Source organism: Hibiscus syriacus, unplaced genomic scaffold (genome assembly GCF_006381635.1).
Source record: "Hibiscus syriacus cultivar Baekdansim isolate YM2019G1 unplaced genomic scaffold, ASM638163v2 tig00000340_pilon, whole genome shotgun sequence".
Taxonomy (NCBI): Eukaryota; Viridiplantae; Streptophyta; class Magnoliopsida; order Malvales; family Malvaceae; genus Hibiscus; species Hibiscus syriacus.
Genome location: NW_024061783.1, coordinates 9,173,817 through 9,245,905, shown reverse-complemented (window position 1 = coordinate 9,245,905; position 72,089 = coordinate 9,173,817). Strand labels below are relative to the sequence as shown.

General features: G+C 34.8%; 4 protein-coding genes across 6 annotated transcripts; 3 read left to right on the top strand and 1 right to left on the bottom strand.

Annotated features, from left to right (window-relative positions):
• Positions 1–11,376: 11,376 nt before the first annotated feature.
• On the top strand, positions 11,377–16,365 carry LOC120203967 (pre-mRNA-splicing factor SPF27 homolog). Its single transcript, XM_039204093.1, has 7 exons — positions 11,377–11,715; positions 11,808–11,986; positions 12,343–12,426; positions 14,002–14,071; positions 14,163–14,296; positions 14,387–14,445; positions 16,106–16,365. Exons 1-7 carry the CDS (start codon positions 11,476–11,478, stop codon positions 16,120–16,122), a joined length of 783 nt encoding a protein of 260 aa, XP_039060024.1. The 5' UTR covers positions 11,377–11,475; the 3' UTR covers positions 16,123–16,365.
• An 11,797-nt stretch (positions 16,366–28,162) lies between these two features.
• On the top strand, positions 28,163–41,124 carry LOC120203939 (2-C-methyl-D-erythritol 4-phosphate cytidylyltransferase, chloroplastic). Of its 3 annotated transcripts, XR_005523908.1 has the most exons (13): positions 28,169–28,325; positions 28,480–28,553; positions 28,644–28,715; positions 28,949–29,004; positions 29,245–29,324; positions 29,565–29,647; positions 30,620–30,697; positions 31,586–31,654; positions 32,477–32,545; positions 32,651–32,697; positions 40,574–40,664; positions 40,794–40,934; positions 41,028–41,124. XR_005523908.1 is itself a non-coding variant. In XM_039204074.1 (12 exons), the coding sequence occupies exons 1-12, from the start codon at positions 28,205–28,207 to the stop codon at positions 40,863–40,865; spliced, it is 912 nt and encodes a 303-aa protein (XP_039060005.1). In that variant the 5' UTR covers positions 28,170–28,204; the 3' UTR covers positions 40,866–40,961. The 3 variants fall into 3 exon arrangements, 1 of the variants encoding a protein (XP_039060005.1); XR_005523910.1 differs by lacking the exon at positions 41,028–41,124 and having other exon boundaries at positions 28,163–28,325; positions 40,579–40,664; positions 40,794–40,856; XM_039204074.1 differs by lacking the exon at positions 41,028–41,124 and having other exon boundaries at positions 28,170–28,325; positions 40,794–40,961.
• Positions 41,125–41,976: 852 nt separating this feature from the next.
• LOC120203956 (PHD finger protein ALFIN-LIKE 7-like) lies at positions 41,977–54,439 on the bottom strand. Its single transcript, XM_039204086.1, has 6 exons — positions 54,435–54,439; positions 45,443–45,555; positions 45,312–45,344; positions 44,416–44,644; positions 42,567–42,693; positions 41,977–42,483 (listed from the first exon to the last, which is right to left on the bottom strand). Exons 2-6 carry the CDS (start codon positions 45,537–45,539, stop codon positions 42,211–42,213), a joined length of 759 nt encoding a protein of 252 aa, XP_039060017.1. The 5' UTR covers positions 45,540–45,555; positions 54,435–54,439; the 3' UTR covers positions 41,977–42,210.
• LOC120199630 (pollen receptor-like kinase 4) lies at positions 54,195–58,168 on the top strand. The gene is made up of 3 exons (XM_039200665.1): positions 54,195–54,993; positions 55,776–56,447; positions 57,501–58,168. The coding sequence occupies exons 1-3, from the start codon at positions 54,318–54,320 to the stop codon at positions 58,166–58,168; spliced, it is 2,016 nt and encodes a 671-aa protein (XP_039056596.1). The 5' UTR covers positions 54,195–54,317.
• The last annotated feature ends 13,921 nt before the right edge of the window (positions 58,169–72,089 follow it).

Here is a 72,089-nt window from a genome sequence, read left to right as displayed (position 1 = left end):
TTGGCCCTCGATTTTGTTTTTATTTTAATCTAGTCATTTCTATTTTATATTTTTTTCTCTTTCACGATTTTTAGTTTACATTTTTTATTTATTTATTTTTTTCCTCATTTTTATCTTTTAACTAACCCTTTTAATTTTTAATTTTATTCATTTTATTTTCTTTTATTATATTTTTTATTATATTTTGTTTATTATTATTTATTTTTTTACTAACATTTAATTATTTCTTTTACCTATTTTATTTTAGTTTTTTCTTCTTCTTTTCCTTTTCGTATTTATTTTTATTTTACCATCTAACATTTTTTGTGATTTTTCAGTTGAACTTTCAATTGATCAAAGGTAAACAATTCGAATCGAATCCTTTTAAATTTTAATTTAAATTTTGAATTTTCGCAATTAAGACAACCGCTAAATTAATCGGTACCGAAAGGGCAGTTTAAGGGTACTAATCCTTCCTTAACCGTAACCGACTCCCGAACCTTATACATTTCTGGTAAACGCAGATCAGGTAAGATGGTGTTCGATCCACCTAAATGTTTTTTAAAGTGATCGGTGGCGACTCTAACCCAGTCAATTCAAGTCGAAGCCGAAGTTCGGGCCCAACCGAAAGATGGTTCTGACATACTGATTGAGTAATTTTCGTATTTTCATTTCTTAATGCATATTTGGCTAATTAAAAATGGAAAATCATATTTTAATCCCTCTTATTTCAGTGTGTTTTTATATTTTGGTCACTAACTTGTTTTTTATTTTGTTTTAATTTAGTTAATCATTTTTAGATTATTTTAATTCAACCCCTTTTATTACATGTTTAATTTATTTTATTTTTTATCCCTACATTTTAATGTTCATGCAATTTAATCCTTGCATATTTTCTATTTCTATTTTAATTTAATTACTTTTGTTTTTTTATTTCTTAATTTTAATTTATTTAATTGTGTTATTATTCGAAATTTGTATTTCTAGTTTTTTGTTCAATTAGTTTTTTTAGAAATTGTCCTTAAATTAGGATCTTTTAATGCAATATTTGATGTAGTAACTAAGATTTCATCGTAATTTTAATTAAAGAGCAATTCAATTCGAGTTTTCGCATAAAATGCTCGATTACTCGAGTTGATTGTTCTAATCCCCAAATTTGTTAATCATTAACTAATTTTAAAACTTATTTAGTTCAATCCCTTACTTTTTTAGCACATTTATTAGAGCTTTGATTTATTGGTTAGTCCTTAAACTTTAGGTATTATAGACTTAGATCTTTAAACCTTAATTTTTTACGTTTAGATATACTCGTTATATTTCTCTTATATTTTTAGTCCTTAAATTTTAATTAGAACTTTAAATTAATATATTTAAATAGGTTAAATAGAGCCTCCACTTTTAGTTAGATTTCGATCTAATCATTTTATTTTAGGGAATAATCTGACTTGGCTCTTGCCTAAATGCTCAAGGGACCATCTCAATTATTCGATTTAATAACTAGTTAAAAATCAAGTAGGATTAATAGTAGAGCCTACATTTTTAGGTTTATGTCTCTATGTTCTTTAATAATTCATAATTTAACACTTTAAGATAGAGAAAGCCTCAATCTACCCTTAGTTTAATTAGGGTTAATAATAATATGTTTGATTGCATTATGTTTTAAAACTTAAGGCAATGTTCACTTATTAGGGAGTCAATAGTATATCTCCCGCAAGTATGCTCAGGGGGTGACTACTGGTGATTCCCAAAATAGGTCGACATCCTTTTCATGACTGCATCATGATTTCTAAAATATCGAGGCAATGTTCGATTATTGGCCACAATAGCTGATCTCCCGCATTCATGCTATGAGGTGAATGTTATTGGCTTTAATAAACGAATACTCTTTTCAACTTTGCATCCGTAATAATTTTTTAAATTAGATAAAGTTCGAGCTCAAGATTTTCAATTCTAAATATAGGGTAATCAACTAGGTACCAATTTTTTAGCGTCGTGGGGTGTTAATCCTTCCTCACGTGTAACTGACTCCCGAACCTATTTTTTTGTTTTCGGAGACCCTAAAACATGGTATTTTGATAAAAAAAAATTTATTAAAAATCACCCGATTTTTATGGTGTCCCAATCGCATCTTAAAATGATTGGTGGTGACTGCTCACATTTCAAAACATTTTCAAAGAAAAACCCCCAAGTCGTACTAAGTTTTTCCCTACCCGAGCGAAAAACGGTGTCGACAAGGCTTTTGTTGGATCATTAATGGCTACATTAACCATCATGGAGTTTGATGGTTCATGTACAATGTATGAGCATGTCACTTAGATGACAAACATAGCAACCAAATTGAAATCCATGATGGATGGTAATGAATGAAATATTTTTGTATTGTTTATTCTGAACTCCCTGCCTTACGAGTGTTTTACGTTCTAAATGAGTTATAATTAGAGTCAAATCTAGGCCTGGGCAGGAGAGTATCAGTCCAGAGTCTAATTTTTTATAATATATTATATTTGTAAAAAATAGTTTTATATCAATTATAGAGAGTAATTATTTTTAATTCTTATTATTATGAGTTCAAATTTTCTCTAATATTTATTATTATGGACTCAATTTTTTTCTAATATTTATTATCAAAGGCATACTCTTATAATTTATATTTTTCTAATATTTGTAAGTGTTCAATTTTTTTCCAATATTTTTCTTCTAACATATGTTATTAAAGACCTATTTTTTTCAATACTTATTATCATGGGTCCAAATTTTTCAATATTTGTTATTAGGGACATATTTTCATAATTCAATTTCTTTTCTAGTATTTATTTGTTAATATGAGTCTAATTTTTTCAGTACTTTTTATTAAAGGTCTAATTTTTTTTTCAATATTTGCTATTATTAGCATATTCTGAAAATTTACTTCTTTTTAATATTTGTTATTAGGGACCTATTTTTTTCAATATTTATTATTATAGAATTGCCCTTAATTTTTTTTTTCAACACTTGTTATTAGGAACTATTACTTAAATAACGGTCTGTAACCACAACAATGACTGTCATACAACGGTAACATCATCGTCCAAAGTCGCGTTATCCACAATCATTATGTCCACAATAACATATTTTATTAAAAAATCATAACCACGATACTTACAGGACCGCAATATCATCCTCTATGTCCACAATAGCGACAAATGTAACGCGACCGAAAACACAAATACAAACTGTAATTTAAATTTTTGATTAGGGGCCTAATTTTTTTGTTCGCCCAAAAGTCATCAAAATCTCATAAACGAGCCTAATTATAATACTATTAAAGATAACTGGAAGGTACATGAACTGTATAATATGCTCATCCAAGAAGAAGACATATTACAAAAGCAAGATATTCATTTAATTGATCTCACAGGTAAGCAAGGAATTGAAAAGAAACTTGTAAAAAGGAAAAAGGCAAACAAAAACTACATAAGTGTAACCCCCCAGACCGATGCGGGTAACCAGATCCGATCTGGGGTGTCACATTTGGGCCACCGGAGTGACCCACTATAAAAATAGCAAAAAATTTAAAACTTTTCTTAAAACTTGTAAACTCATAAAAGCGTTTATGAGTACAAAATAAAAGTTATCTCTATTTAAAAATAAAACAGATTTCTAGACTCGTATATAAATCAAAATACAATTACATGCCCCCTAATCACATGTACCGTACTCTGCAAACAACACCGGAAGATCTTCCTTACTGAAGTCGATAGCTGCACTGGTACAATTCTTTTAGCCTGAAAAGATGAGTAATAGAGTGAGCTTTGGAAAGCTCAGTAATACAGAACTACCAGATGATGCTGATGAACGTGCAGATACAGATAAATATTTATATATCCTTATTGTTTCCGAACATTTACAGACTTTTATGCTGAACAGAGATCCTACTGATATTTCAGGTGGTAACGGACAATGAGCTTTCAGTTCAGAGAAATATTTTGGATGACTGAGTTCAGGAGATCAGAATAGGTTTTCTAGTGTATTCCCAAAAACCATGTAACTTTTCAGATCTTTTTAAAACATATATATATATATATATATATATATGCTCCCATCCCAACACATCATAATGTGTAGGTTCCCCAGAACCATACACCCAACCCAACACATCATATAAGGCCCTGAGCACAAAGCCGAGGAACCGGTAAGTAAGGCCCTGAGCACACAGCCGAGGAACCTCCAAGTAATCTTCCTCCAACAATACCCCCCAATAAAACATGTTCCGTCAGTAAACGGATATATCAAAAATCAAAACATAATTCAAGTCAAGTATCATATCAGAATCCATGTCATGTATCAGATCAGAATCCATGCCAATATCAGATCAGAATCCAGGTCAAGTATCATAACAGAATTTAAATTTGAAATCAGATAAAATATTCATGTAATTAGGGAACACACCAGAGTTTACAGGTATTATTTAGAGGTACTGTATTAGGCAGAGAAACACAGTTTTCAGTATGTCGATAGAATGTTGGAATTTAGAATCACTATTGGAAGAGTTCATTAACTGACAGAATCATCATTATTCAGAATGTGAATTATCAAGATATTATCTTATTCGGACAGTTTTCAGAAGTTGTACTTAATCAGAAGGGTATTCAGAATCCTTTACATCCATGTCAATTGATCGGATAATCGAACAACTTGAGAACAAAGATTCAGAACCTTAACAATCTATGTCGACTGGTCAATTCATTTTCCTTCTAAGGTATTTACTCTTTAATACCACAAATTCTTGTCCGTAGACCATTTTCGGAATCATCGCTGAATAAATCTTCCAATGTCTTTATTTCATTTCCACGCTTCCACAATATCATGAAATGCTGACGTACTTGATTAATTTGTTCATAACCCATTGTAATTGTACACTACGTAAACTCATCAGAGTTTCCAGACTTATCCAAATCACTTATTAAATCCTCAGTCATTGAGGTTACCTAGTTCATTTAGCAATCATGTCCATTCCAGTTACTTCAGGATTTTCCAGAGTAATTCAAACGTTCCTGAATTTCAGATACATGTTGTACTTCCATTCCATTCAATTTGGTCTGCGTGGTTGATTTGCCGAACAAACGTCCAATTCTTAGTACTGAATACGATCTAAAGCTGAGCTGAGCTGAATACTTCCAAAATTTATCATCGAGCCAAACTTGAGAAGACGAATACATGTTCCCGTAATATTTATGCCATTCAGGTATTGACATAGCTTTAGGGTTGATCTACTCACTTAAACTATTTTTCATTACCTTTAAAGGTAGTCCAATACCTATGCTTACTTGGATTCCTTAATTAATCCAAGACATTTACTTAATATAGGCCATAAGGGTATTTTGGTCATTTTGGTTTTCAGTTTTATTCCAATCATAACAGAGCTCAAGGATATCCCATCATTCCTGAGCTTGGTGATATTCTTGGGTCATTTTCATTACAGGGGTAATTTGGTCATTTTATAGATCCACGGTATTTCAATCTTTTTCCTCCATCCGGTTTTATTATTTAATTCCAATATATCATCTATTCCAGTCCGTTCGAATAATTCTGATAAAAGAGCATCCTCCGATAAATTGTTCTTCAGGTATTTACTCATAACTCATATATTTTCGGGTCAAGTGCCTTCTCGGATTTTATAAACGCAATATTATGAATTTTTCTTTACAAAGACAGAATATTAATAATTAAATTTGTATTTAATCGAGTTAAGTACAAATCCTCAAAGTGTTTTCTCTTTCAGGGTCAACTCTAACTATTTTACCTCTCAAGGGCATTTTCGTAATTTCTTAACCAGATAATTTCGATATTAGCTCTTAACGAAAATAATATAATATAGAGATCCTATGATTAATTACTTTCTCGAACATTCTTTGATCTTGAAATGATTCCTTAAAAGACTTCTAGTATCTAGTATAAACCTTCTTGGGGTTAAAAATCGGTTATCCATAACTTCCAAGTAAAACTAACATTTCTTATGCACATCAATAGTTTTAGCAGATCAATAATTCTTTTCAGATTTATTAATTCACTTCCAGGGACAATTCTTGTCATTTTCCAACATAAGGGTAATTTCATAATTTTACCTAATCGAAATATTCTCATAATTTATCATCTAAGTATCTTTAATGAGATAAATTATAATCTATATATCCATGGTTGATTCTTTTATCACTTATTTCAAGAACTTGTAATTTAATTCCAACTGTCCTCCAATTTCTTATAATAGTAATCTGAGCCATATTCAGTTACCTACTTTCTATCGTATTCGTATCTAGTATAGATCTTCATTAATTATACATACAAGGCCAAACATTTCCATTCATGCATTTACCAATACCAACATGTCTATAAAGCATAAAGAGGTAGTAAAGTATTACCTCAATTTTCGTGCAATATTGATCGACCATAAAAATTCCATTCGAATGCCTTTAATCTTCAATTCAACTTCCAATAATTCCTCAGATACATATCAACATAAATTATATCAGAAACGGAGCTTAATTGCGATAAACGGATCGAATCGGGTGATAAATCAGTGAAAAATAGCTACCGGATTCGAATTTTGCGAAACGGACTTCGGATTCGGATTCAGGACGTCGAAAGCATAAAATATGACTTTTCGGGTATTTGGAATTTTCGGTTAAAATCAAAGTCAACGAGTTTGACCAGTAATTTCGAGGCCTTCGGGTTCAATTTCGAAAAACGGACTGCGGAATCGGATTTGGAACGTCGACAAATATCAGGATAGGTATACTCGGTCAAAGTCAAAGGTCGTTTAATGCCCGGTCAAAGCTAGTCAAAGTTTTGGTCAACAGTCAACGGGTCGGGTAAACGGGTCGGGTCGGGTTATGATCGGTCAAACCGGTCAAAATAGGAGCAAAACTGGTCAAACCGGTCATTGGTTTCTTCCCCACGCGTAGTGGCGGCGCGTGGGGGCGCGTGAACAGTGCTAAATTCCTGAAAAAATTTCTATAAATTATTTTGAGCGATTTCGAGATACTTACAAAGCTCGGTTCACAATTTTGAACGGCGAAGAGCTCGATTTCAACAAATCGGAAACTTTGACTGCTTCACCTCCTCACGCGCCGCCGTCGATGGAGACCAAGGATGACACCGGCAGACTCAGAATGATGCAAGGAACACGATGGTGCGGGAGGTGTCGTAAAAGGATGACCGGATCGTCGTGAATCGATGAAAAACCAATTAAAACCGAGTTATTACCGACGATACTTCCGACTAAAATTAACGACGAACGTCAACGATTCACGACGAAAGGTTTGAGGGGTTTTGTTTCTTGGTTGACAACGAACATGATTGTGGTTTTGGCTCGTCGATCGAAGGTCGGACGACGAGTAGATTGGAGTTGAAAGAGGGGTTGACGGGATAGGGAAAACTGGAAAAATTTCCAGAAATATACGGGAGATTGGGGGTTTATAACATCTCATAATTAAAAATGGCTAAACCAAGAGTTTAGCCACTGAACTTCTTGCACTTCATAAAACGGTCTGCCAACTTTAAAATTTTACAATTTAACCCACTGTTTCTTTCAAAACACCAAATTAAATCCACCACTTTATAATTTCTTAATTTTAGCCCATAAATTGGGGTGTTACAATTCTCTCATCCTTAAAAAGAATTTCGTCCTCAAAATTCATTCATGTCACATAATTGCAGAAATAAAACTTTCATCAGTTCTCTCATATCTTTAAGTAGCTTTTACAAAAGTACGGATCCTCCACTAATCCTTAACCAGCTGAGCATATATTCTTATCATAATTTTTCCTCATTTCAATAAAAGAATCCGAACGAAAATTTCCTTGAGTAATCAATTCAGTCTTTTTCATGAGAATAGGCTCATAAAGCAGCAGCATATCCCAATTTCATTTCCGGAGTCAGGTCAAAATTTCTCAGATAAATAACTCTCACATGGATCGTGAGGTACTTCACAGCGTTTAAACAGATGTTACCGGTATTCCTTTTTGTACAAGTACAGCCTTAACAGATAAAAACTTTGGTTTACTCGATACAAATAGGGACTCAGCCCTGGAGTTTCGGCTCAGAGAGGTACGATTGCAGTCTAGGGACATGTACTGATTAGACATATTTTGACATTCGACCAGCCGGTCTATCTTGAAAAATTTTGACTCAAATCATAGCTCTGATACCACTAAATGTAACCCCCCAGACCGATGCGGGTAACCAGATCCGATCCGGGGTGTCACATTTGGGCCACCGGAGCGACCCACTATAAAAATAGCGGAAAATTTAAAACTTTTCTTAAAACTTGTAAACTCATAAAAGCATTTATGAGTACAAAATTAAAGTTATCTCTATTTAAATATAAAACAGATTTCTAGACTCGTATATAAATCAAAATACAATTACATGCCCCCTAATCACATGTACCGTACTCTGCAAACAACACCGGAAGAACTCCCTTACTGAAGTCGATAGCTGCACTGGTACAATTCTTTTAGCCTGAAAAGATTAGTAATAGAGTGAGCTTTGGAAAGCTCAGTAATACAAAACTACCAGATGATGCTGATGAACGTGCAGATACAGATAAATATTTATATATCCTTATTATTTTCGAACATTTACAGACTTTTATGCTGAACAGAGATCCTACTGATATTTCAGGTGGTAACGGACAATGAGCTTTCAGTTCAGAGAAATATTTTGGATGACTGAGTTCAGGAGATCAGAATAGGTTTTCTAGTGTGTTCCCAAAAACCATGTAACTTTTCATATCTTTTTAAAACATATATATATATATACCCCCATCCCAACACATCATAATGTGTAGGTTCCCCAAAACCATACACCCAACCCAACACATCATATAAGGCCCTGAGCACAAAGCCGAGGAATTGATAAGTAAGGCCCTGAGCACACAGCCGAGGAACCTCCAAGTAATCTTCCTCCAACAATACCCCCCAATAAAACATGTTTCGTCAGTAAACAGATATATCAAAAATTAAAACATAATTCAAGTCAAGTATCATATCAGAATCCAGGTCATGTATCAGATCAGAATCCATGTCAATATCATATCAGAATCCAGGTTAGGTATCATAACAGAATTCAAATTTGAAATCAGATAAAATATTCATGTAATTAGGGAACACACCAGAGTTTACAGGTATTATTTAGAGGTATTGTATTAGGCAGAGAAACACAGTTCTTCAGTATGTCGATAGAATGTTGGAATTTAGAATCACTATTGAAAGAGTTCATTAACTGACAGAATCATCAGTTATTCAGAATGTGAATTATCAGGATATTATCTTATTCGGACAGTTTTCAGAAGCTGTACGTAATCAGAAGGGTATTCGGATTCAAGACGTCGAAAGCATAAAATATGACTTTTCAGAAATTTGGAATTTTCAGTCAAAATCAAAGTCAACGGGTTTGACCAGTAATTTCGAGGACTTCGGGTTTGAATTTTGAAAAATGGACTGCAGAATCGGATTTGGAACGTCGAAAAATGTCAGGATAGGTATACTCGATCAAAGTCAAAGGTCGTTTAATGCCCAGTCAAAGTTTTGGTCAATAGTGGTCAACGTCGGTCAACGATCAACGGGTCGGGTCAGGTTATGACCGGTCAAACCGGTCAAAATAGGAGCAAAACCGGTCAAACAAGTCATTTTTTTCTTCCCCACGCGCAGTAGCGGCGCGTGGGGGCGCGTGAACAGTGCTAAATTCCCGAAAAAATTTCTAAAAATTATTTTGAGCAATTTTGAGATACTTACAAAGCTCGGTTCACAGTTTTGAACGGCGGAGAGCTCGATTTCAACAAATCGAAAACTTTTATTGCTTCACCTCCTCACGCACCGCCGTCGACGGAGACCAAGGATGACACCGGCAGACTCGGAATGATGCAAGGAACACGATGGTGCGGGAGGTGTCGGAAAATTATGACCGGATCGTCGTGAATCGATGAAAAACCAATTAAAACTGAGTTATTATCGACAATACTTCCGACTGAAATTAACGACGAAAGGCGACGATTCACGATGAAATGTTTGAGGGGTTTTGTTCCTCGATTGACAACGAACACGATGGTGGTTTCGGCTCGTCGATCGAAGGTCGGACGGCGAGTAAATCGGAATTGAAAGAAGGGTTGACGGGAGAGTGAAAACTGGAAAAATTTCCAGAAATATACGGGAGATTAGGGGTTTATAACATCTCATAATTAAAAATAGCTAAACCAAGAGTTTAGCCACTGAACTTCCTGCACTTCATAAAACGGTCTGCCAACTTTAAAATTTTGCAATTTAACCCACTGTTTCTTTCAAAATACCAAATTAAATCCACCACTTTATAATTTCTTAATTTTAGCCCATAAATTGGGGTGTTACAATAAGGTTAATGTATCATTTGCACTACTCCACAAGAACAAACCAAAGAAAAATATGTGTTATTTTTGTGAAGTTACATATCATTTTTATTGCACATAATTTTGATCAAATTATCTATAAATATTATAAGGGTAAACTATGCATTTATTATATAAAGTAGCAGTTTTGATACATTTTAGTACCTAAATTTTTAATTTTTTTCAAAATCATACATAAAATTTAGTTTTGTTTCATTTTAGTATCATGCTGTTAACTTTTAAAAAATGAAAGTCTAGGTACCAAAACACGCTTAGTACCTAAATCATACTTAATTTTTTTAAATAAAAATTTAGGTACTAAAACGGATCAAAACTGATAGTTTAGGTACTAAACATGTTAAGTTTTTAACGACGAGTATTAAAATGAAATAAAAAATAAACTTTAGGTGTAATTTTAAAAAATTAAAAGTTTTGATAATAAAATAGATAAAAACTGATAGTTTAAGTACCAAATACATAATTTACCCATATTATAATTGTAAATTTTAAATCTATAAACACTAAATCATGGAAAGTCTAAAATAAAATTCGTAAAAAGAAGGCTAAGAAAGATTGCCAAGTTTGAGCTGTTAGATAAGATTTTTTTGGTGAAAAGATATAATAATGAACGCTAGATGAAGAAAAGAAAAATGAGAAACGGAGAAAAACGAGTTTTCGATTACGAATTTAAATTGTTATTATGTTAATTAAAAAAATTATATATCAGTAAGAATTTTATTCACAACTTATATTATGAGTTTATCAATTGAATAAAATTTGTCACTGATAGATTTTTTTTACTTTTTAACTTAGAAAATATAAGATATACATATTTTAGTATGGATAAGATGATATTTTTAGTTACAATCGAAAATATTATAATGTCTACTCTAAAAAAAAAAAAAAAGAGTATTAGATAGAGTTCCGGGTAGATTTAGTACTATTTTAGTATTTAATTATTAAAACGAGTATATTTTCGTAAAAAGAGCCCTCACCGTGCGCACACAAATACTAGTGTTGGTCGGCAAAAACCACTACTAAGCCCTTAAGCGGAAACAGTATTAGAGAGTTGAAGGGGAAGGCTTGAGATATACACAATGGGCGGCAACGGCGGAGAGATCCTTATGTTGGAGGCACCGCCTGACACTGCTCGGCCTTGGGCCTCTGCTTCCACAGCCGAGACTTTGGACGCATTACCCTACATCGACGACGACTACGGGAACTCAAAGGTCAAGGAAGAGGTTGATCGATTGGTCGAAGAAGAGATGCGAAGGAGTATCAAGAAGCCCGCCGACTTTCTCAAGGATTTGCCCCCTCTGCCGACCTTCAATTTTCAGGTATTTTCATTTCCCGCCCAATTTGGGATTTTCTTTGGATTACTTGAGGTTTCTATTTATTGAAATGTTAGAAATTCGCGTTTGGATCTTAGAATTACCCAATGATTGGAAAAGAATATGAGCGCGTTAGGGCGGGTAGGCCACCCGTGACCCTTGATTTTTCTTCACGGTATCAAGTTGAACCGCCGCCCTTGAATAAGAGAAACGATGAAACTGCTTGGAAACAGGCACTTCAAAGAGCTCAGCGCTCATTGCAACATCAAGTAACTAGGTCAGTTTGTTCTCTTAGTTGTTTGATTTATCAAGAAATACTGGATCATGATTCTTTAAGAAATTATCTTTCTTGCTTTCATGCTATTGTTATTCCTTGCTTCTGTGAATTATTAAGAAGTTAATTATAGGCTTCTTGTCTTTAGTTTTACTCTGTTATTGCGTTAAGGATTCTAGCTTTATTGGGAGTTGTTTTTTTATTAAGGTAGTGATGAAAGCAATCCTTCATCAGTTAAGTTTGCAGAAGCTTGAGGCCATTCCACCTAAAATTTAACACTTTTATACATATAACTTTCTATGCTGTATGCACAACATGTTAAGTTTTTTTCTTTCTTGTATATGGTTCCTTGGTTTCAGGTTGGAAAACTTGGAGTTGATGTTAAAATACGGCCCTGATGTTTGGAGACAGAACAACCAACGATTGGAAGGGTTTTTGGCCAGGTTTTCCCCTAATTTGATATTTTCAATGCAACATTGATGTTATTGTCATGGCAAATCAAAAGTGGTTTTTGTTGCTTCTTGTTTAAATTCTTTCATTTAATCTTTGAAGCTTAGTCTTTTACTTTTCTGGAGTTTGAGGCTTATGGCAGCAAGTGCACTCTTTCTGATATTATGGATATAGTGCTACCAGTTAGCATATATTGAAATTCTCAATATACAGGGATCAGACTTTAGTTGGTTTCCTTGGCTAAAGTGAAAGCCTCTAGATTTTGCAAACATGTCTAGCATAAAAACCTTGCCTGATTCCAAAGGGCCTCAACAGATTGACAGATTAGCTTTTTTGTTGATTTTACCTTAACTTAGTTCAAAGTTTGGACTTCTGGAGTTGGATAAAATGTGTAAAAGCAGGACACAGATACGGCATTAATTGGAAATAAAAATATATATTAATACAATTTCTTATATGATTAAAATGTTTTCTTTTCCCCATTTACTGAAATACTGATAAAAAGTTATTCTTCATTATCTTTAGATATTTCAATTAATTATGAATAGCTTAAGTATTTTTGTTTTAGCACCCTTCTATAGTTAAACACATAACATGAAGTTGGACTTCATACACCGAGCAAAAGCTAAAGCTGTAAGAAAGGTCCAAGTACAATCCTAAAGTGCCGAGTTGATGTTATAAACTACAAAAGAGAAGTAAATTTAACTCTAAAAGTGGGATCGTATTTGGTGTCAGTGCTTGGTACCCATTGGTTCAGTGAAGAGGTCAAGTTTGTACACTGAAAACAACTTTTATATATACAGTAAACTGTCCTTTTTGGTTTTGAAACATGGAAATGAATTTGAGGATGTAGATATCCTGCTTATGTGTTATACATTCCTTTCCATGATTCAGCATCAATTTGTGTTAGGTAAGTATTTCGGTTAGGAAGAGGAATGATCCCAGAAAATGATGTGGTTTAGGGGAAGAAAACAGCAGTGATCAAAAGATTTAAGGCTGTAAAACGAGTTAGAAGTTGGAACTCTAGAAAACATGTGGATATAGAAAACGTCTAGTTTCTTTATATTAAATTCAAAGAAAACATTGAGAAAAATAATGTTGGCTGTAAAGCTTACAACTTATATATAGGCTTTCTTTCTTGTAAGTAAGTTACTACGCTTTCTTGCAAATAAAATTTTATTCATAGCCCTAGATTTAAACGCTTAATAACTAATTGCCCTAGTGGTACATGATATAGCTAATACTTGATTAATAAATCCAAAATAATAAAATATTATAAAATAATTAAAAGCTCCTTATTTGGCGTAGTTAAGAGTCAATGGTCCTCAGAGAAGCATAGCTTATGAACCCCCAAGTCTTTGACAAAGCATAAACGGTGAAAGGAACATGTTTTGAAATGGTTTTTTTATGGGAGAAGTTCATGAAGTTCTTCTTGGAGCTGAACTGTGGTGGGGTTGAAACTAAAAATGCTAACCTCCGAGTCTCTGACCATATTATCTGCATATATATATTGTTTATGTTAACATATTCATTATATTCTTTCTTTTTCTTCCCTCATTTCTTGCTAGAATGCAAAAACTAGCTCAGGAGCAAAATGAGAAGATTGAAACTGTAAACCGTGAAAGAAAATTTCATCAGGTGATTTTAATTTCAATTACGCCCAATCCCATCTTGATTTGGTGCAATCTTGTATTAAAGCTGATAAGCATATTAATTATTGACTGGTCAGCAAAACACTGCACATGAGCTTAATGCTTTGTCTGCACAATGGAAGGAGCTTTGTGTGAAAAACATAGAAATTCATGCTGCATGTGCTCAGATTGAAAACTATGTAGAAGAACTGAGGAGAGAAGCTGCTGAGAGGTAATCTACCTTTTCGTGTTGGTTATTTGTTTTGCATTTTGCGTAATAGACTTTTACTAGCTTGGAGCCTAATTGATCTTAACATTTCAGAGGCTGGAACTTGGAAGCTAATTTGGAGAATGGTGCTTTGTCGCCTTCAGCACAGCAATGTATGCTTCTTGTCATAGTATTATTTTATTCAAGTTTATTGAACATTTTCCTTTACACAGGAAACGCTAGTAGGGAAAGATAGGGAAAAGGTTGAACCTTAGACCTTGGCCTTCTATTAACGCTATGAGCAATAACATGCTCTAGGTCAAATCTAAGTTTATTTAATATTCTATATTTCTATAAGGGTGTTATGGAAGAATGTTTAGGACCGTTTTCACCATTGATTCACCCAGTTCTATTTACTAACTGTTAGTCCATTTATTATGGTGTTATTATCTATGTTACCGGAACTTGGAGTTGAGTGTCAGATGCATGTGTCTGACGGCTGACACATGTATGCCCTAATTTTTCCCCAAGTTTTCCCCCCATATTATTTGAAGATCATATCCCAATATCCATGTTTGTATGTTTCGGATGTGATCCATAGGTACTTCAGAAAAATAGAGTTTGGGTAACTTGTCATTGTTTTAGAAAAGTCGATCTATATCGCGTTATTGATTTGAAGATACTGATATGTTATGTTGAAAAATTATGGCATTTTATGGTAACTAACCAATTTCCAAACCATTTGTTTGTGAGGTTGGAGAGTTTTTTTGTCAAGAATGATATTCAGTTTTCTCTAAAAATTGGGAAAACTAATTTTTGAGTTAATCATGGTGAAACAAAAGAAGAATTTAGTGAGAAATAACTGCCCTCTTTAAAATTTTAAAGTAGATATTCATATCCATTTGGGTTTCAAAAGTTAATTTTACTTGGTAGGGTTTATTTAGCTAATTTTAATAAATTGATCGAGTTTTATTTTAGATATATACCTATTTATTATGTTGGATTGAATGCTTGAATAAAGCTATGAAATGGTCTACTTCAGAGGATGTTGTTTTAGCATTCATCTTTCATAATAGTAGTAACACTAATTTACTCGGTGAGCGCTCATTTGTTGATATGATCCTTTGAAGAACCACACCTGAAAATATGTTGAGGTTGGAGAACCTAGTCCAGTATAAGCCCACAAGAAAATTGCGTACTTTTCTGTGTGGGATCCAACTAAGTTTTGCAGTCCCGGCAACCGCACATGTTGGCTTTGTGCTAGCTTAATCTAGCCTTAATTGGACACTGCAATATTGATGTTCCCATTTGAGCTGCGGCTTAGCTTTATGTTAGTTGTTTTTATATCCTCGGTTGAACATTGTAATACCTCAAAATTTTGTTATTATCCCATATGAGATCCAAGCCTTATCCCTCACAATTAGGCACGTATCATTTGCCTTATTATATAAGTCAGTTGTAGGATTGGCATCAATAAAGTATTATGACCTAAGTGGGTGTTATTTGTATGTAATCCTATTATTTAGAATTTCCCTCATCCCTGTGACTTGGATAGAGATGACAACGGGACCCTACCTGAAATCGATCAATCACTTTAACATGGCCCCCCTTTTTTCTTTTTAAATTCCAACCTATTGGATCGGGTAGAAACTTGTCAGTTTCAGATTTTTTTTTCCATCCCTAGACTTGGAACCATTAGCTGCCTGGTAGCTTATAGTCGTACTGCAGTGTAAACAACATGGCAATAGGTGTTTCTTTTTCCCTAAAATATACATAAATTGCGGAGTCTTCGACCATGTATATCACAAGCATTTTGACTCTCATATGTTGCAGGCTTTCAAAAGATATGAGAGAGATTATGGTTTGTACGTGGATGGAAAATTGTAGCAGTTTTTAGGGGTAAGATGACATCATGTTTCTACTTGTGAACCTCATTTACCTATTGTAATTGAAGTTTTTTGTTTGCACAATGACTCTTTAAAGTGTTAAAGACGAGACTGATTATTTAGTCCCATAAGAACTACTCTGGTTTTGATTTAGACAACATTAATTGTGCTATTTAGTTTGCCTTCAACTATAAATGTTTCACTTTAGTAGTTTTTACATTTATTTTGTTGTCTTTAAATAGGCAAAAGATGGTTCATGTTAAGAATAATTTTTAGAAACCAAATGTTCTTGCAGGTTGGATTTGAATTTTAATTCTTGGTATCGATTACAAATATAAGATTTGTATCATTAAATTTGTTGAACTAAAATATCTTTGATGTGTCCCTTGTTTTATATATTTTAGGCTGAATCACGCATTTAGTACTTAAACTATTAGTTTTGGTTCGTTTTAGTATTTAAACTTTTATTTTTTTTTTCAAAATCATACCTAGAGTTTATTTTTTGTTTCATTTTAATATCTCATTGTTAAAAACTTAACGTGTTTAGTACCTAAACTATCAGTTTTGATCTATTTTAGTACTTAAATTTTAATTTTTTTTAAACTTAAGTATGATTTAGGTACTGAACTTGTTTTGGTACCTAGACTTGTATTTTTTAAAAACCTTATAGATGGGTATTAAAATGAAATAAAAATTAAAATTTAGGTATGGCTTTGAAAAAGGTAAAAGTGTAGATACTAAAACAGATCAAAATTGATAGTGTAGATACTAAATTTCTTAATTTTTAACTTTTTAATACACGCCTATCTTAAGTAATTTAGATTAAAATAGTTAGTACTATAGAAAATTATACAATGAATATCTTTCATTAATATATACCACATTTTTTTAACATATTACTAATTTTATAAGATCAAATTTACAAATGATTATTAAACTATATCAAAAGTATTTTTTTTGGACATTAAATTTTTTAAAGTTATATAATAAAAATTAAATTTTAAATTTTGTTATAAAATGGATATTATTTATTATTAAAAGATTGACTTGACATTTAATTGTTATTAAAGGATTGCCTTGACATATTAAATTATTAGATAAACTAATAGAAATATCTCATTTGATCTTTAAATTATAATTATAATAATATTTTCTAAAATTATAGTTTAATGAACTTTTTAATTCATCATATCATTTTATAATTATTTTTTATTTATAATGATTATATCTTTATTTTATAGTTTCTAAGATTCAACAATTTAAATTATTAAATAAAAAAATTATTTTTAAGTCTAATGTAAAAAATAAGTATCTAAATTATATGTTTTACCAAAGAATTTTTCGTTCAAAGTATGTATTTAATGTTTTTGAAGTTAGTCTTTTAAGTGTTTTTGCAATGACCATTAAAAATTCATTATCTAACATGTGTAAAGTTTATTTTATTTTTTGAATTTTTTATTTTTAAAAAATAACTTTAATTCTATCAATCAAGCAACTTAGTTATAATTACATATTTAATCCTTATTACTTGTACCTTGTATCAATTTAATTCTAATTTTAATTTAATTCAATGAATTTAATCACCCAATCAGATATCACCATCTATCTTAAGGGATTTTCTCATAATTTTAATTATTTAATTCAATATTTTTTATAAAAATTATTAATAAATATAATTTAAATATCAAATAATAGTTTTATAAAAATAATAAATTGCTTTTAGTTGTATTAATAGTTTATTAATAATTATTTTAAATATTAAATAATAATTTTTATAATTATATATTAATTTTTTATTTACTGCAATTTAAATTATATATCTTAATAAGGTAATGAATTTGGTTATGTAACCCCCTAGACCCGACCCAGATGATATGATCAAATCTAGGCGGTTACATATCGTATTCAAAAATTCTTTTCATATTTAAAACAACTTTAAAACCCATATAACAGTATAATATGAATTAGCCATAAGAAAGATTCATACGATAAACATATACATATATAGAACAAAACACCGATAATATAGATATATCAAGACAGTGACAAAAACACGTGTCACCAACGTATAACAAAAAGACATAAAGATATACAGTGGTACAAAAATAGGAGTAGTCGGTCCTCCTGATGCCAAGTCTGTTAGTCTATGGTCTGTTATTATATGAAAAGGTTAAAATTTATAAAATGAGCTAAAAAGTTCAGTGTGCTCCTTACGGTGTATAAAAATATACAGATAAAATACTTCAGTAAAAATCAGTTCATCAAACATGTTTAAAAAAATATGAACACTACCCCGACCGATCACCAGAATGTGTAGGTTCCCCAGAACCATACACCCACTTGTACACCCGGTAAGGATCTTATACATATCGCATAAGAACCTGCAGTAAGGACTTACCATGTGCGCAAAGTAGAAGAGTCTGCGATAAGGTCTTACAAGTCATATACTAGGCTTGATATACTTCCTCCAATAATACCCCCAATAACAGTAATAAACATGTATCTATTCGAGTGAAAACGATAGTTTAATACATTAAAACATGGAAATATTCCATACTCAGAAATCATATACAAAAAAAAAGTAACCAGAGATCATTTCAGAAATATACAGTAAATCAGGTATCAGATAAACAATATTAAAAAAATCAGGTATCGTGTAGTAAAAATATTCAGTATCATCATAAATCTAAAACAGTTCAGATAAATAGTTTAAAACAATAATGTAACACCATCAGGAAACACACATGTACCAATCTGAGTAGTCTAATAAGAAAACCTACTACCGAGTTTGCCAGTCATGATCAGCAGCAGCGCTAGATCCTAAAATTCATAAAATCTATATCAGAATCTTAATATGAATAATAATAATCTTTTTTTTAAAAAATTTACAGAAACTTACGAGTAACTCTCGAAGAACGCAGATCGTGTGGATCTGACGGACGGGAAGCACCAGATATAATCGATCCTCAGTCGGGAGAAACACGAGCATCTTCATAAAAAAGATATTCTTGAATTAATTACATATTCAAGCCTCAAATAAATAAGCAAAATACTGAGTATTTTCAGGTTAACGCACTCAATTTAGAGCTTTTGGATCATAATTTGGTAAAACGGATTGCAAAATCGGATTTAGTACGTCAAAAAATGTTAAGATGGAGGTTTTCAGAAAAAATCAACAACGATCAATGGTCAACGGCTGACCGATATAATTAGGGTCAGACAGGGTCAGGTCGGATCGGGTCTGACAGTCGGGTTAGGTCGGGAAGCTTCTATAAGCCCACCCGACGGTGGACCTTTCCCACGCATAGCGGCGGCGCTTGAGGGCACGTGCGGGGAGCAATTGTTTTACGTTAAAGTTATTTCTTTATTTATTAACTTCTTTTATTTTCTTTTTGTATGCATTTATTTATTTCTAGCATAGTGTTGTTGGTGCATGACTCGTAGAAACAATCAAGACCTAGAGCCTTTTGAGACATTTAAGGGGTTTTAAGACACTTACCAAGCTCAGTTCACAGCGCTGAATGACGGAGAGCTCGATTTTGCAATTTCGAAAACTTGATCTTCCTCACCCCCTCATACGCCCGTGGCAACGGAGACAAGATGGACACCAGTGGACTTGAGACGATGCAAGAAACACGATGGTGCGGGAGGTGTCGAAAACGGAACAATCGGTGATGAAACATCGATTAAACATTTCCTACTAAAAAAGGAAAGGTTGAAGAGAGAGAGAGGAGTAAGATTTAAACTTTCCAGAAATGGAAAGTTTTTATTTTTGGGGCTTTTAAACTCATATTTAGGAAAGAATAATATAATTACTATAGGTCCTCCAGTTTTAGTTGCTTTATTAATTTGGATCTGAATTTAATCAAAATTTTACTATGGTGCTCAAATTTAATTAAAATTTCAATTTAGTTCTCGAAGTAAATTTTAAGAAAATTTTAGGCCCTAATTTGGGGTGTGACAACTCTTCCCCTTAAATAAATTTCTTCCTCGAAATTTACTTGATGGAAATAGATGCGGAAATTGAGCCTCCATCGACTCCAATGTCTCTCAAGTAGCTTATGAGGGGACACGGTTACTCCATTGAACTTTAACCATCATAATACACCTATTTCAAAGAACTCTCTCATCCCAATCTAAAATCTAAACGACCTCATCCTCATAGGAAAAATCTGGTTTCAACTCTACCTCTTCAACCTAAATGATGTGAGCTAGATCTGGACGATATCGCATCAACATGGATACATGAAAAATATCATGAATATGACCGAGCTGGGGAGGCAACTCAAGCTGATAAGCAACAGGTCCAACTCTCTTCAGAATACGATACAACCCAATAAATCTTGGACTCAACTTACCCTTACGTCCAAATCTCAACACATTCTTCCACGAATATACCTTCAAAAAAACTTGATCCCCAACCTCAAATTCGATATCCTTATATTGATGATCTGCATATGATTTCTGTCTATCAAACGTCTCTCTCAGCTGATCACAGATCAATCTGACAGTATCATCAGTCTCTCAAACTAACTCTGGTAACTGTATTGTAAGCAAATTCGACTAAAGGCAAGAAATCTTCCCAACTACCACAGAAGTCAATCGCACAACCCCGTAACATATCCTCTAGTACTTGAGCCACTCACTCAGACTGACCATCAGTCTATAGGTGAAAAGTTGTACTAAAATTCAAACAAGTACCCAGAGTCTCGTGCAAAGCATTCTAGAACCTAGAAGTGAACCTCGGATCTTTGTCAGAGATGATGGACAATAGAACACCGTGGAGTCTAACAATCTCAGATATATATAATCTAGCCACCTTGTCCAATGAATAATTAACCAGAACAAGGATAAAGTGAGCTGACTTGGTGAGTCGATCCATAACTACCCAAACAGAATCCTTTTTGGAATGAGTCAGAGGAAGACCGATAACAAAATCCATCGTAATACGCTCCAAGTTCCACTCAGGAATCTGAATAGACTGTAATAGTCTAGACGGATACTAGTTCTCTACTTTAACTTGTTGACAAGTCAGACACCTCGCTACAAAATTCAAAATATCCTTCTTAATGCCAATCCAAAAGTAACGCTCCTTGAGATTCTTGTACATTTTTCCCTACTAGAATGCATAGCATAATGACTATTATGCGCCTCCTGAAGAATAGTCTATCTCAACTCATCATCATTAGGGACGCAGTAACGGCCATGAAAGCACAAAGTACCATCCTGATCAAAAGTATACTATAAACTCGTTCCCTGCTCAACCTGCTAAAGCAAAGAGTTATCAAGGAGCTGTTTGGCCTTAATCTCATTAGCCAAAGTTTATTTAACATGTAACTCTGCTAATAGACTGTCGTGATCAAACAAACTCAAGTTGGCAAACAAGGCTCTTAGATCATATATCGCCTTACGGCTCAAGACGTCGGCTACCATATTAGCCTTACCCGGATGATACTCTATCTCACAATCATAATCCTTTACAAGCTCCAAGTAGCAACGCTATCTCAAAATTAACTCTTTCTGAGTAAGCATATACTTCAGACACTTATGATCAATACATATATAACACGTTTCTTCGTAGAGATAGTGTCTCCAGATATTCAAAGTAAAGACCACAATAACTAAATCTAGATCATGAGTGGGATAGTTGCACTCATGCGGCTTTAACTGATGTGACACATAAGCTACAACCTTCTCATCTTGCATCAAAACGCATCCTAATCCAGAGTGAGAAGTATCAATATAGACAAAAAAATCATTCCCAAACTCATATTGAATCAACACTGGGGTTTGATTCAGAACATTCTTCAGTTTCTCAAAGTTAGCTTGTTGATCCTCAGACCACACAAATAGAACATCTTTCCTTAACAGTTTCGTCAGAGGAGCTACAATAATGGAAAACCCCTCAACAAAACAACGATAGTAACCAGTTGAGCCTAAGAAACTATGGATCTTTGAGACATTCTTGGGTTGCTTCCAGTTCATAATAGCATCAACTTTACTCGGATCCACCCGGATACCCTCAGCAGAGATAATATGCCCCAGAAAAGTCACTTCGCTGAGCCATAACTCATACTTACTCAAATTGGCATACAATTTTTGTTTCCTCAGAGCCAGCAAAACAATCCTTAAGTGCTCCTCATGATCTATTTCAGTTCGAGAATACACCAATATGTCATCAATGAAAACAACCATAAATTGGTCCAGATAGGGTCGAAACACCCAATTCATCAGATCCATAAAAGTAGCAGGGCATTAGTTAACCCGAATAACATCAATAAAAACTCGTAATGCCTATATCGAGTACGAAAAATAGTCTTTGGGACATCAAAATCTTTCACCTTGAGTTGGTAATAAGTATATCTCAATTCTATCTTTGAAAAGATAGAAGCCCCTAAAAACTGGTCAAACAGACTCGATCCTATGTAAAGGATATTTTTTTAACCTTGAGCATGTCCAATTTTATGTAATCTATACAGTCTCAATGTCTCATCTTTCTTCTTGAAAAAAAAATTGGGGCTCCCCACGATGAAACACTGGTTTGAAAGAATCTCCTATCGAACAACTCATGAAGTTGAACTTTCAGTTCCTTAAGATCCTTTGGGCCTATATAGTAAAGAGTTATCGAAACTGGGGTAGAACCAGAATAGACTTCAATCTCAAACTCAACTTCTCTATCCGGTGGCAATCAAAGCAACTTTTCAAGGAAAACATCAGGAAATTCCTTAACGGTTCGAATGCCTTCAATGTCAGATCGGGATCTCCTAGTATATAGAATATAAACAAGAAATGCCTCGTGACCCTTCCTGATCATCCTCTCAGCTACCAAAGCAAACACAACATTCGTCATGAATCCACGACGTTCTTCGATCATCATAATCTTCTGGTTATCAGGAGTCTTCAAAATAACTCTCTTAGTCTCACAATTGAGATTAACTCGATGCTTGTTAAACCAATTCATGCCAAGAATCAAGTCAAACTCCTCCAAAGGTAACTCCATCAGGACGGCTAAAAATATATCCACATGGATCTATATAGATCACCATCTATAAATACGATCTAACTCTATGGACTGACCTACGAAACTTAGAACTATCACTGAACTCTCAGTATTCTCAACCGAAATATTAAGACCCCAAAAAATAGAATACGAAACATGAGAATAGGTAGATCCATTATCAAATAAGGCAAAGTAGGGAAGTGAATGAATAATAACATTACATGCAATCTCATCAGGCTCATCGCGATCCTGTCGATGTCTAGCAGCGTAAACCAACCCCCTACTCTGAGAGGCTCAGCCTCTACTAGTTGATCCCAATGCTCTCTAAATACGAGCGGGAGTACAAGATAGTGTCTGAACTGTAGAAGCTGGCTCTGGACAATCCCTCAAGAGATGGTTACCAGAACCACATCTAAAATAGGTACCCAACTTCTTCCCACATTCACTAAAATTACTTCTCTCACAGTGCTCACATGACGACAAAGTTTGCAACCTAGAAGAACCACCCTGACTAGAAGGCGTAACAACTAACGAATGTGACGCCACAGGCCTGGTACTTGCACCGTCTTTCTGAAAAAACTCACCATTACCTCTCTTGATGGGGTGTGCAGAAGAGTCAACAGAACCAGAAGACCTCCTGAATCAGTCTCGGTCTCGATCTCTCCTGCGCTCTATACCTACTCGCTCTAATTCCTCAGCGGTATTGGCTATCTCAACCAAGGCATCAAAGTTCCTCTCCCGATGGGTAATAACTAAACTCCTAATCTCATACTTGAGTCCATTATCGAATATCAAGCACCGATCCAACTTATTGTCAACAAGTCCAGTAGCAAAGCGGCTCAATCTGATAAACTCAATCTCATAATCCATAAGAGAAATATCACCCTACTCTAAATTATGAAACTCTTGGTGTCGCTCCTACATGTATTTCTCTTTGATGTAGCGACCCTGAAAACGTGCCTTAAAAAGTCCCAAGTCAACTGATTCCCTGAAATACAACTGGAAATCAATTGCCACAATCTAAAACTCTTTTTTTTAGCATAGCTAGGGCAAAATTTAACTTCTGCTTAGGCTTTAGATCTATCTCATCCATAATCCTCTCTGTATCATCCAATCAATACTCAATGTCAGTCGGAGGTCAACCAGTAATACCCTTGAACAGAACTACTCCAGTAGATACCAAAGACTTCGAAATCTCAACCGTAAACATATTACCAGGGACTCTAGCATCTCTCCGGAACATACAAAAGACAAATCTATTAATGACATCCTTATCCAAATCAGTGTCCTCGTCCTCAATGACGGGAAGGTCTCTCGCAAGTGTAACTGGATCATCACGAAAAATAGACGGATCTACATACAAAATAGAAGGATCTCGAGGTGACATCAGATCATATATCGTAATATAAGGTCGAGTCGCTTACCCTCGACCATGGCCATGGCCTAGCCTACGACCTTTAGCAGCACTCATCGAATAAATCTACAAGGTTCTACAGAAAGAATTTGAACCTAAGTTAGACTAGCATCATAAATCTCGAATATATTTAAAACTCATAAAATAAGGTGACACAATTTTTAAGAGCATCAAAAATATCTTGAATATCCAGATTTTAGGATTCATCCACAGCCTGAGTGTTTAAAATTGAAGGCTTTGATACCACCAAGTGTAACCCCGTAGACCCAGCCTAGATGATATAACCAAACCTAGGCAGTTACATATTGTATTAAAAAACCTTTTCATATTTAAAACAACGTTAAAATCCATATAAAAGTATAATATGAAATTAGCCATAAGAAAGATTCATACGATATATATATATATATATATATATATATATATTAGAAAATCGTATAAAACATATACAAAACAAAATACCTGTAATACAAATATATCAAGACAGTGGAAAAAAACGTGTCACTAAAATATAACAAAAAGGCATATAGATATATGCCATAGTATAAAAATAGGAGTAGTTGGTCCTCCTAATGCCAAGTCTGCTAGTCTACGGTCTGCTACTATCTGAAAAGGTTAAAATTTACAAAATGAGCTAAAAAAAGCCCAGTGTGCTCTTTACAGTGTATAAAAACATACAAATAAAATTATTCAGTAAAAATTAGTTCATCAAACATGTTTTAAAAAATATGAACACTACCCTGACCGATCACCAGAATGTGTAGGTTCCTCGGAACCATACACCCACCTGTACACCTGGTAAGGGCCTTATACATATCGCATAAGGACACGCGGTAAGGATTTACCCTGTGCACAAAGTTGATGAGCATGCAGTAAGGTATTACAAGTCATAGACTAGCATGATATATTTCCTCCAATAATACCCCACCTGGCAATAATAAACATGTATGTATTCGAGTGAAAACGATAGTTTAATCCATTAAAACATGAATATATTCCATACTCAGAAATCAAATACAAAAATATAGTAACTAGAGAACATATAAAAAATATACAGTAAATTTGCTATCAGATAAACAATATTCAGAAAATCAGGTGTCGTGTCGTAAAAATATTCAATATCATCATAAATCTAAAATAGTTCAGATAAATAGTTTAAAACACTAATGTAACACCATCAGAAAACACACTTGTACCTGTCTAAGTAGTCTTATAAGAAAGCCTACTACCGAGTCTACCAATCACGATCAACAACAACGCTAGATCCTACGAATCGGAAAATCTATATCAGAATCCTAATATTAATAATAATCTATATTTAAACAATTTACAGAAACCAACAAGTAACTCTCAAAGAACGCGAATCGTGTGGATCTGACGGATGGGAAACACCAGATCTAATCGACCCTCGGTCGGGAGAAATATGAGCATCTTCATAAAAATATATTCCCGAATTAATTCCATATTCAAACATTAAATAAATAAGCAAAAATGCTAAAAATACTAAGCATATTTGGGTTAACAAACTCGATTCGGGGCTTTCAAATCAAAATTTAGCAAAATAGATTAGAAAATCAGATTCAGAACATTGAAAAACGTCAAGATAGAGGTTTTCAGAAAAAGCCAACGGCTGACTGGTTTGGTTTGGGTTGGATCGGATCGGGCATCTTATAGAAGCCCACCAAGCGGTGGACCTTCCTCACGCGCAGCGACGACACGTGGGGGCACGTGCGGGTCCTTCGGGGGTCGAAAAATTTACGGAAAAATTCCTATATGCATTTTAAAGGGTTTTGAGACACTTATCAAGCTCGGTTCACAACGGTGAATGGTGGTGAGCTCGATTTCGCAACGTAGGAAACTTGATCTTCCTCACCCCCTCACATGTCGGAGGCAACGGAGACAATATGAACATCGGTGGACTCGGGACGATGCAAGAAACACGATGATGTGAGAGGTGTAAAAAACGGAACAACGGTTGGCGACGAAACGTCGATTAAAAATTTCCTATTAAAAAAGGAAAGGTTGAAGAAAGAGAGAGGAGAATGGTTTAAACTTTCCAGAAATGGAAAGTTTATGATTTTTGAAGCTTTTAAACCCTCATTTAAAAAATGGTATAATTACACTATAGGTCCTTCAATTTTAGTTGCTTTATTATTTTGGATTCAAATTTAATCAAAATTTTACTATGGTACCCAAATTTAATTAAAATTTCAAATTAGTCTTCCGAGTAAATTTTAAGAAAAATTTACGCCCTAATTTGGGGTATGACAGGTGAAGTGATTAAGCATTCTTTTATCCTAAAAAACCTCCGTTTATATTCACCTAATTCCATTTTAACTTTATTTAACTTTTATCAATAAAATAACTTTTAATAAAATATATTATCAACCTATTGTTAAATTAAATGGTAAATTATATGGGTGGTCCTTTATGTTTTCAGTTTGTTCGATTTTAGTCATTGATTTAAAAAGAGCAATTTTGGTCCCTTAAGTTATTGATTCGTTTGGTTTTAGTCTCTTGGCCTTTAACTTCTATTAGTCCACTAACAGAAATCTAAGCTGACAATTTTATTAAAAAAAACAATGTATTTTCTTCTTCCTCCACTTTAAATCCAAAACCAAAATAAGTTACACATAGCATGTATTTAATAAAGAAAATAGATTTTATGCAATGATGAACCAAAATTATCATAATGGAATCCCCATAATCATATGCTATATACTTGTTGATACTATTCAACCAGTCATCATGTCCTGCCAACAAATAACATATTAAATCTTTACTCAAAGCAACATATCAAATAAATTACGTTGTTTTTAATTTTTTTATTGTCAACTCGGATTTTTGTTAATGTAATAATGAGAGTTAACGATTGAGGGATTAAAATTGAACGGATTGATAACATAAGAGATTAAAACTATTATTTTTTCTTAAATTGGTGATCAAAATTAAACGGGTTGAAAACATAAAAGACTACCAGTATAATCTACCCTAAAATTAAATGATAAACTTGGTTCAATCCCTTTTCCATCGTCTTGGGTTAATCTCCTTTAGTATAAAAAATAAGGATAGTATAAATAGGGATGACTTTGGGTTGTGTTGGTCGAGTTTTCAAGTAATTTGATTTGATTTGTGAAGTATATATTTTCTACTTGAAATTTGACTTAACTTGAGTTTGTGATGACTTCATTTGATTCAAAATTTGATTAACCCGACTCAAAACAAATATATTAATAAAAGAAATATTTTTTATTCAATAAAATAGAGATTTAATTTAAAAAATAATTTAGAGAAAAATATTGTTGTAATTATATTTAAATATATAAAATTTAATTATATTATTTTTCAAATCAAATCAAATATTGTTCATTCTAAACTCGAACCAAATACATCTACTAAAAATTTAATCTAATCTAAATTCAATTTTTTAAATCTCAATCAAATAAGATCAGATCGAGTAAGAACCCATCGAGTTCAGTCCTGCCCTCCCAAAATATAAGTATAATTATACAAATTAATAAACGGGTAAAAGAGGTTTGGAGACCAATAGCCAGAGATATAGGAGAAGCCGAGGCAGAGGTCAAAGTATTATCCAGTTTAAGGTAATCCAGGGAGGTAACAGACCGTGAAAGATGATGAGTCTTCTTCTCATTAACGCTCCCACTTGCTGCATTGCCACTCACCCTTTCCCATCAAAACCCACCCATGCTCCCCCTTTCTTTTCCCACCTTCAACTTACCTTCTCTTCTCCAAGTAAGTACATTCCTTTTCCCCTCTTTCTTCCCAATTCAATCTTTTTTCTTTTCTCATCTTTTCGTCTAAGACGCTTCCCTATCTGGTACCCATATCGACCCGGGTCGGATCCAAACGGGATTGTTTTCTCTTCATCTAGCGCTTTCTTTTTCAGGGCAAAAAGTAGATTTGAGAGGAAGGGCCAGAGTCCGTACTTGTGGGATTAGGTGTTCGGAAAAAGTTGATAATGTAAAACTACATTGACTGTTATGCCTCTTTGTATATACACTGCAGTATTTTTGTTGTTGTTGAAATGGACGGTGTTTGGTTTCCGCTCAGGGTTCTGCAATTGTGAAAGAAAAAAGCGTTTCAGTCATTCTTTTAGCCGGAGGCCAAGGCAAAAGAATGGGGGTGAGTATCCTTTCTTATCCCTTCATTTATATTTAGTAATACTATCGTTTGCTGGGTTCGTTTATATATATCATCAATGGAATTCTTTAATCACATGAGCATCTTCCTGTCTGATTGTTGAAATGGCCCGTAAATTTCTAATGCCTTTTTTAATCTGATGACTTTCCTTTAAATTACTCATTATTTGTTATTGCTGCTTTTTTTTAATAGTTTTCTTTTGTTTGTGTAAATAGGCAAGCATGCCAAAGCAATATCTACCTCTTTTAGGACAACCAATTGCTTTGTATAGGTAAATAAGAACAGCTTTTATCGACTTATTCATTTTGTTCCACAAGTACCATTTTATATTTAAGGATTGCTGCATAATGTTCGGAAAATATACAGTACGAGGCTCCATGTGAGTTAACACCACATGGTGTCTTTCGCTTTTGTCATTGGGTTATAATACGTCAGTTGTAAATGTTATCTTTGTCTATCTGTTCATTATGATGGTAACTGTTTACCTAAAATGTCTGTTTATCTTTGGCAGTTTATATACTTTCTCACGAATGATTGAAGTGAAAGAAATTGTTGTGGTTTGTGATCCATCATACAAAGACATTTTTGAAGGTATCTCTCTCTCTCTCTCACACCAACACACAATATATGCATACCGGAATATACATATGCATGCTCATATATGCATTTTGTTGGTTGACTGCGTTTGGGCACTCACTCCCAAAATGTGTATGTATGTTTTGTGCTTGTGGTACCTTGAGAAGCATTTCATCCTGTTTTGGTATCACCTAGATCTTTTGATTCCAGTGCTTCAGGGGACATTCCTTTTAATATGATGCTTTTTTGTCCCAGAAACCAAAGACAAAATTAATGTAGACCTTAAATTCACGCTTCCTGGGAAGGAGAGACAGGATTCTGTTTATAGTGGGCTTCAGGTATCTGGGAAATGCTTCTACATTCAGAATAAAGAGTAAAGAACATTGTTAGTTTCAGTATGTCATACTTTTGTTTACAACATCCTTGTATACAACTAGTCTTTGGTTCTAGCTTGTGAAGGTTAAATCATCATTCTTCATTAAGAAAAGCTCACTTTATATATTGGAGATTCTACTTAAAATTAAGTTACGAAAATCAAGTTATTCTTCATATAAAATTTTCCATTCTTATTTTTCTGCATTTCTTTGTGCCTCCTAGACTGGAATAAGTTTTTCTTCAAATAAAGATTTTCCATTTTCATTATCTGCACTGGTTTTTAGTGTCATCTTTGACCTTTTGTCAATAGTGGACGTCTTCCATATAGAATGAAATTTGTTCCACGTGTCATAATGGGACCCAATTTTGGTCCAGCAGTATCAGTATTCAAGAATTCTGATCTGGATATATCCCTACTTCCTGAAAATTTTCTTACTGAGGTATGTTTCACACAAATTACTCTAAAACATAAACTTCTAGAAATTTTCCTATCTTAAGCCCATGGGAATGTTATCAGAATTTTTACACAAAAGTAGAGCTGCATGTAGCTGTGGCCTTTCCCTCAACATATATGATATTAAAGTTTAGTTATATTCCTCAAATTATAGTCCCTCCCAAAGCATGTACTAAAAATACCAATCCTCTGAATATAGTACTAATCAATCTCACACAATTGTATGCCAACTCAAAAAGTTATATTCTATCTCTTCCTTTGCCCTAGCAATTTTATTTGAATTGATTAGTTACCTGATTTTTACTTATAAGTTGATAGTTTGCCTTTTTCTCTGGTCTTATGTTCCAAGGAAATTTTCTGATGGATGCTGTGACTTGTTAATTTGGAATTTCCTTTGATATTTTCCAAGACAATGCCTTCCTTTGTATGTTTAAGTCACCATACCTTTTTCTTCTTATTATATTGCCATTTTTGTCTACAGGCAGTTGATTTGAATTCTGAGCTTGTTTGCATTCATGATTCTGCACGACCCTTGGTAACATCTGAAGATGTAGAAAAGGTTTGGACTCAATAAATGTGGTAATATATAATGCAGTTAAATGAAATTAGTGCGACTCTAGAGTCTAGCAATAAAGATAAGGAATTGGAATGTAATCCTGGTATCTATGGGAGGTTGGATCAATCAAAGCCATGTATATACTCTCTTGTGCTTCTTATGTATGGCATAGTGACAAGTAAAGTTCTAGAATCATGTTCTGGGTATCGATTGATGCAATACTGCATTTATTTTGAGTGACTGGTTCTTTATTCTGAACTGTTTAGCTGTGACAAGCTTTAAGCTTTGGTTTCAGGGAAGGATAGAAACAGGTAAGGATGGATAATATATGGATCTAATGGACAGGTTTTCATAACCATTTCCCTACTCTGTAGCTTAGCCATTGAAATATTTTTCCATTGTTTTTGTCTTTTCACCAATTAAAGCATAATAGCGGACAATATTCAGATTCTGATACCAGGATGCTTACAGTTCATGTGTGACAGACAAATTTGATGCCCTGCCTTAGTCCCTCATGCTGATGGTATATAACAATGTGGTGACTTCTTTCCACATTTGTGCTATTGGATTTGTGATGCAAGTGCAAACTGACTTTGGAAACAGACAAATAGTTTTAATAGAGTAAAATAGGCATAGATTGTGGAGTAGTTAGTGAAAGGGAACAGACGGTTTTATACGTCCTGGTGTTTTGATGAACCAATGAGACAAATTCTTTAAGGTGTTTAATCATTTGCATGTCTCTATATACAAGTCACTCCCCTTTTCCTTTCTTTATATCTTTGTTTGGATAACAACACAATTACATGCGAGTCTTTACACATATCAAGCTTCAACTTTTTCTATAAAAGAAGTTCAAATAGTACCTTATTAGATCTATCATTGCTTTATTAGGTTCTTAAAGATGGTTGGCTGATTGGAGCAGCAGTACTTGGGGTTCCTGTGAAAGCCACAATTAAAGAGGTAGAGATATTAATCTTCAAGTCACTTTCTTATACCCTTCGAACTGAAACAGACTATCTAATATAACCACTACTTTTAATGGCCATGTAAAATAACGGCTTTATGACCTAGCAGGATGGAAGTAAATTATGTAGATTTCAACATGATATTGCTAAACTGGGATATATATTACTATATAAATTATATTTTTGTCTAGCATTGATTTTTTCAAAGAAGGAAAATCTGGGATGGAATTCTATCTGCGTCTGTCAATGGAAGTTACATAATGAACAGATATTTTGCATTTTTGTGTCTATATGTCAGTTTTGAGAAATGTTCTTTGATAAATTAGACTTTGGAATAGTCCTTTACTGAAAGATAACTGACTAACTTGGCATGGTAAGGAGGTCACACATATATCATTTTCTACTAGTTGTTATAGGTATTATTCACGCAACATTTTAATGTTCAAGCATTTAATATATGATGATTCTGTTGGAAGCTCTATGCAACACATGGTTGCCATGCTGTTTGTCTCTAGCAAATAGAGACTAACATATTTCATTCTTATTTCAAGAGCACAAACATATTACTGGTGATGATCTTCTCATGTTTATCTAATTAATTGATTGTACTATATGCCCTGATCTTCTGCCTAGGAAAATAGTGAATCGTATGTTTTATGCATTAGAAGCCCTTTGCATTAATCGCATGTTTGTCCTATTGTTTATCTCTAGTTAGTTGTCATTCTTAACCAAGACTTCAAAAAAGATTACCATTCATTATATCTTTCCTTGTTTAATTGATTTAAATGATTATGTAATATGTTCTTTTCCTGCCCAGACAAATACTGATTCATATGTAGTGAAGACTCTGGACCGAAAAACACTATGGGAAATGCAGACCCCACAGGTTTACTCGTTGAAAGAGATAACATATGATATTATTATCTTTCTGAGAATGATTTAATTGAATATACCGCACACATAACTGAACAACTTCAAATTTATCATACAGGTTATTAAGCCAGAGTTGCTGAGAAAAGGTTTCGAGCTTGTGAATAGGTACTTGATAATTCTCAATTTTCTAGTCAAACTACTTATTGACTGTCTTCTTTTGAAAAATATTTGGGGAAAATTTAATTTAATATTGCGTTTCTGTTATTGACTGACATAAATGCATATATTCTTGTCTTTCAAATTTTTATATTGTAAAAATATTTAGAAGAGAATCTTATATTGCAGGTTCATTTATTGGGATAGAAAGTTGATATGCGTTTCATATTTTCTTAGATCCATTAATCCATTAGCTATGCATTTATATGCACCTATAAATAAGGAATGGATGCGTCCTCATTCGGGTATTTCTAGTTACTTCCATTTCTCGTAAGACACATTTTGCTCCTTTTCAACTGAGCTATGTTAACATGGTTCTTATGACAAAATACTTTGATGTCATTTAATACAGGGTCGTTTGATACCTTGAACTATAGAGGGATTGTCTATTTTGCACATAAGCAACTAAAACTCTAATCTCTACTTAACTCTCCATCAGTTTTGAGCGACTACCACTAGTCTAAAAAAGCATGTCATTTTTTTTATAGAAATATGGTAAGCCTCATTAAAACCCCCCTTCATAACCTCCATGTTACAGCAGTAACGTGAAGGACATTGGAAGGAGGAAAAGAGTGTCTATGATTTTATTAATAGAACAATAATACAAAACCAGTTCCTAAGAACCTTCTGTTACAACATAAAACTTAAAAAAAACTTCCTACACTAATACAAACAACTCACAACGACACAACATCCCAAACACACAACTTATAATTCAACCTATTCCATCTTTAGCTAACTTATCTGCTTCCCAATTGGCAGCTCTCAGAGTATGCCTAATAATAATGTCCTGACCTTCTACAAGGGAAGCAATATCTTTCACCAAAGACTCAAACATAGGGGTACATATAGCCGGATTTTTGATCCACTTTAAAGCAGTAAGAGAATCCGATTTGAGAATAGTTGATATGATCTCGATTATGAGATTCGAGTCATATATGTGAATGCCCGATCGTGATTCTAGTAAGAACTCCACAATACTTTGAATGTAATTTGAAATTCGCAAACAACGTTGTAAAATAGAAATAGATAAATAAATATGGAAATGCAAAGATGAAAGATATGTTGAAATGGATTAGCAGTGTAGGAAGAGTGATGGTTGTGGTTAAGGAAAATAAAGGATGAAAAGGTTGGTGAAGATAGTAGGGAGTTGGTTTGTAGTATGAAGAATCTCAAGGAAATGGATTGACCCGTTAGCTATATATAGCTAAGAACCAACAATATAATATGATGGAATCGAGGTCGAAGAGGATGAAACGTGACCTACTAGCTATAGGTGAGTTAGGAACCAACGTTATAATAAAATGAAATGGAGGAAGGCTTCAAGATTGACAAGAAACCGATAGAGTTCTAATCCAAGAACTAAAATGAAAGCAACCTTTCAAAGAGTTTATTATGCAAAAAGTTCTTGCAATTGTGTTTATTTGACAAAATTGTCAAAACACTCTTGAAGATGAGCTAGACTGAAAGATGCAAAATTGCTTAGCTCACTCCGCGTTGAACTTTTGACATTGCTTCTTTTTTGAAAATTGGGATCCTCCTTGTAAGATCTTTCGCTCCAATTGGATGTAGAATTAGAAACAGGTCGAGTGTCGTCTCTCCTCTTTACTTGCCTTTTGATCTTCGGTGGAGGTGTTTGTGAACAAGAACCTTTTTCAATTATTCGATCCAACTTCTTTGAGATTGAGATTCTTTTTGAGCAAACTCCTTATTTCTTGATTGAAATCTTGAAATTGAGAATTTGATGTAAAATCTTGTACGTTGTCTCTTGTATAATCATTTGGTCTTGTATACTTTCGAGACATAATGAAAAGAAAAGATTAATAAAGATGAAAATAAACCTCATCAACACAAAACAAATATCACCAATACACTCCAAAGAAAAGTCTCTCTCGTGTTTCACTCGGGATGGCTTTTACCCTTAATGTACACTCTTTCCTTTTACCGCTCTTGCTTTCCTTTAAAGTTCTTGTGGAACTCCCTCGAAGTTTACAAGGTGTCTTGTAGACTTCGGCTAAAACAATTGTGGCTTGGTTGGAGAATAATGTGAGTAAAGAAAGGAATGGCTACAAGAAAGAACGAAGATGAGAATAGGTAATGAAATCGTAAAGATAATGAAAGAAATGATGAAACAAATACGAAACCTTCTTAATTATTTTTTTCAAAGATGAAAAAGATTGCTCTCGCCCTCTTTAAAATTTTCTTTTCTTTTCGATTTTTTACTAATCCAAGAGAGAGAAAATGATACCATACGTTTACTGAATCGGCTCGCTCTGATATCAAATGATATGATCTCGATTATGAGTTCCGAGTCATATACGATGTTGCCCGATCGTGATTCTAGTAAGAACTTTTTGCATAATATACTCTTTGAAAGGTTGCTTTCATTTTAGTTCTTGGGTTAGAACTCTATCGGTTTTTTGTCAGTCTTGAAGCTTTCCTCCATTTCATTTTTTATAACGTTGCTTCCTAGCTCACCTATAGCTAGTGGGTCACGTTCCACCCTCTATCACTTCGATTCCATCTTTGTTTATTGCTGGTTCCTAGCTCCATATAGCTAGCGGGTCAAAATCCATACTTTTTATTTCATCATTCGTCTCCTAGACCATAACATCTTTTACCTTCACCATACTTCCATTCTTTCCACACTATAAATTATTATCACCACTACACTTTCCCCACTTTCCTTCATTTTGTTAAACCACAACCATCACTCTTCCATCACCTTTTAAACCACTATATCATAACCTACAACCTTTTATTTTCAATTTACTTATATCAATTTCTTTCTTGTAACATTGTGCATTTTCAGTTTTCAATCAAAGCACTGCAAAGTTCTTACTAGAATCACGATCGAACAACATCATATATGACTTGGAACGCATAATCGAGATCATATCAATAGTCCTTCGAATTGGAGCTAATCCTATTTCCTCCATAAGTAGCAACCCTCTTTTGATAGCCAATAACTCTGCAACTCTCTAAGTATAAGAGGACCACTCCTGACCCTCTAAGAAAACGAACCAAACAACATTCCTTCACTATCCCTTATCAATCCACCTATACCTCCTTTATCCCATCCCTTTACCATCGCACCATCTACATTTAGTTTTACGAACCCTGAAGGAGGAGGAACCCACCAAGATGAAGAAGAACAACCCTTCTTCTGTCTTCCCACTAAATCTGCTAGTCTTAAATCACACACTAGTGAATCAAAAGGAATATGCACATCTTTAAATCCCGCCACAAACCAAGAAGCAATTCTAAATCGAACAAGGAAGAACAACGTACCATCCACCTTCCTATTCTCAAAAATTAGTTCATTTATACACTTCCACACCGACCACAAAACCGCCCTTGGAATGAATTTCCAAATAATGGAGCTCAGAACTAGATCATCCTATATTGTGATGAATGCAATCAAATTCTCTAGAGCCACAAACGAAACATTCCAAGAAATCAAGAATTTAGCCCACAATCCCCAGACCACCTCACAATGCACAAAAAAATGAGAAACCGACTCCACAAACTTACAACACATCGGACACAACGAATCATCAATCCCTATCGCACCTCGCTTCAACAGTTCCTCCTTAAGTGCCACTCTCTAATGGGCAACCTGCCAAACAAATGTTTCCATCTGGGGCGGTGCTACCCCTACCCATACATGACTTTCCCAAGTACCATCAGTTACCTCAGTGCCAACCCAATCAAAAAATTTCTTGATGCATGATTTAGCTGAAAAACAACCCTCCCCATTCCCTGTCCATACCTAACAATCTTCTTCCAAAGCTGATAAAGAGATACTACTGTTTAGGGTTGTTTTATAGTTTTATGTTTCTGTAAGGGGTGTATTTCTCTGTTGTGTTTTTTATGTAACTTTCTTGTGATTAATGAAATATTAAGACGTACTTTTCCTCATTCCACTGATTAAGGAGCTTCTCTACGAGCTCCATTAATCAAGAAGGGGTTTTTTAACGAGGCCTGTAATTCCTATAAAAAAACAAAGAAATACTATTTAACAAAGACATAAGCTGTAGCCATTGTTCAACCTCCCAATCCACCAAATTCCTTCTCACTTGAATATCCCACCACCAGCCTGAAGAATAATTCACCCTAAACTCTGCAACTTTACCCCCTTTATTGTTCGAGAGAGAAAATATCCTCGGGAACTGATCTTTTAGTAGAATCGAACCCAACCATAAATCCTGCCAAAATTTCATTGTCTTTCCATTTCCCGTTCTCAAACACATTTTTCATAAGACAATCCCCAAACTCATCACTAGAAAAGAAGTTCTTAATAACTCCTCTCCAAATCCACGAAGCACGTGTAGGCCAAGAATTCCCAATCATATAAGAGTTCAGATCCATGTTGTACACACAACACAACCCTTTTCCACCAAGATCCCTTTTCTGAAGCAAATTTCCAAACCCATTTTCCCATAAAAGCCTTGTTTAAAAGGGCAAAATTTGGAATCCCTAAACCCCCCAAACTCTTAGGCTTACACACCAAATTCCAATTCACCCAATGAATATTCCTTTTTTCTGTCGAACCACCCCAAAAAAAGGTTGCCATAATAGAGTTTAATTTTTTCAACACACATACTAGAATTCGAAAAATAGAAGGAAAGTAAATGGGGAGAGAACACAACACCGATTTCACCAAAACCACCCTTTCAGCTAAAGATAAAGACCCTTCCATCCAACCAACTTGTTATAAAATCTTTGAACAACCGGCTCCCATAAGGCTACCAAATTCCTCTTAGTCCCCAACGGTAATCCTAAATACTCTGATGGAAAAGACCTCACTGAACAACCAATATCCTTAGCCCAACAAGCTAGCACCTCCGCCTCAACATTAATGCCCAAGATTCTACTCTTGGCTAGATTTAACTGTATTCCCGCCAACATTTCAAAAATTAATAACACCCTTCTAACGTTCGGCAAATCATGAATAGAGGCCTTACTAAAAATTATGAGATCATCCGCAAATTGCAAATGCAACAACATGAAGGAATGCTCTTGGTTACCTAGCTCAAAGCCCGAAAACAATCCCTAGTCCACTGCTTTGACCAGCAGCAAATGTAGCAGCTCACCAACAAAATTAAAAAGCATAGGAGATAACGAACAACCCTGTCGTAATCCTCTAGCAATCTGAATTTTCTCCGTAGGTGATCCATTTACTAATACCGAAATGGATGCTGTTGACAGACATTGAAAAATCCAAGAACACCATTTTTCACCAAACCCCATTTTTGCCATTATTTTCAGCAAAATCAACCAATCAACCGAATCATATGCTCTTTTAAAGTCCACCTTAAACACTACTCCCTTCAGCCCTTTTTTTTTTCTAGAAATCAATACTTTCATTTGCAATAAACGAACAATCCATTATCTGTCTCCCCGGTATAAACGCAAACTGTGCCAGACTTATTATCTCATTAATTCACATACTCAACCTTCTAGCTAAGACCTTCGATAGGATTTTGTATAACCCTCCAACAAGGCTAATAGGCCTAAAATCTTCTAGCCCCTCCGGATTAACCCTCTTAGGGATAAGAGAAATAAAAGAATGGTTCACCTCCATGTCTCATTCCTTCCCTTGATGAAACTCCTTAAAGAACACCACCATATCTTCTTTCAAGTTTACCCAAAATTTCTTAAAGAACCCTAAATTCAAACCATCTGGACCAGGTGCTTTGTTACTGTCCAAATGTGTAATTGCTTCCCATATTTCCTCTTCGGAGAATGGCTTCTCAAGAGCCATGCTTTGCACTTTGGAAAGTTTTAAAAACTCCAAATCCAATTCCTCAACCTCCAAGGTATCTTTCTGATTAAACAATCCTTTAAAGAACTCCACCACCGAAGCTTTAATTAAATTAGGATAAAAAATGACTTCATTATTCACTTTGAGGGACTTAATACAATTTCTCCTCCCTCTAACTCCTGCACTTTGGTGAAAGAATCTTGTGCTCTTGTCTCCTTCCAAACCCCACTTCAATCTTGACTTTTGAAACCAAATCTATTCTTCTTTCTTGTACAGGTCCCATAATTCTTTTTTTGCTTCCACTAATACCTTCATTGACACCGTGGGGAGACCTTGTTGCAAATCTAATTCCATCTCTTGAATTTCTTTCTCAAGACTATTAATTTTTCCAGGTAGCTCTAGATAGTTGTTCCTAAACCATCTCTTTACCGCCACCTTCACTCCTTTAAACAGATTGGAAATGGGCATCTTCTTTCCGTAATTTCACCAATTCCTCCTCCATCATCTCACTAAACCCAGCCTCCTCCATGACATAATTGAACAACGTGAATGGTTTAGGTCCCCAATTCAATTCACTATTTTCCAACAAAATCATATTATGATCAGAAAAAGACCTTGAATGTAGGCTTTGACTTATCTTGGGAAATAACAATAAAAAACCTCTGATCTACCAGGAAACGATCCAGTCTAACATATGTCGGAACTTCCCTATTATTACACCAAGTAAAACGTCCTCCAGACAAAGGCAGATCCACCAAATTTGCTTTACACACGAACTCATTGAAAACACCCAATGAAACAACATTCACAACACCACCTACTTTCTCTTCCTATGACAAAACAACATTAGTCTCCTCCCAAACATACAGGGCAATTCACATTCTCCAAAAAGGATAGAAGCTCCCTGAAAAATTGCTCCTTATCTGAACCCACACTCGGACCATACACATTTATAAAACATAAAACCCCTGATAAACCTTCTAGAATACCCGTTATTGCCATAAATCTCCTCTGAATGAATTCTTCTTGAACAACAAACTCCTTTTCATTCCACATAGTAATTAACCCACTAGCAAAACCTTCAGCTGAAGATACTGCCGAACCAGTCAGAAATTTCCCTCTCATTTTCCTCACTAACGAATAACACAACTTCTAGTTTTGATTCTTGTAAAAATAAAATTATATGCTTCTTCTCATCAATAAACCTCCTTACAGCTCTAGCTTTAACCCTCCTACCCAAACCCCTAACATTCCAAGACATTAACGACCACTTAACCATCATCATCATTCCAAAACCTTATTAACCTATTCCAATTATCTTCCCCCATGCAATTCTCTCCCCCATGAGAGGGGAGGGGGTGATGGAGTCAGTTCTTGGCAGATAACACTGATCTAGCTTGCACTTGTAAGAGCAGCGCGTGCCACTCTTCTTCCCTTCTTCCTCTCTGTAACTTCATATATGTTATTGTTCTCAAAATTTTCAAATTAGAAAATTAGAAAAATTATTCCCATCTGAAAGTCAACCTTGTCTGAGCTTCTCACCATGTACCTCCCTCAGCCGAGAGATTGTTGACTTCCACATAAACTTTCCAAAGACACGTTTCTTCTAAATTTAGGCGTATAAACTTTTAACTTGGTACCAACTAAGACTAGAGAGTTGAGATTTTATTTATTTTTGTCATAAGAATGACTGATGTCTGTGTTGATTAGGTCACACACACACACATGCACATACTTATATATATGTGTGTATGTATCTTAGTGTGTGTGTAAACCTCTAGGGGATCAGAAAGACAAGTGAGATGCCAGCCTTACGCAGGAACAGTGACAGGATTGGTGGAAACCATCTGTGATGGGTAGATAAAGTTCGGTTCATATGGGTTTAAAGGATATTAGGATTCATACATTCCATCTTCTATGCAGGCAATGAACCTCCCTTTTGTTGAAAATGTTGCAAAACAAAAATGAAAAATCCCCACAGTTAACTTTAGTTTGTTATGGTTCATTAATTAAACATAAAACAAGGAGCATATTATGAACATCTATTGTTCCCTGCAGAGAAGGTCTTGAAGTGACGGATGATGTGTCCATTGTGGAGCACCTTAAGCATCCTGTATATGTAACTGAAGGATCTTATACCAACATCAAGGTATTCTTACCTTGTATTCTACGAAAGTGACACTCAATTATTCTTGTATAGTTTATTGTTTCTTCCATGGGAGAATGTAACCTTGTTATATTTGCATCGAGTGATGTGCTAAATTCTTGTATTTTGCAGGTCACGACTCCCGATGACTTGTTACTTGCAGAGAGAATTCTGAATATGAATTCGGCTGACCGTACTAAATAACACATTTAAACACTTTCTGAGGTCTCCCAATTCCTCTGCTACAACTGAATTTGGGTGCATTTCAACATTGTAAGTGCCCTCTAAAAGGAGCCACTTATGAGTTTCTAAGATCATCAAGACATTCCATTAATTCTTTCTGAGAAAACTTGTTCCTTATTGCAGGGTTGCTATAACTAGGAAAAATGTATTTTAGGTGGCGAGGATAAAACTGTATGTTATACTTGGGCCTAAGAAATTGTGCAGTAGAGGAATAATTTCTTTGCAAGAATGTTTCTTGTCTCTTGTAATTCACATAAAATTGGCATCAACTTTCATGAAATTTATAAATTTTAATTTCAGCAGATTATATCATTGGACTTTATCATTAATAAATTATGTTCCTTAATGATCTCACTTTCCTGAGTGCTACAAGGGTTCTTAAGATTGGTATATCAACAGAATATCTGCGCCCATCCATGCTGAGAAAATCAGAATGTCTTAACATTTTCATGGATGTATTATATGCACATACACACGCATCTTGGCAAACCCAAAAATCAGAGAAATCGATCTGTGCAAAGGAAAATGTCACCAAAACCGAGGTCTGTCTGAAAATAACCAGTTATAGGCAGCAACGGCAGGGACAGGGCGTGTGCAATGTGTCCATCTTTGATGAACGGCAGAGTGGACTTTTTTTCCCAAAATGAATTTTGAAATCCATATTTTCTCTTCAAAATTAGAGTTAGATCTTATCAAATCCAAATTCATTTTATTGAATATCCGGTCAAATTTGGATTCCAAGTTCCCAGACATAGCAAAAAGATTTTCTAAGGAAAAAGAACTTGTTCATGTAGATAAAACTATAAATGGCAATGTATCTAGCAATGGAATATTTGCATGTGTAATTTGGGGTATTAGGAAACCTATAAAAGGCATTATATGTTTCTACAGTTAATCCAGATCCTAAGCCAGTGATTATATATAAGTTCACCGGTATTCTATATTTTAATCATGTAGACATATGAAAGGGAGTGCAATAATAGGGTCAGGTAGTGAAGTTCTAAATGAGAATATGAAGACAAAGCATAATAAATTAAGCACACGGATGAAACTAAGAAGTTCTACACTGTAATTGGATCCTACATCTATATATATATATTTCTAGTTGCCTGCATCAGTTTAAACCACAATTTCCAATAACATTAAACAGAGCAAATGTCAAGGGTAGCAAAACTTAAAATCCAATCTGCAGTCATAGACATTCATTCATCAACTAAAAGAGCTACTCTGCTCTACTTCCAACAACAAAGCTATGAATCTTGCCTGCTCCATTTCAACTGGTTGAGTCCAATTTATGGATCTACGTTCAAACTCTAGCCCTCTTGCTACCGCAACTTGGGCACTTATACTGCTTGATATGTTCAGCCTTTGCGGGTGTAATTTTCACGCATTTCCCATGGAACCATCTCTCACAGATATCACAGCAAATCCAGAACTCATCAGTTCCATAGCTATCGCCACATGCACCGCAAGTGGCACCCTGTTCATCATCCTCTTCATCTTCTTCCCCACTCTCATCCTCGCCCTTGGATGGGGGAGAGATCTTCACCATCTTACTCTGAGGTTCAGACTGGCGAGACTGCAAGCAGCAAGTAATCAATGTGACATCAAATAAGAGAGACACATATAAAAGGAATCCAGACAGAAAACAATCAAAACCACCTTAGCGCTTGATTTACTTTTGCCGCTGCCATTGTGATTGGCAGATTGATCTTTCGGTTGCTTGACATTTCCTGTGACAACTTCAAATATGGTTGGAAGGTCATTTATCATCTGGAAGAGTCTTTTCCTGCAAAATAAGACAAAAATAAGAAACCCTATTAGCCATATCTAATTCAGATTACACCGCATAAGGTAATATGAGGAGCTATTGTTTGATATTATGGAAATATCATTTAAGAGATAGTAGGTGAACAGTTATTACTCTATATCCCCAGTAAACAGGGTCTTTCCTTTTCTCACACAACAGCCTTTGTCCCTTACTGTTTTATCTTTCATTATGCTTCCTCACTGTTACCACCAGACCACTTCAAGTATGGAACTGCAGACTCATTATGCTTCTTTAAAATTCAAAACCTCTGACTCGACAAATCCATGTGTAAATAACCATCCTAAAGCAAGTTCTGTCCTACTAATCATTATCACTCAATTCAGTTTGTCTGTTTGTTTTTCAACTCTTGCCATTTGTCCCTTGTTTTCAATTGGTTTTGCATTTGTTTTTTGTTTGCCTTTCACTTCTCTACTACAAAAAGAAAAAAGGCAACCACCAGCCAGAGTTGTGAAGGACGCCAGGTGCACTCAAGGAGCCAAGACCTCCATATAACCCGAGGCACAAGGTGCAAAAAAGAGTGCTCGCTGAGAAAAATGAGGCGCACATCTATAGATAACTATATATATGTAAAATTCATATGGGAAATAACGGAGTATATGTAAATAAGAAATAAATCTCACATTACAAATAGACTTCATTCGTTCATTAGTAAAACAACATAGTATTAATGGCTAAAAAATATAAAACAACACATTTTAAACCATAAGAAATTACTAGAACAAATACTGGCTAAATAGTTGGGTGGAATCCACGGGGGAGCATCTTTTTGAATCGTCTTTTTCTGCTTTTGCCACATTTTCTTTTATCTCTTTTTTCATTTCCCCCCAACTCACTACTCAAAATCTGATTCATTTTCTTTCCTTCTCTTTATCCTCTAAAAATATTATACTTTATTTTTGGCCTGGGAAAGCTAAAATCGGCTTCTTTTTTTCAAGTTTTCAACTTTATTTTTCTGGGCTGATGACCTCATTGAAGCATTTTTCTTATCTTCTCTTTTTCACGCACAACAAAGAGGTCGGCTTCAATGAAGCCATCTTTTTCTCGCCTTGCTTTGAAGCCTAAAGCACACTAAAGTACCAAGAGGCAAGCGCCCCTTTAAACCCACCCAGCCTGAGCATGTCTGAACTGTAACTCTCATTTTTCATGGTGCCTGGGCAGGCCTAAGCACACCTTGACAACACTGGCACCAACCAAATTGACATACCTAAACAATGTATATTCATGTGCCTATGTGCTTTTACTGAGCAATAGTCGAGGGCATCAAGCCTTCACATAGAGCTATGATTGACCTTAGCTTAGCTATATTTGAAAATACACATGCAAGTAAGCAATTTCTCTTTAATAGGAAAACAATAATGTGCAAGCATTACAATAGACTTTAGTTAGAATTACATGTTAGCAGTGTTTTCAAGGACACAAAATGCACTCTAGGTGTAGAATCCATATATTTCCGAGGTGAAGGGCAAAAGGAAGTGCCCGCTAGAGAGAAGGAACAATGTGTACAAGTATGTAGTTTTCTTATTTCTGTGTGTATATATAGAGAATAAGCTTAAAATTTATGATTGATAAACTCTAATGAGTCGTCCAATTTATCCTATAAAACAAGGGTTTTTCTTTTTTCGTTGGCAGAAAATAAGCTGTGTAAACTGAGATTCAATGAGCGATATTTGGCAAACATACCTCTCATTCTTGCCAAACCCAAATCGTGCACCAAAATAGAAAGCAACAGCAAGCAGCCACGAATCACTGTGAACAGCAACCAATGATAGCCAATCCTTTTCCTGCATTCCATCTCTAGCAAAGTTTATGCCCAATGCAGGTTCTGGAAGCTCAGGAGGCACCTCCTCAACAGGTAAGTTAACTTCCCATGTCTCATTTGGAAGTCCATATAGGCATAAGTTCTCTTTCTCTGAAAATAAATTTAACTCATTCAGGAGGAAAATGTAAACCCAGAATTCTAAAGATATAAGCTAGCTGAAATGAACTATAACAAACATATAAGACATTATCAAGTCCCAACTCATAAAGAATGAATCATGATAGAAATATTTGATGATAAACTCAAAATTTGCTAGTAAAACATAAATAAAATCTGGTAGAGAAATAAATATTCAGTTTAATCAATAACTATTAGCACCACATTCCAATTGTGATTTGTTAAATAGAATCAGAACCCAAACTGCTCCCCGAAACTGAAATTTAAGAAGGTATAATTACATCTGAGATATCATGTGTAATCAAGGAGAGTACAAAAAAAAACAGCATATTCAATTCAAAGAGTAATCTTCAACTGTAAATTAAGAGAATGAAACATTACATTCCCACTCCAAGTTGATTGAAAGCAAATCTAAAGCCATGATGGACGAACCCATAATGAAGACATGGTATTACTTATCTGAAAAGCAAATCTGAAGCCTTGATGGACGCAATCATAATGAAGACATGATAAGAAGTTCTGAGAGTGAGATTAAAAAGGACAAGAAACTCAAAGACACCAGCGCACTCAACGCTTCCGCGCCTTTAACTACCAGAATGATGAAATATAGAGAAAAAAGAGAAAGAAAAAGTAAACTTACCAGGATCACACTGTTGGTAGAACTTCTCAACATCTGCCATAAGAAAACCCAAATAAATAAATTGAATTTCTTCGTAATTCCCAAAACCAAACTAAAAAAATATTAAAGGAAAAAAATAAAGGAAATCGAACCAGTGGTGAGAGCCTTAATCAAGCCAGAGCGTCTGCCATTGAAGTCATTGAAGACCTCTTCCACCGTTCTGGGTATTGGGTGTGGTATACCTTCCATTCGCTTCTCAATTTCTCTTCACAAGTAAAACTATACGAAGGTAGCACGTTGAGGAGATGCAAAATATAAGGGTTCTTTAAAGAAAAAGAAGAAGAATTAGAGAACAGCAAATCGGAATTAAAGCAAAATCTGAATTAAGGTTTCGTGTAGGGTTTGGGGAGGGGGGGAAATTGGGGATTTTCTTTAATTGGTAATGTTATACATATACTTTGTGAAAGAGGGGAGGATACGGATAACGAAAAGCAAAAGCCAGTGTTAGAACATTGAGAAGGGGTTTATTAAATTAGTTTTTCAGTTTAGTTCTCTTAAAACAAACCCCTAAAGCCGTTCATCTATTTTTTTATATATTTTATTTTATTTTTAGTTTTTTCTATCAAATCTTTGTTTTTTTAGTTTTTAGTAACTCTGTTTATGATATATTTTTTTTATATCTTTATGATATATTTTCTCTGTTTTAAGTATATTTTTAGTTATTTGGTCATTGTTTTTATTTATTTTTGTTCTCATGGTTGGATTTAGGGATAAGCATGGGACCTGAATCTGATAGATTCCGACCTGACCCGACCCAATCGAGTAGAGCTTTTTTAAAAAATTCGGGTTCGGGTCAGATCGAGTTCGAGTTTAGAATAAAAAAACTTTATCTGACCCGACTTAAAAAATAATATAATTACACCTAATATATTTATGGATAATTGAAATAATACCCATATATATATATATTTAATTAAGTCCCTGTTTTATTGAATAAAATTAATATTTTTATATTATTTCGGGTCTGAGTTGGGTTTTATTTCAAAAGTTGAGTTAGGTTTCGGGTCAGGTGAAATCAACCTAAACTAGGGTTGGGTCGGGTTTTAGGTGGAAGGTATAAAATTTTCGGGTGAGGTCGAGTTGATCAAGATGACACTTATCAGGTCGGGTAGAGTGAAATCACCCTAGTTGGATTTGACATCGTCACGACTGATAAAGATGACACTTATTTGTTATCATGTTGATGTTCGCTACTTTGGACCTTAATATTGTATTTGGATTCACGACTTGTGTTCATGGATAGTTTTCTCACATCGCTCGATTTTGATTTACAATTTGTCAGTGATCTTTCAGTAATTTGATCTTATTTTGTGGTTCATTTATCAATATAGTTAGATCTATTTGTGTCTATCTTTTATTTAAGTTTTTTTTTTGTTTTGTTATGTTTTTAACATTTTCCTTGTATGGTCCTTGTATGATCTTAAGTGGCTAGTTTTGTGTCAATGGTTATAGGAAAATGTTCTAAATATATGTTTAGTTTATGCTTAGGATTATAAACCTTTATTGCAATTTCAAATATTTTCTCTTTTTAATGAAACTACCGATTTCTATAAAAAATGATTAAACTAGTTTTCTTCCACTTATTTTATTATTTAATAATTATTTTTGGATGATTTGTTAAACTTGGATATTATGTTTAATAGAATTCATGTTTATTTAGCCTTGGTTTAGTGATTGGATTGCTGTTGCTAGAACTTTATTTTTTGGCTTGTTGTAGAGATATAAATTGTCCAATAATATTTTGAGAGACGAATTATATCATGAGTAACATCAGTATCTGTGAGAACAACATTTAACATAAATAGATTTGTGTTTACTGATTGTCGTAGCATCTTTAGTAAGCTTGTTTAATTTCTTATATAGAGATATAAATGTTCTTTATAAGTTGTTGGTGAATACTTCGAAAGAAGAATAACTTGTTAGGGTAATGCTTGACACATTGATCTTGTTGCTACAACATCGTTAATTATATGTGAATGTTTGACATTTCATGATCTTTTGCCTAATCAGTCCATTGCTTCATTCACACGTGTGTTGCAATCCTTTTTGTCTTTATCTTGTTTTCAATTGCATTGTCACAATATTTCTCATTACATCAGTTTACACAATTTTATGTTTTATTGTACAACAATTCCATTAGTAATCACTAGTCTCTATGAGATACAATACTCAATGCATTAATGTTGACGAAAACGGGTAAAGAAAACGAAAGAACACGAGAATTTTACGAGGTTCGGCAATGTGCTTACGTCCTCGGTGCCTAGGCGGCGCTAGAAGTTTTATTCAATGATTTTTTAGGTCTAGGTTACATCTCTATTTATAATAGAAAACCCTGGTACATAATTACAAAATCAACCCTGTACCGTACCGCGGGGGCTGCGCCCCCACACCCCCAACCCACATAATTCGTAACCCCACAACGAGACTTTTTATGAGCCATACATAACAAATCTCCACCTTGGCGAATATCATGCCCCTTGGAAACTTCAATGTGGGTTGGGTTACCTTGCTTCTTTAACAACTCGAAACATTCAACAAGTCCAAGCAATGCTTGAACTTGTCTGTCGTAACTGGCTTGGTGAACATATCAGCGGCATTCTCATCAGTATGTACCTTCTGAAACAAAACCTCTCCAGATGCAACCAACTCTCTGATCTTGTGGAACCTTACATCAATATGTTTAGTTCTAGCACGATACACCTGATTCTTAGCCAAGTGAATAGCACTTTGATTATCACAAAGCAACTGAACTCCACCTTGTTGAACACCCAACTCCTTCACTAAACCAGTAAGCCATAAAGCTTCTTTTGCAGCTTCAGCCGCTGCCATGTATTCAGCTTCAGTTGTAGATAGTGCCACGACAGATTGAACAGTAGACTTCCAGCAAATAGGCCCTCCACCAAGAGTAACACATACCCTGTCGTAGATCTTCTATTATCCAAGTCACCTGCATAATCTGAATCCACATATCCTACAACCAAAGGGTTATCCCGCTGACTCCCAAAAACAATTCCATGTCCCACAGTACCCTTTAAGTACCGAAAGATCCACTTGACTGCTTCCCAATGTTGCTTACCAGGTTTAGACATGTACTTACAAACTTGACTAACAGCATGAGCTAAATCAGGACGAGTACATACCATCGCATACATCAAGCAGCCAACAGCATTAGAATACGGAACCTTGCCATATCTTCAGCTTCCTTATCTGTCTTGGGGCACTGTTCTGATGAGAGCTTAAAGTGATTCGCCAATGGAGTGCTAACTGGTTTTGCGCTGCTCATCGCAAACCTTTCTAGCATTTTCTCAACATAACCCCGTTGAGATAGCCGCAGTTTCCTTGAGTCTCTGTCCCTGCAAATTTCCATTCCAAGAATTTTCTTTGCAACACCTAAATCTTTCATATCAAATTCCTGACTCAATAAAGTTTTCAAACCGATAACATCATCCATGTTCTTCGCAGCAATCAACATATCATCAACATACAGTAATAGAAAAATAAAAGAACCATCATCAAGGCTCTTAACATAGACACAACAATCATACTCACATCGTTGTAGCCAATCTTGATCATATAGGAGTCAAACCGTTTATACCACTGTCTCGGAGACTGTTTTAACCCGTACAAAGATTTCTTCAATCTGCAAACTAAATGCTCGTTTCCAGGTTGAGTGAAACCTTCAGGTTGTCGCATGTAGATCTGCTCCTCTAAATCACCATGCAAAAAAGCAGTTTTAACATCCATCTGCTCTAAATGCAATCCCAACTAGCCACCAATGCAAGTACTGCTCGGATTGAAGTGTGCCTGACCACAGGAGAAAAGATTTCATCATAATCAACTCCTTTCTGCTGTGAAAAACCCTTCGCTACCAAACGAGCCTTGAACTTCTCCCCCTCTTTTTCTGTTACTGATGGTTTCTTCTTATACACCCATTTGCAACCAATCGGCTTCTTACCCTCAGGAAGGGGAACTAACTCCCATGTGCGATTGTGATTCAAAGACTCCATCTCCTCAACCATGGCTGCCATCCACTTGTCGTTTTCCTGACTAGTAACGGCATCATGAAAAGTAACTGGATCATCACTGCTAACAGTAAGTGCAAAAGATACCAAGTCTTCAAAACCCAATCTGTTCGGAGGCTTTATATTCGTCCGTCTCACCCTGTCTCTGGCGAGACTATAATCCTGCAAATCATCCGTAGTGGAACCACCAGAAGTCGGTTGAGAAGTTTCTGGTTTCTCAACTGGAAACTGCTCGAAATCTACCACTGTCGTGTCTTGCTTCTGCTGCAACATAGACTGTTCATCAAAAACGACATCTCTACTAATCACAACTTTCTTCGCAACTGGATCCCAGAACTTGAATCCTTTGACACCTTTCTTGTAACCCAGAAAAATGCACTCCTTCGATTTTGCATCAAGTTTGGATCTCTCATCAGCAGGTACATGCACATAAGCAGACAACCAAAATCCGTAAGTTATCAAAACTAACATCATGACCAGTCCATACCTCTTCTGCAACTTTCCCAGCCAGCGATGCCCTTGGCGATCTGTTGATAAGGTAACACGCCATGTTAACAGCCTCAGCCCAGAAGTGTTTGGGAAGCCCCGCATTCAACCGCAAACATCTGGCTCTTTCATTCAACGACCTGTTCATTCGTTCCGCAACACCATTCTGTTGTGGTGTCTTGCGCACTGTAAAATGCCTCTGAATCCCATGCTCCTTACAGAATTGTAGGAACTGTGAATCTGTGTACTCCGTACCATTATCAGACCGCAAACACTTGATTTTTCGTCCTGTTTGGTTTTCTACCTCAGCTTTCCACAACTTGAACTTCTCAAAAACTTCAGATTTCTGTTTCAAAAAATACACCCAAACTTTCCGTGAAAAATCATCAATAAAGTAACATAGTACCTAGATCCACCCAAAGACGATGTCGTGGAAGGCCCCCATACATCAAAATGCACATAATCAAGATCCCTTGAGTTGTGTGCTTCGCAGTCTTGAAACGGACTTTAGTCTGTTACCAAGAACACAATACTTGCAAAATCGAGCTTACAGCTTTTGACACCATGCAACAAGTTTCTCTTGTGTAATTCTGCCATACCACGTTCACTAAGATGAGCAAGGCGCATATGCCACAATTTTGTCGTATCATCACAGGACTCACATCACAGGACTCCAACAGAGTGGTACTCCCTAACTGCAACGGTACTCCCTAACAATCTGTAGATATTCCCTGCAGTCATCTTGCCTTTCATCACAGTCAATGCTCCTTTAACAATCCGAATGGTTTCCCTATCCTCGTCAGCCTTAGGGATAAAACCATTCTTGTGCAAAGTGCCAAGGAAATCAAATTCTTCTTCAAGTCTGGGATATGTCGAACACCACTCAACGTCCGAACGGAGCCATCGTGCATCTTAATTCTGACATCACCAATACCAACAATATTGCAACATCGATCATCACCCAAATAAACCGAACCAGAATTAACCGGCCTGTATGTCGAAAACCATTCCCTATTGGCGTGATGTGATAAGAACATCCAGAATCAAGAATCCAAGCATCCGTCAATTGTGTCGTTGAAATAGAAAGCATATCACCCTCACTGCAATCAGAAGTATCATCCTCGACCACGTTCACAGACTTGGATGAGCCATCACGCTTCTCATCGGTCTGCTTTTTCAACTTCGGACAGTCTCGCTTCATATGTCCCGCCTCCTTGCACTTGTAACAGTGAATCGTCTTCTTATCCCTGGATTTGGATCTGGAATTCCACTTCCCGGACCCTTGACTAAGCTATCGGCTTGAGAGCTTTCCCCTGCATTCTGTTTCCGCTGGTTGTGAGCCAACAGGCTGCAGTAATCTCCTCAACATTGATAGTCTCTTTCCCATATGTAAGAGTAGTCACCATGTGTTCGTAAGAGGAAGGCAACGAACACAACATAATCATCGCTCTGTCTTCATCCTCAATTTTCACATCAAGCCGAGCCAGATCAGAAACGATTTGATTGAAGACATTCACGTGTTGCGCCAAATCGTGATCGTCCTGCATCTTCAGCCATACAAGATCAGAAACGATTTGATTGAAGACATTTTGTCGTTAAGGATTGCCGCTCGCTGCTGCAATTCTTCCCAATCTTCCTCATCCATCGACGCCGGCTTTGTAGGTCGCAAAGCCTTCAAGATCCCTTGCTGCGCCAATAGATCCTTCACCCTCGTTTGCCATTTTTACGAGGTTCGGCAATGTGCTTACGTCCTCGGTGCCTAGGCGGCGCTAGAAGTTTTATTCAATGATTTTTTAGGTCTAGGTTACATCTCTATTTATAATAGAAAACCCTGGTACATAATTACAAAATCAACCCTGTACCGTACCGCGGGGGCTGCGCCCCCACACCCCCAACCCACATAATTCGTAACCCCACAACGAGACTTTTTATGAGCCATACATAACAATTAATTTACATACACTTTATTACTTGATACAATAATGTATGCTTGAACTGAATATTGTTACAATATTCAAAGAATCACACCTCATCTGCCATACTTACGACCAACATATTACTTTCCCTTAAAGCAACTCCCACAAAGGTAGAATCAAGTTTCTCTTTCGCTAACCGAAAATACTCAATGGCTCATATCATAAAATTAGTAGCCTCATTGAATACCTTCATCCAAGGGTCGTGCCCTTTTCACTTCTTCCTCGATGGACTTCTTTTCGTCTCCCAACCCGATAAGATCATCCAATTTCCTTTTCTAACAACAAGACTTAAATTTGACAACTCTATCATGCATCCTAAGTTTTAAACATGGTGAAACTAGAATAGGGTTAACATAAAAAATATCAATATCCCTATAAATCCTTGTGAATAGTCTAATATGACCACCCGATCCTACACTCACTTGTCCTTGAATTATCCCTTCCCCTAGAAGTATTAGTACCATACTTTCCAACTTCACTATAATCAAAATCGGCCAAGTCCTCTGACCTTTGATTGATATCATATTTTGACAAATTATCATCATCAGGACCAAAACCCTTGGCAAAACCCAAGGTGACCGACTGTTCAACCAAAGCCTCAAAGGACATCGACAGAAGATGAGTATTGTATCCACGTCTTCAACTTTCATACCTAATAAAAGTCACGGTAACTTATTCATTCTTTCGTAAGGCCACACATCTCTACAATCTCTAACACCAAGAGGACACCCCACACCATACACCTCACTTCCAATCATAAACTCGTCCATTTACCGAGTATTCTCTATCGGAGGGGATATTAAAACCTTTGAGCAACTTTCGAGCCACCCTAATAAATTATGAATGATCCAAGTCCAGCCCTCGTTTGTTGGTCCAACCAACGATACATCCCCAATGATCAAAACAATGTGTCATTCCATCACGCTAAACACAAGACGTCATGCAGTTAAACCTCCAAGTCATTCAAACTCCAAGTCATTCAAGAAGCAATAAATGCAATATTTCACCAACATAAACTCCTTATAACACTTTAACAGCTAGGTCTCGGGTCAATCCACTTTATGAAATACCTTCAACTAAAGGAGAAAAAATGGTGTACCCCCGCCAGAGGTTTTCTTTATATCCTTTCCGGGCCTCATAGCCTCCGGAGGACCTAGAAGCATCTTCGAATCTCCGACACCTATGGAACTTCGGAAAACATAGAGATAACATCTATGGAAGAAGGATATCGAATATCTAACATCTTTTTGGAAGTCGTGACCTATTGACATGACCTATCAAAACTAAATTCACTGCCAGATGATCATATCTATCTAGCTTGCTAGTCTACAGGTAGTCGTGATGACCCTACGACTCACACCCGCACTAAAGGTCACTATAAAACTTCTTGATCAAGATTGAGAGAATGGATTAAACCACTTTACACTTACTCCCCTTTATTCTGCCTCCCTATAGAGATAAAACACTTTAACACTTGCCAACGAAATCCAATGACTGCTGCTATCTGCCAAACCAAAAAGGGTGAACCGTTTACAACCGCCGCAACTCATTTGGTCTCATCGACACTATTATATGTTTAGAAACAATATGCCACGCCAAATAGTGAATATCTAAAAATAAAAAGACTAAATCAATTAAAAACACATAGTATGAAGACCTTGTTTAGAATTTAACCTAAAATGTAAAAAGGAGAGAGAGAGAGAGAGAGAGAGAGAGAGAGAGAGAGAGAGAGAGAGAGAGAGAGAGAGAGAGAGAGAGAGAGAGAGAGAGAGAGAGAGAGAGAGAAGAGAGAGAGAGAGAGAGATAAAATAACGTACTTTCCGGAAAGAATTTTTCAGACATGGCTATAAATGGAACAACAGTTGAAGTTCCCTAACATATAGTGTACAAAACGGATCAGAATTCAAAGGTTGGCCTTAGATCTCTACACTCTTCCTTCAGGTTTGAATATAGAATTCTTTACTCGAATTCACCAGCATTTCATTAGTTATTTTGTAATGAGAGAAGAGAGAGAGAGAGAGAGAGAGAGAGAGAGAGAGAGAGAGAGAGAGAGAGAGAGAGAGAGAGCATAAAATATACGTAGCTTTCCGGAAAGAATTTTTCAGACATGGCTATAAATGGAACAACAGTTGAAGTTCCCTAACATATAGTGTACAAAACGGATCAGAATTCAAAGGTTGGCCTTAGATCTCTCCTACACTATCTTCCTTCAGGTTTGAATATAGAATTCTTTACTCGAATTCACCAGCATTTCATTAGTTATTTTGTAATTAACAAAGCAATTCCTTGATAATTTCTTCTTCTACTTTTTGTGCACTTCACATCAACAAACGTACCTTTGATCATTCCCTTCCAAGAAAGAAACAAAACTAAAGGGTCCTTGGAAATCCAAAGAAAGAATAAACCCATGCCTTGGTCTGCATCCATTGCTGCTAAAGCCTCTCCTCTCTCGATTGTTTAACCAGAATTTTCATGTTGTATCGATGGTAATGGGCACGAACATGCATGTGCGCACACCGAACATATCGTTATTTCTTCTGCTTCTGTCTTTATTACAATTGCTCTTCTTCTCAGCCGGTGACCATACAGATATGGAGAACCTTTTGATATTCAAGGATTCGTTAGCAAACCCTGCAAATCTCAGAAACTGGAATGCTTCCATTCGACCATGCAACGGGAATGAAGCAAATTGGATGGGAGTGATCTGCGTTGGAAACAAAATATGGGGTCTGCAACTTGAAAACATGGGCCTAGGAGGGATGGTGAATCTTGAAATCCTTGATGAAATGCCTACACTGCGCATTATAAGCCTGGTGAACAACAATTTTGAGGGTAGAATCCCTGAAATGAAGAAATTAGGTGAGTTGAAAGCTTTGTATTTGTCAAACAATCACTTTGCTGGGGACATTCCTGATAATGCATTCCAAGGTACCAGATCCTTGAAGAACCTGTTTCTGGCGAATAATGGTCTCACCGGTAAAATTCCGTTGTCGCTGGCGACATTGCCGAAGCTTTTAATCCTGAAACTGGAGGGGAACCAGTTTGTTGGTCGGATACCTGATTTTAAGCAGAAAGTGAAGGTGGCCAACTTTGCTAACAATGAGTTAGAAGGTCCTATCCCTGCAAGTTTAAGCAGCATGAGTGCAAGCATATTTACAGGTAGCTGTTGCATTCATCCATTTATAGATTAAAATGCTTGTGTTCATCTTCCTTCCCATTAATTGCAATTGTGTTTGAATGTTTTCTGTTGAGGTTGAGACAAAATTATAAGTTTCTTGGGAGGGTAAAGATAAAATATTTTATGTTATAAAGATTAAATTAAATTATTAATTTTTGAGAAACATCTATTTTATGTACTTAAATATTACTTAAGAGTTCATTTCAGAAAAATGTATTAGTTACTATTAGATAATGATATATTCATTTTATTGTTATATATATTTATTATTTAAGATTTTATCTTGATTTTGTTTTTAAACTAAGATTTAAAATAAATTTTAAATCACCCATATTTAAAATTTAGTGTTTATAGTTTAAGTATTCAATTTTTATATTAATTTGAGTTAAATTTAATTTGATGTTTATAGTTTTTTAATAGTTTGAGGGTGATTATAAGATATTATATGTTTAAGATATTCTTAATCATTGACAACTTATACATCTTGCATGCATATATAACTGTTAGAATCTAAGATTTAGGAAAAACAATATGTCCTTTGAACACACAGACCATTTGATGAGTTCTGTAGATGTTATTGGTTAAAAAACATAATGAAAATTTATTAATATCAACGTACGATTTTACAAACACGGCAAATAATGAAATGCCAAATGTATTGATGAGCATAATGGTGTCGGGTTTTCATGTTTTAAGCCTTTGTTAGTTGAAAAGAATATATATATATATATATATATGTGTGTGCGTGTGTGTGTTATTACAGGCAACAAAAACTTGTGTGGACCACCTCTGGAGATCAAATGCCCTGTGACCAGTCCTCCACCACCAACCCCACCACCGACCGCCGCCTCAGCTAGCCGCCCTAGCCCCCAAGTTTCACCCATATACAAAAGGACAACATCAGCTCTTGAAATTGCATTGATCTTGTTATCTATACTGTTACTATTGGCACTCATTGCAGCAATCATTTTCATTCTGTGCAAAAGGAAACAAAAACGTGGAGTCTCAAAGGAATGGGATGGTGATGACTCCTACAAGTTGTCAGCTTCCAGTGTCGACCAAGACAAGAGCAAGTTTTCCGAGTGTGGAAGCATGGTGAAGAGGAACGTCGACTACGGGAAATTAGTTTTCTTGAAGGGCGAAGCCGACAGGTATGATCTGCATGATCTGTTGAAAGCCTCGGCTGAGGTTCTTGGGAGTGGGAATTTTGGAGCTTCATACAAGGCAGTCATAATGAGTGGAGAAGCTGTGGTGGTGAAGAGGTATAAACAAATGAACAATGTGGGGAGGGAAGATTTTCATGAGCACATGAGAAGGTTAGGAAGGTTGAACCATGAAAACCTGCTACCACTTGAGGCTTATTACTATAGGAGAGAAGAAAAGTTATTGGTTTGCCATTTCATGGAGGATGGCAGCTTGGCCAGTCATCTTCATGGTAAGTTTTTGGTAGCCTATTGTCATGTTTATGAGCAATTTTGATTATTATTACACCTTCATACTTCCTCCACTGACAACTTTTTCAAATATCGAAATTTCTGGGATAAGAGGAGGCCTTCGAAGGGTCCCCCTTCGCCAATCACAGAGTCAGAGATTTCATACTCTCCAACTGTTTTTAACATTACTCTTGATATGATTCCTGATAGGCCCATTTGATCTATTAAAATGAAATTTATTATCAAACAATTATATTCATTCAACTTGTGAGCGAGCCTACTAATAACAGTCATGACTCTAAGTCTTACACTGACACTAACACTAAGAATCTCTATAAAACTCTCACGCCATATTAAAAGGAGCTTCCTTCTTATTCATCTTCTTAAACCCTATTTCTCCTAGATATTAGAAAAAATCAGATGACATTGATCGTCTATAAAACCATCATTGATCACCGACTGCGACTCTCTACTCAAATCATAAGAGCCTTTATAAAACTCTCACACCATATTAAAAGGGGCTTCCTTCTTGTTCATTTTATTAAACCCTATTTCTCTTAGATATTGGAAAAATAAGACGATGCTGATCATTTATAAAACCATAGAGTTAGAGATTTTATATTCTCCAACCAGTCATATATTTTTTACATAAATTTTGATATGACTATTGACAAACCTATTTGATCTATCAGAACGAAATTTATTGTCAGACAATCATATTCATTCAACTAGCGAGTCTATTAATAATAATTATGACTCTAAGTTTGACATTGAATCTAACACTAAGAGTCCCTGTAAAAAAACACACGCCAGACTAAAAGGGACTTCTTTCTTGTTCATCTTCTTAAACCCCATTTCTCCTAGATATTGAAAAAATCAAACGACGTTTATCGTCTTTAAAACGACGTTTATCAATAACCATACCAAAATGTTACCATAAACAGTTATATATTTATCTCGCAAAAAAAATTTACTAGCATTGGTTATATATGAAATTTTGAATTTTAGATATAGTCCCAAAAAAGTTTGTAATTATCTACACTTGTATTGTGTAGGCAACCATTCATCAGATAAACCTAGTCTTGATTGGCGAACTCGATTGAAGATCGTAAAGGGTATTGCCAGAGGTTTAGCTTATCTCTACAACGAACTTCCCAGCCTAGTCGTGCCGCATGGTCATTTGAAATCTTCCAATGTGCTTCTAAACGAGAATTTCGAGGCTTTGTTGTGCGACTACGCTTTAAGACCAGTGATGAACCAGGAACAAGCCCACATGCACATGACTGCTTACAAATCACCGGAGCATGCCATCAATGGTCGCATCAACAGGAAAACCGACGTGTGGTGCCTAGGAATACTGATACTAGAGATCTTAACAGGTAAGTTCCCAGAGAACTATCTAACACCAAGTTATGACAGCTATACCAATCTAGCCACATGGGTGAATGAGATGGTGAAGCAGAAGAGAACCAGTGAACTGTTTGACATGGAGATGTTGGGGACTAAGAACAGCAAGGGACAAATGATAAATCTTTTGAAGATCGGGTTAAGTTGCTGTGAAGATGATCCTGAGACAAGACCGGAGTTGAAGGAAGTAGTACGAGACATTGAAGAGTTGAAAGATAGGGATGAGCGTGATTTCTCGTCAACATTAGGTGAAGTAAATGCAGTGATCTCTGGTAGAAAGGCGAGGGGTGAATCATTTTCATCCTTTAATCTTTGAGCATTTCTATGTACTGTGGCTTTAGTTGATAGTAATTTATCTTGATCTCTCTCAGTTAGTTTCCAAATTACATGCTAAATAGATGTATGGATTACATACCAGGAAAGCTGTTGATGTAATATTGGGATCTTGATTTTAATAATATAGATCGCTTCCAAGCAGAAGAAAAGTCCATCTAATTGTTAAATTAGGGTTTTTAATCAGGTTTCTTAGTCCAGACGAGTGGCGGATCCATGAATAATTTTTAGGGTGGGCAAGTGTATAGTAATAATAAAAAGAGAAAATAATTTCAGTGACCAAAAATGCCTTATAATATACGATTTAACCAATTTTTTTTGGATTTGTCAAAATGACCAACTAAATCGCGTTGCGAATTATCGATCGCATTGCGATTTAGTTGGTCATTTTGGCAAATCCAAAAAAAGTTGGTTAAAATCGTAAGGCATTTTTTGTCAATGAAGTTATTTTCTCTAATAAAAATGTTTCGTATGAGATAGATACAAATAAAATTTCGAGGTGAAACCCTTATTAAAATAAACTACTAATATAAAGAAATTTCTTTTGACCACCTTTGCACCGGATAAAATAGAGAAAACAACAAATTTCTTCGGTTTTTCTTGGAGGTAAAATAAAGACTCACTTATGAGGTGACATTCTCAACTCAATTAGTATATAGTTTTTTATTTATTTATTGACGAATTCAAAAAAATTAAATTACAATATTATTTTTAAAAAAATAATACATAATACTTTTTAAAAATCATGTTAATTTTATTATTGAATAAATTTTATAAAAAAATAAATATCATCTAACACCTTTTACATCAATATAGTTTCCCTCGTGCTCTTATTCTATTTGTTTTCCTCTTGAAAAAGAAAAAAAAAGTTGTTTCCAATAAAATGTATTTCTCATTTTTTTATTAATCTGTGATAAGTACAAGATAGTCTCTGTTCAAAGATAATTCTCTCAACCTCTCGACATTGAACGCTCACACTCTTAGCATCTATGATGCTCGAATTTGAGTCCTCAAAGAATAACAACAATTCTTTTATCATAGAGGCTATTTGGTTCGTGCATGTATTTCTCATTCTTAATTTCGATGCATTTCTTCTTTATTAATCTTTTAAATTCTGTTCATTTTTCTATCTATTCTACAATAGGCATACGCATACTTGGATCTATTTGACATCCATGCCCTAGGAAATGAGAAGACAATGTTGTAACGTCCCAAAAATTGGTTATATGATTCAGCCAATTTCTTGATCAACATTCAACAAGGAAATGGGGTGAGCTCATTGCTCTAGAGGAGAGGACTGTAAACCCCAGTTCATTTGACAGAGCGTTATTTTTTATCGTTACGGATTGTCAAACTTGAGTGGAAGAGAGTTTTGAGTTGAAAGTGGGGTAATGAGTGTTTTCAGTTTGTATTTCTGAATTCGAACCTTGCTTATCTCCAGATTCCGTTTGAGAAGTTTCATCGTCGATGAAGGGGTTGGAGGCTACTTCCTCACCGGTTGTCAATGAAGCAATGACCAAAGTGTCATCGACTAATGATGCTAAATGCGGCGATGAGGCAGGTTCTTCATTGTTGGAGATGAATCGTCAAATGGTTCTTGGTGCCTCAACAACCCCATGCCCAAGTAGCATGCTCAAATCCGTGTACAACACTAAACCCCACGTTCATACATCAAAGAGAGCCCCAAACCTAAACCTAACATGGTTACATCAACACGTGACCTATTGTAGTAATCCAACCCACGTCTTTTTTATAATTTAATCCTTTCATTACACTCTTCACTACATTAATCTTTAGCTTCTTTTATCAAACCCCTACCGTTACCTTATGGTATCATGTTTTATATTCGAGCGACTTTTTGAACATATGAAATTTATATACAATTTATTAAGAAAAAATAAGACAATGATCTTTTGTGTGGGAATCCATAGAAATACGTCTTAATTGATAAGGAGTGTGTTTTCAATGATTGTTCGTACAAAAGAATACTCTTTTTAAATTTTTCTAAAAAAGGATCATAATATAAATACATATTCGAAGTTGCAATTTTCATTATTTAGATGACATATGATCTCTTAGGTACTAATTTTGGGCATTGTGGGAGTGCTCAACCTTCCCCATGCGTAACTGAATTCTGAACCCTTTTCAAAACAAGTTTATGGTTAAACGTAGACTATTTTTATCTTTTAAAATTATATTTTCTTAAAATTATTTTAAAAAATATTTTTAGGTATTCGACCTACTTAACCCAAAGGTCGATGGCAACTCCAAACTTATTTATTTTCCAAAATCCTATTTCCCAAAATTAAGTTGGATCGCTCCTCCTGTAACATCCCAAAAACTAAGTGACTAAATTGTAAGATTTTGAAACTTTGGGTCTAATTTCAAAAATTTAAAAAGTTCAGGGACTTAGATTGGAATATCTTGGTATTGGATTAAATAGAAAAGAAGGAAAGAATGAAGGGTATTATGCTCTTTTCATTTTAAAGGATCTTTATCTCCTTTATTAAGGAGTAAGAACGTGGATATTGTGTAGAATCTGGAAATCTCTTTTCCTTGTCTTCTTCCTCTGACGTGAGCTTCATTTCCAAAGGAAAGTTATGAAATTTGGTTGGTTTCTTCAATTTTTGGGGTTGGTTTTAAAGCATGGGTGCTATACAAGCTTAAAGAAAGCTTGTATATAATTAAAACAACAAGAGGAAAGAATTAGAAAGGAATTGGTAAAATGGGATTGGAAATGAATTTTGATATGGAGTAGTTTTTGGAGTTTTATGAATAAATTTCACTTGTCATAAGTAGGAATAAGAAGTCTAAGGTATTAAAAATGAGTTTAGAACATGTTGAAAGTTTAGTAAAATTCTTAATTTCAAGAGTTATGGTGAGATATTGAAGATGATGATGTGATATAATGTTAAAAGATTATTTAAGTATGTATAGTTGAGTTTAATGACATGAAGGGAGTTAAATAAATAGAGTTAAGGTGAAGTGTTGGTAACTTTCGGGTTAAAGAAGTATAATATGAGTTAGTAGTATCGGTACTGGATGAGTAAGTACCGATACTACAAGGCAAAATATGTGATAAGTATGAGTGGGTATCGATACTGTATGAACAATATCGATACCATAAGGAAACAAATTGGTAAAATCTTCATGGGGTATCAATACTGAAGTAATAGTATCGATACCATGGGTATCGATACCAATATGGAAGTATCGGTACCATTTTTACAATGAAATTTTAGAATCAAGAATATGTACTGATACCGAGAGGATGGTATCGATACTACAAGCCTAGAGGTATCGGTACTGTACTTGTAGTACCGATACTACTCAAGCTGAAAGTTAGATTTAGTACATTGTTTAGTTGTATTAGTAAGAACCTTTCAGATTAATTTGAATTCTGATATTTATATGGATTGTATATTTGTGTAGATATCGAGCAAAAGCAAAGTCCGGACAAGTCGACCAAGTAAGAGTTACCGAGAGAGAGATAAGATATTGGTATTGACTAGTGAGACCAAGGTGAGTCATGATATTTTGTATAGGTTATTTTATGGAATTAAGACTTGCGATGAGTCTAATTCCTATATTAGATTACATGTGTACATTAATACAAGTATGATATTGAGATGGTGTTTATGTGTACATGAGTATAAGCATATGTCTATATGTTAAGTGCATTTATATACAGGATTTACATGAATACATGTTATGTGAGATGGTCCTATGTGATATGCTATATGTGACCATAAGATATGAGAATATATGAGAATGCTATATGATCTACGCAAGGATAAGTTATGAGACTATGTGTGAAATGATATGAGTCATATGAGTACACGTATATGTGATGAATTGGTTGACTATGTGAATATATATTTATAAAAAGATATAAGAATAAGATATAAGCCATGTGACATGTGAATGTGAATCATATGAAAATGTTCTACGTGTAAGTGAACTACGTGCTTATATGAATATATGAAATGACATAAATGATAATGCCCATGTTATGTGATATGCGAGCTAGGGGTATAGTTGACATGCCAAGAGTCGAGGGTTCTACGTGGTCCTTTGGGACATATATGTAATCCTTTGGAACATATATGTGGTTCTTCAACACACATATTTGGTCCTTTAGAATATATATGTGGTCCTTTAGAATATATATGTGGTCCTTAAGGAGATTTCTATGTGGTCCTTCGGGACATTTCTACGTGGTCCTTCGAGACATACCTATATGGTCCTTCGGGACATTCTATGTGGCACTTCGGTGCAATTATACGAGTTGTGGTGACAACATTTGTTCATAACCTCAATGTACTCAGATATCTTTAGTTCTCAGAAGTGGACATGGGCTAATAAAGAGATAAAACAGATACACTGTATGTGATATATATATAACTTGGTATGTGAAATGTACTATAGGATTTATGTGATGTTGTGTGTATTGCTTGATTAAATGTATTATATGATGGTTACAAATGTTATGTATAAGATTATGTAATTATAAGGACTAATGATAAGATTGGTAATAAAGATAATGATGGTACATGTGTATGTAAGCATTTGTTATATGATTTGGTATGATATTATCGTATTTAATGTACATGCATTGTTAGGTATTAAAGTTACCATTATTTGTTTATATGTCTCATTAAGTCTATGACTTAGCGTGTGAGTGTTTCACACGTAGGATCCAAGAAGTCTGAAGAGTAAGGATAAGCAGCAGAGACAACATAACATTATCAGAGATCAAATCGGAAACAATTTAACGATAGTTCTTTTGTTATTGTAAATAGTGTTGGCATGTACCTTAAAGTTAAATGATATATTCTCTGATAAGTGTTTTGTAAACTTTTTGATTTAATGCATGTAAATTATTCAGTTTATTCAAATTAAGTATGAAATTCTCTTATATTTTATATAAGTAAATGATTTGAAAAGTCAATGTGACATCTCAGACTCGTATCCGAGTCGAATATGAGTTAGACGTTTTACATTTAATGGTATCAGAGCTAAGTTTTAGTCGATTCTAGGCTTAAACTGAAGTAGAAAGTATTTTAAAAAGTATACATGCAACAAAAAGGTGAAAACTTCTTATCTGATAGAGTAATAAGTATGTTGTCTTCTAATGGAGTTATATGGTTATGTCTTAGATGTCTGACCGCGAGATCTCCCAAAGTGAAGGGAGAAGATATAGACCTGAAGGTAGTAGCAATTCATCTGCCCTGGCCAGGCAAGGTGAAGAGCGAACACCTCCGGTAGTACCTGTACAATATCAAGGATTGTTTTTCAGGACGTTAAATGATATTCTGATGCTTTTTCGACCTCTTGCTCCCTTAACTTCTAGAGTGAATGTAGCTAAGGAATTGAAAGGGTTAGGAGCACCCGAGTTCAAGGGTGAAGCTGAGGAAGGTCTCGTTGCTGCGGACCTTTGGTTAAATGATGTTAAGATAATGCTAGATGGACTCCACTACTCTAAAGTAGAGAAATTAGACGGAATAGTTTCATTATTGCGAGGTCAAGCTAGAGTATGGTGGACAAATGTCACCATGAGATTGAGAAGTGATTAAGTGACACAGTCATTATTCTTAGAAGAATTCAAGCATAAGTATATTGGTGACTAGTTTATTAGACAAATGAAGTAAGAGTTTTTGAATATGAAATAGTTGAATCACATTGTGTATGAATACGAGTGCGAGTTCAATAAGTTAAATCGTTTTTCCGCTGAGCTTATTTCGACTGAAAAAGATGCATGTGAATGGTTTGTCGAGGGTTTGTGCCCTAGATTAAAAGAGCTGCTGTTAGCTTTGAATTTGTTATCATTTCAAGAAGTGGTCAATCGTGCTAAAGCTCTAGAGAGAGATCATAATGAAAGGTTTAAAGAGCAAAAAATTCAGACTTCTAAGAGAGTTGGTGCTTCGTCGAGTTCAACACCATCAAAGAGAAGTAGAGATTCTGATTCTCAATATTAGATTATGTCTGAGTCAGTTGTATATTCTACTAAAAGATCAAATCTAAATCAATCAAGATAATGTTCGCATTGTGGGAAGAATCATACTAGAGTATGTCAAATGGTCTCCGGAGCCTGCTTTAGAGGTGGTGACATTGGAAATTTTATTCGGGATTGTCCATTCATGATTGATGAGATTGCACAAATCGAGCGATCTAATATAGTATCTCAGAGAAGTAGAGGTAGAGGTCGAGGAAGAAATATGTCGGAGTCATCCACTCAACATGAGATGCGTTCTACTGCTCGGGTTTACAATTTAAGGATCGTCGAAGATTTCGAGGATCCAGAGATCATTGCATGTACTTTTCAATAAGGTGGTAAAGTATTTTTGATTTTAATAGATTAGGGATCAACATAGTTATACACTGGTAGTAAATTAGTGGGAGAATTGAAAATGTTGAATTGGAGTAATAAGTATTGAGATGATACAAACTAAACCACTAGGGTATGTTCTCGGGTGAATAAGTTGTATTGAATATGTTTGTGGAATGAGAAATTATTCTGAAAAATATAAGGAGCTTAGATGATTATTAATAAGTGGATGTATAAACCAAATTTTTATGCAAGTATTGGCGACTATCAATGTTATATGTGTTGAACTTTGAATGAGGACTGTATAAGAGTAAAAGTTTAGTAGTGAGAATAACCTAGAATTGGTAGAGTATTATACATAAATGATTGCTCTATCTCTTTGTGAAGTGAAAATTCGAAGTTGAATTTTCTTAAAGGGGGATATTTGTAACATCCAAAAACTAAGTTAGTAACTAAATTGTAAGATTTTGAAACTTTGGGTCAAATTGTGAAAAATTAGAAAAGTTCAGGGACTTAGATTGGAATATCTTGGTATTGGATTAAATAAAAAGGATGGAAGGAATAAAGGGTATTATGATCTTTTCATTTGAAAGGACAATTATCTCCTTTATTAAGGAGTAGGTACGTGGATATTGTGTAGTATATGGAAATCTCTTTTCATTGTCTTCTTCCTCTGCCGTGAGCTTCATTTCCAAAGGTAAGTTCTGAAATTTGGTTGGTTTCTTTAATTTGAGGTTGGTTTTAAATCATGAGTGTTATACAGGCTTAAGGAAAACTTGTATTGAATTAAAACAACAAGAGGAAAGAATTAGAAAGGAATTGGTAAAATGGGTTTGGAATTATATGGAGTAGTTTTTGGAGTTTTATGGATAAATTTGACTTGTCATAAGTAGGAATAAGAAGTACAAGGTATTAGAAATGAGTTTAAAACATGTTGAAAGTTTAGTAAAATTCTTAATTTCAAGATTTATGGTGAGATATTGAAGATGATGATGTGTTATAATGTTAGAAGATGGTTTAAGTATGTATAGTTGAGTTTAATGGCATGAAGGGAGTTAAATAAATGGAGTTTAGGTGAAGTGTTGGTAATTTTTGAGTTAAAGAAGTATAATCTGGGTTAGTAGTATCAGTACTAGATGAGTAAGTATCGATACTACAGGGCAAAATATGTGATAAGTATGAGTGGGTATCGATACTGTATGAACAATATCGATACCATAAGGAAAAAAATGGTAAAATCTTTATGGGGTATCGATACTGAAGTAATAGTATCGGTACCATGAGTATCGATACCAATATGGAAATATCGATACCATTTTTACAATAAAATTCCAGAATCAAGAATAGGCACTGATATCGAGGGAGTAGAATTGATACTACAAGCCTAAAGGTATCGGTACTGTACTTGTAGTACCGATACTACTCAAGTTGAAAGTTAGAATTTAGTACTTTGTTTAGATGTATTAGTAAGAATCTTTTAGAGTAATTTGAAGTCCAATATTTATATGGATTGTATATTCGTGTAGATATTGAGCAAAAACAAAGTCCGGACAAGTCGACCAATAAAGAGTTATCGAGAGAGAGATAAGAGATTGGTATTGACCAGTGAGACCAAGGTGAGTACATGATATTCTGTATAGGTTATTTTATGGAATTAAGACTTGCGATGAGTCTAATTCCTATATTAGATTACATGAGTACATTAATACAAGTATGTTATTGAGATTGTGTTATGTGTACATGAGTATAGGCATATGTCTATATGTTAAGTGCATTTCTATACAGGATTTAGATGAATATATGTTATGTGAGATGATCCTATGTGATATGCTATATGTGACCATACAATATGATAATATATTAGAATTTTATATGATCTACGCAAGGATAATTTATGAGACTATGTGTGAAATGATATGAGTCATAAGAGTACACGTATATGCGATGAATTGGTTGACTATATGAATACATGTTTATGAAAAGATATAAGAATAAGATATAAGCCTTGTGACATGTGAATGTGAATCATATGAAAATGTTCTACGTGTAAGTGAATTGCGTGCTTATATGTAATCCTTTGGAACATATATGCAGTTCTTCAAGACACATATTTGATCATTTGGAATATATATGTGGTCCTTAAGGAGATTTATATGTGGTCATTCGGGACATTTCTACGTGGTCATTCGGGACATACCTATGTGGTCTTTCGGGACAATCTATGTGTTATTTCGGTGCAATTATACAAGCTGTGGTGACAATATTTGTGCACAACCTCAATGTACTCACATATCTTTAATTCTCAGAAGTGTACATGGGCTAATAAATAGATATAACAAATACACTGTATGTGATATATATATATGACTTGGTATGTGAATTGTATTATAGGATTTATATGATATTGTGTGTATTGCTTGATTAAATGTATTATATGATGGTTACAAATATTATGTATAAGAGTATGTAATTATAAGGACTAATGATAAGATTGGTAATAATGATAATGATGGTACATGTATATGTAAGCATTTGTTATATGATTTGGTATGATATTATCATATTTAATGTACATGCTTTATTAGGTAGTTAAATTTTCCATTATTTGTTTATATGTCTCACTAAGTCTATGACTTAGCGTGTGAGTGTTTCACTCATAGGATCCAAGAAGTCTGAAGAGTAAGGATAAGCATCATAGACAATATAACATTATCAAAGATCGGATCAGAAGCAATTTAACAGTAGTTGTTATTGTAAATAGTGTTGGCATGTACCTTAAAGTTAAATTATTTATGCTCTGATAAGTTTTTTGTAAACATTTTGATTTAATGTATGTAAAATATTCAGTTTATTCAAATTAAGTATAATATTCTCTTCTATTTTATATAAGTAAATGATTTGAAAGGTCAATGTGACACCTAAGACTCGTATCCGGGTCGAATATGGGTTGGGGGTGTTACACCTCCTCATCCTCCTCATTTAAGCTCTAATTTGCCCCACTCTAGCTTTTTATATCAAATCCTAATTTGCCCTATCAAACCCCTACCATTACATTTTGGTTTTCTAGTGGATTAATTGTATATCTACATATTTGGATCTCTCAACTCTTTTTAAGATTTTCTAGTGGATAAGTTGCAATATTCTTAACAAGCATCTTAATGCTTTACATATCATCTTTTCATAATGTAGACAAGACTGAATTTGGTTATGATGAGGATGCTCATGTTGTGGGAGACTATGTTAAGGTAGCTCTGTCAGTATATTATATCATATTTTAAGGGAGCTGCCGTCATCCCCGGTTCTTGCATCCTACTGTATTACATTACTCAAGGCTTACAATACGTTTAACTCTTTGCTTTTCTCTTTTAAAAAAAACATTTTTATTGAATTTTGATAATATATCTTTCAGATGTTAAAAGAGATTTGTAATTGCCATTATATATATACTCCATTATTCTTTTGTTTGTTACAAACATGCCCCAATCAAAACCCAAACATGCCCCAATAAAAAACCTAAACCAGACCCCAAACCCAAAATCAAACCTCAAATCAAACCCTATTACAATAAATAAATAAAACCCAACCCAGTCCCAAACCAAACCCGATTCGAACCCAAATTAGAGCCTAACCTAAACCTAACCACAGCCCTAGTGTAGCCACCCCAAACACTGCCTCAGCTTCTGTCAATCTCTACCCCAATCAAGGATGATTGCTGCTCCAACATGCCACCATCAAGCCTCCAGCACTCCATGCAACATATAGAAAAAAACAAACAAGAAAACAAAGTTGTAATCATTTTCTTTTTCTGTAATGGGTATAAAACCCCAAAGTAAACAATGTACAAGGGATCTCTGATTTCCAGTTTTTCTATAAGCAATACAAAGCAAAAGCAAAGTTTTAAGGTGATTTTTCGTTCCATTTTAAGTTTTGAATATATATAAAAAACTTTTTTTAGTTTCGAAAAACAACCGAAAAGAAAAAAATGTTTTTTAGTTTTGAAAAATCACAATAACTAAGCTTTTTTCACAATAAAGAAAAAGAAAAAAAGAAAGAGGGTTAGATCTTGTTACCTGAGTCATAAGGGTCTTCGTCGGAGGTTGCCGGAGATGGGGAAACCGAAAGGTCAATGGGGGCTTTTCGGGGACTTTAGGAGCTTTTTAGGTGATTTTAACCCTAAATCTAAGTCTAGGTTAGTAGATCTAGAGATTTGGGTAGTTTTAGGCTAGTTTAGGTTTTTCGACCGCGACGACGACGACCGAAGAGGGGTATGAGGCAACCGGCAGTGGACCGACCGAGGGAGAGAGGATTTTTTTTGTTTTTTTTTCTTTTGGAAATGAAAAAAAGAAAGAAAAATTGTATTTATAGAGAAAGTTTAGGGTAAAATCATGCTTAGGGCCCCTTAGGTTTATGACGTTTTTACATTTTGCTCACCTGTAGGGACCGAAGTTTTTATTTTCCCTTTTCTTTGCATGTTATATAATTTTTGGTCCATTCCCTATTTAGTCCCTTTAGCTTTAGCATGTTTTTACATTTTGGTCACATGAAGGGATTGAAATCATTATTTTCCCTTTTCTTGCATGCTATATTATTATTGGGTTATTTACTATTCAGTCCCTATAAGTTTAATGTGTTTTTATATTTCGGTCATATGTGTAGAAACAGAGTTTTCTGGTTCTGGTAAACAAAGTTTTTCAGTTCTGGTAAACATGATTTTTCTATTCTGAAATTATTTTTATTCAAAGAACAATTGCATATTACACAAGTGGATGCATAGGATTTTTATATACATGAATTAGAGACTAAGATAAGATAGGAGTCATTTTTTCTACAAATTAGGAGATAGTTTTATAGATAAGTTATGATTCAGAGTTTAACTTAAACACTACTTACACTCCCCCTCATGTTGGGGAGTAAATATTGTGAAGACCCAACTTGGACATAATTTTGTCAAAGGTAATCCTTGGAAGTGCCTTGGTCAATACATCTGCTAGCTGGTTTTTTTGAAGGGACGTAGTTTAGTTTCACAGTTCCGCCTTTTATTTTTCTGCAATAAAGTGTATGTTGATCTCCACATGTTTTGTTCTGTCGTGGTGCACTGGATTCTTTGCAATGCTTATCGTAGATTTGTTCTCACTCTGAAGTTTAAAATTTTTCTTGTCACACATCTTTAGTTCATTTAAGAGTCTTTGTAGAGAAATTCCTTCACACATTCCGAGTGTTATTTCCCTATATTATGTTTTTCCACTGCTTCTGGAGACTACTGATTTTTTTTGCTTCTCCATGTCACTAGGTTTCCCCACACAAATGAGCAGTATCCAGTGTTTGACCTTCTATCTATTAATTCTCTAGCCTAGCTTGAATTTGAGAAGATTTTAACTATTTTGCCTTCATGTTTTCTGAAAATCAACCCATGTCTTGGTGTCATCTTTAGATATCTTAATATTTGATTAACTGTCTCCATATGTTCTTCTCTTGGATCATTCAAGTATTGACTAACAATGATAACAGGAAAAACAATGTCAAATCTAGTTAAAGATAGATAAATGAGTTTACCAATTAGCCGCTGATAATGTTCATTGTTTATCGGGTTTCCATCTTTACTCAATTTCAAGTTAACTTCCATATGAGTTTCCGAGGGCTTACAATTAATAATTCCAGTTTCAGAAAGTAAGTCTAGAATATACTTTATTTGATTTATGACAATTCCTTCTCATGATCTCGCTACCTCCATGCCTAGGAAATATCTCAAAGTTCCCAAATCTTTGGTTTCAAACTCTTTCGCTAGTAATGTCTTCAACTTCTCGATTTCTACTAAGTCATCAAACTTGATGATGATATCATCAACGTAGACAATCAAGATTGACTTATTCTTATTAGGAGAAGTTTTTACAAGAAGAGTGTTATCGGATTAACACTATTTGTAGTTGTCTTGTAACATTACCTTCGTGAATCTATCAAACCAAGCACGAGGTGATTGTTTTAGACTATACCCAATTATTTCCAGAATGAATTCCTGGTGGAACTTGCATATAGACCTCTTCTTCAAGATTGCTATTGAGAAATGCATCTTTTACGTCTAGTTGGTGAAGCATCCAACCCTTGTTCACTACCAAGGCTAATAGAACTCAAACAATGTTGAATTTTGCAATTGGAGCAAAGGTCTCCTAATAGTCAACTCCATAAGTCTGAATGAACCCTTTTGCCACAAGTCTAGCCTTATATCTCTCAATTTTTTCATCTACCTTGAATTTCACAGTAAATACCCATTTTCAGCCGGTTGGTTTATTATATTTAGGTAGATCAACAATGACCCGAGTTTTGTTGTTTTCTTGAGCTGAAATTTGTTCTTCAACTGCCTTCTTCCACTTAGGACTTTTTAATGCCTCCTCTACGGTCTCTGGAATGTGAATATGATCAACCTGAGTAGTGAAAGTCTTAAAACTAGACATTAGTTGTAAAATCCCAAAATCAGGGCTGGTGATCAAAATGGAAGTTTTGAAACTTTGAGGTATGATTTCAAAATATTGAAAATTTCAAGGACTTATTTGGAAATATTTTATAAAGGATTGTTAGTAATTATTAAATAAAGTAAATGGTAAAATAGTCATTTGATAAGAAAGATTTTTTATTTCCCTTTAAAAGATAATGAACAACGTAGAAAAGAGGAAAAATGGAAGATTTCTCCAGAAAACTTTATTCTTCTTCTTCAGCCATTGACTTCAAGAGCAAAGGTGAGTTTTCTTGTTAGTTGATTATTTACTGAAATTAAGAGTTGTTTATGATCCTTTGATGATACTTAAGTTTAAGGAAATCTTAAGTTATCCTAAAACTATAAGATGAAGGAGTTATGAGATATTAAAGATAAGAGGTTTTTAAAATGAAATCTTAAAAAAGAGTTGATAAGTGGAATTTGAAACTAAATTTGACTTGTCAATAGTTGAATTAAGATATATGAGTTATAGAATTAGAATTTGAACATGTTTAAAATTTGGTATGATTCTTGATTTTCATATAGAGAATAGAACTTTGAAGACAAAGAGGTATTAATTGCATATGAATTGGTTTGGGTATGTATACTTGAGTTAAGACATGAAGGATTTGAGTTGGAATGAGTGAATTTTTGGGTTCTAAAAGTGAAATATGGGATTTGGGTATTGATACTACTCCATCAGGTATCGATACTGCAGGTCTAGAATTAACAAAGGTATTTATGGGGTATCGATACCTGGAAGGTAGTATCGATACCAAGGGTACCGATACCATAAGGACAATATCGGTACCATACTTGAAACAAAAACATCGAATGCAAAATTGGTATCGGTACCAAGGGTACCGATACCATAAGGACAATATTGGTACCATGCTTGAAACAAAAACATCGAATGCAAAATTGGTATCGATACCACAGCTAGGGAAGTATTGATACCCTATGGGGGATACCGAAACCATTGCAAGAGAAAATTTGTATTAACTCTTTCTTGTAGCTTAAGAAATTAAGGATTCAAATAATGATAATTAGAATGCTAAAATGTATATATATGATTGTGTAGATATCAAGAACAAGCAAGTTCTGGAA

Bases quoted from the DNA above. Each gene is read 5' to 3' on its own strand.
- LOC120199630 (XM_039200665.1), top strand. From the start codon at position 54,318: ATGGTAATGGGCACGAACATGCATGTGCGCACACCGAACATATCGTTA. The intron at 54,994-55,775 runs GTAGCTGTTGCA...GTGTTATTACAG, and splicing joins GAGTGCAAGCATATTTACAG to GCAACAAAAACTTGTGTGGA. The intron at 56,448-57,500 runs GTAAGTTTTTGG...TGTATTGTGTAG, and splicing joins CTTGGCCAGTCATCTTCATG to GCAACCATTCATCAGATAAA.
- LOC120203956 (XM_039204086.1), bottom strand. From the start codon at position 45,539: ATGGAAGGTATACCACACCCAATACCCAGAACGGTGGAAGAGGTCTTC. The intron at 45,345-45,442 runs GTTCGATTTCCT...TTCTTATGGCAG, and splicing joins GATTAAGGCTCTCACCACTG to ATGTTGAGAAGTTCTACCAA. The intron at 42,484-42,566 runs GTGGTTTTGATT...TGCTGCTTGCAG, and splicing joins AAAGTAAATCAAGCGCTAAG to TCTCGCCAGTCTGAACCTCA.
- LOC120203939 (XM_039204074.1), top strand. From the start codon at position 28,205: ATGATGAGTCTTCTTCTCATTAACGCTCCCACTTGCTGCATTGCCACT. The intron at 29,005-29,244 runs GTAAATAAGAAC...TATCTTTGGCAG, and splicing joins CAACCAATTGCTTTGTATAG to TTTATATACTTTCTCACGAA. The intron at 29,325-29,564 runs GTATCTCTCTCT...TTTTTGTCCCAG, and splicing joins ATACAAAGACATTTTTGAAG to AAACCAAAGACAAAATTAAT.
- LOC120203967 (XM_039204093.1), top strand. From the start codon at position 11,476: ATGGGCGGCAACGGCGGAGAGATCCTTATGTTGGAGGCACCGCCTGAC. The intron at 12,427-14,001 runs GTTTTCCCCTAA...ATTTCTTGCTAG, and splicing joins TTGGAAGGGTTTTTGGCCAG to AATGCAAAAACTAGCTCAGG. The intron at 14,072-14,162 runs GTGATTTTAATT...TTGACTGGTCAG, and splicing joins GTGAAAGAAAATTTCATCAG to CAAAACACTGCACATGAGCT.